This window comes from Lissotriton vulgaris, chromosome 2_1 (genome assembly GCF_964263255.1).
Source record: "Lissotriton vulgaris chromosome 2_1, aLisVul1.2, whole genome shotgun sequence".
Classification (NCBI taxonomy): domain Eukaryota; kingdom Metazoa; phylum Chordata; class Amphibia; order Caudata; family Salamandridae; genus Lissotriton; species Lissotriton vulgaris.
Window position 1 is genome coordinate 518,541,728 of NC_141687.1, and position 72,089 is coordinate 518,613,816.

At 43.1% G+C, this 72,089-nt stretch overlaps 1 pseudogene; it reads right to left on the minus strand.

Moving 5' to 3' along the window:
- Positions 1–24,838: 24,838 nt before the first annotated feature.
- On the minus strand, positions 24,839–34,113 carry LOC147730670 (uncharacterized; annotated as a pseudogene).
- Positions 34,114–72,089: the final 37,976 nt, after the last annotated feature.

The window sequence follows — 72,089 nt, forward strand, 5'->3', positions numbered from 1 at the left end:
CATCCTAAAATGGTGAAAAACACTCTGACATACTTTTCTAGAAAGACAAGCCAGTGAATGCCCATGAAAACCTGTGTTTTCTCTCACTCTGCAAGGATCTAACTCTTGCAAGATCTTCACTTTCTGTTTTACACTTTTCTTACTATATGTACGTAAGAAATGTCAAAGCAAATCAATTAAATCCTGTCGCACACTACAAATACTACTGCACTTCCATGTATACACTGGACCCTTAGTACGTCTCCCTAAAGCTTCATCTGCTAACATCTCTTCTGCATCTCTAGACACAAGTTTCACTTTTTCCATCGGACAACCATCTTTCACCTCATATGCTCGACCACTGGTGTCAACTGCATGCACCAAATCATTTTCCTGAAAGTAACTCTCCTCATTAAAAAATGGCTCAGAACTTGAACTATGCATCCATTCTCCAGAAAATACTTCACAAAAATGAGTCCGATTAATTATTCTTTTCCATCTACTGTTCGCTTTGAAAACATCAATTGCCTTGTTAAGTATCCTAATTCTATTAATTACTAAAATAAATAATTTTTTCTTAACTTCAAAAGCCTGATCAACAATCTTCTCTACACTTTTCTTTTTCTTGTAAAAAGCAGCTCTCTGTTTACCTTTCTTTTCATTTTTCAACAAATTTAAAACTACCCTATTGCGAGACATTCGTCTACGAATGTCCCTAAATACATTTTGCCTTCTATTGCTATCCATACTCTTCTCTCCTGCTCCAGTAGAGACATTTTTTGAGGGCCTCTCCTTCCTTTTCAAATTTGCTCTCTCCATCAATTCAGTAGGAATATCTATCAACTGAAGATTATTATGAACAGCTCTAGCAGGCATTCTATTTTCATTTAATTTTTTCAAACAATAAGTACAAATACGTTGATCAAAACTCAAATCGAAAGAATTCTCCACCAACAAATAACTTACAAAATCCTTCCATTCACTATTATTTTCCAATTCACATTTTGCATATAAATCAACTAACCTAGTCTGAATCTTATAATGAGTCCGTCGACAACACACACAAGTTAAATTAGGCCTTTCACTTGTTTTCACCTTAAACTTGGTAATTTCCTCGTCAAACTTTTCTATACTTGAAATCTGTACATTGTCTTCCACAACGTTAACATTTGTTTTTGTTCTACATATGTTGCGAAAAAAAGACTTAGTTGTCTTACCAGGAGCTTTTTTGGTGTTTTTTGAAGTAATTGTTGTAGAGGATTCCTTTAATTCCGTTGCTGATTTTGTTGTATTCCGTATGGTATTTTTTCTTCTCCTTTGCCTTGACGGCATTTTTGCTTACTTTTCAAATGTTGATTTCAATCTGTGGTAAAGAAAAAAATAACACATTATAGACCACTATTAGCAAACAACAAAGCAATGACAATAAGCAAACAATATAAATACTAATTTGCAACATATCTAAGTTTATACCACAGCAACTACATAACTAGGAGTAAGACAAAGAAAAACAGCTAGAGGGAGTAACACAAAAACACAGAGAGACTCAGACAAAGAAACAGGTAGAGGGAGTAAAACATACAAAAGGACTAAGACAAAGAGAGTGTATAATATGTTGAAAGACAGAAAAAGGATGTAATAGGGAGAGGGAGTAAGTCAAAAAAAGGAAGTAAGTCAGAAAAAGGATGTAACAGGGTGTAAAACAGAGAGAGGGTGTAACAGGAAGTAACACAGAGAGAGGGTGTTAGAAGAGAAAAGGTTGTAAAAGAGACTAAAACAGAGAAAGCCTGTAAAGAAAGAGACAGAGAGTAAGTTTGAGAGAGGATGTAAGAGGAAGTAAATCAGAGACAGGATGTTACAAGAAGTAGGTCAGACAGAGGGTGTAACAGGAAGAGAGAAAAAAAGTCAGAAAGAGAAAGAGAGACGGTATAAAACAGACAAAAGGTGTAATAGGGAGTAACTCAAGGCTAGAATATTACAAAGAAAAAGGTTGATTAGATAGTATCTGCATGATTCAAAAAATATATTAGCACATTTCACAATTATGTCATCTATGTTTCCTCAGATTAGTCATATTTTTGGATAATGCTTGGTTTAAACATTTTGTTACATAGAGAAATTGTCTTTTGTGAAATAGTGAATTTTCAGTAGTGAAATTGAATGCTTGTACATAGGACCTGTGCTGTGTTTCTAAAATGTAATTTTAAAAACGACTTTGGGGTAATTGAATGGCTTTTAAATTTTTCATAAGGAATTAATAGTGTCTTCCTCATTAAATAAATATATTTGAACCTTTTACAATGATGTAATCTGCATTACCTCAGATTAGGAAACAGATTGAGCTTCTTTCTTGTTGGTTTGTGTCACGCTTTTTGATAATGCTTGGTAAAAAGATTTTGCTGCATAGAGGAATTGTATTATGTAAAATTGAGAAGTTTCACTAGTGACCTGGAATGCTTGTACATACCACCTGTGCTGTGTTTGAAAAATCCTCTATCTTGCAAATGTTGATAGCAAGCATTATCAAAAAGCAAGACACAAACCAACAGCAAAAAAAACTCAGGGCCTTATTCATGTCGGCCTTGCACCACCGGTGCGTCACTTTTTTCCCATGTTAAAAGTGACACACCGGCGGCACAAAACAATCATAAATAAGGCCCAAATGTAAATACCATTGATTTTCCCCAAAATCGTTTTTTGAATAACATTTTAGAAGCACAGCGCAGGTCCTATGTAGTAGCATTCAATTTCACTACTGAAACCTCACTGTTTCACAAAATACAAATCCTCTATCTTGCAAATGTTGATAGCAAGCATTATCAAAAAGCAAGACACAAACCAACAGCAAAGAAACTCAGGGCCTTATTTATGAAGGCCTTGCGCCACCGGTGCGTCACTTTTTTCCCATGTTAAAAGTGACGCACCGGAGGCACAAGGCAATCATAAATAAGGCCCAAATGTAAATACCATTAATTTGCCCCTAAAATCGTTTTTTGAATAACATTTTAGAAACACAGCGCAGGTCCTATGTACAAGCATTCAATTTCACTACTGAAACCTCACTGTTACACAAAATGCAAATCCTCTATCTTGCAAATGCTGATAGCAAGCATTATCAAAAAGCAAGACACAAACCAACAGCAAAGAAACTCAGGGCCTTATTTATGAAGGCCTTGCGCCACCGGTGCGTCACTTTTTTCCCATGTTAAAAGTGAAGCACCGGCGGAACAAAGCAATCATAAATAAGGCCCAAATGTAAATACCATTGATTTGCCCCCAAAATCGTTTTTTGAATAACATTTTAGAAACACAGCGCAGGTCCTATGTACAAGCATTCCATGTCAGTAGAGAAACTTCTCAATTTAACATAATGCAATTCCCCTATGCTGCAAAACCTATTTACCAAGCATAATCCAAAAACATGACACAAACCAACCAGAAAGAAACTCAATCTGCATCCTAATCTGAGGTAGTGCAGGTGACATCATTGTAAAAGGTTGAAATATATTTATTTAATGAGGCAAACACTAATAATTCCTTCTCAAAAATATAAAAGGCATTCAATTACACCAAAATCGTTTTTAAAATAACATTTTAGAAACACAGCACAGGTCCTATGTACAAGCATTTCATGTTACTAGAGAAACTTCTCAATTTTACATAATGCAATTCCCCTATGCTGCAAAACCTATTTACCAAGCATTATCCAAAAACATGACACAAACCAACCAGAAAGAAACTCAATCTGCATCCTAATCTGAGGTAGTGCAGGTGACATCATTGTAAAAGGTTCAAATATATTTATTTATTGAGGCAAGCACTAATAAGTCATTCTCAAAAATATAAAAAGCATGCATTTACCCCTAAATCGTTTTTTAAATAACATTTTAGAAACACAGCACAGGTCCTATGTACAAGCATTCAATTTCACTACTGAAAATTCACTATTTCCCAAAATACAATTCCTCTATGCATTAAAATGTTTTAACCAAGCATTATCAAAAAACATGACACAGAACAACATTAAAAAAACAGTCTGCTTCCAAATCTTCTCCATAGAGCATGCAAGTCTCTATCTAAATTAAATGAATCATTTCTTACCTTTACAAAGGCTTTGGGAGATAGAGAACAATGTCAGACACACACACCAATTTTTCTTTAGCAGAGCAAAAGGTATGCACTCCAGACATTGCAACCATGAATGGCACAGAAAATCTCTGATTCTACACAGATATGCCTCATTTCAACCAATCAAAACTCTTCCCTCACTATTTTCAAACCAACACCCTTCCCCCCTCAGCCCTTTCTATCTGTTACCATAGCAACTCCCTCCTTACTGAACTCTCAGGTTCAAAAGTTTATTCTACAGTGTTGCAAATGAACTAAGCAAGGATGTTTGACCTCTCAATACACCAGCTTATCCGATGAAATGTTTCTTTAATTGACTTTTTCTTAACCATTCAAATTGCTTCTTTCACAAAACACAACCATGCACTCTAACTTTTACTTTTCAACTATCTGAATCCACCAATCATTGCTTGTGATTCAAGAGCAGTGACACTCCACAATAATTTTTTTGTAAACTCCTACTATTCCAACTGCCATTTCATTCCCACACTTCATCTGACTGCACCAGAACCTTCTCTCATCATGTATTCTGTGTGGATTATTGGACATAGCTACATCCACTGGGCTCAAAGGTATGCAGCTAGCAGAAATTTTCACAACCTTGATTTATCAAATGTGGAAATCAAGTGGATTGGCCAGAGAGGATTGAGATGTCACCAATTGATACCATTGGTGAAAACCTTTTTGCATCTGTCAAACCCTGACCTCTTAATAGTGCACTGTGGTGGAAATGACTTGGGCACTTTGACTGGGGTTGGTCTGGAAATGCTTTTAAAGGACACGTTTGATCAATTGATGACACTTTTTCCACAAACTGCCTTGGTATATTCCAATATATGCCAAAGACAGAAATGGAACTGGTCTAACAAATTTTGTCCACAATTTGAGAAGGCACGGAAACATGTGAATAAATCTGTTTCTGCTTACATGAGAGACTATGGAATGGGTTCAATATACAACAATAACTTGTGTTTCAACATGCTAGATATCTACAGAGGAGATGGTGTGCACTTCTCAGATGAGGGGAATAGAATATTCCTCCTGAATTTAAGACTGTGCATTGGAACCTACTTGTAGGTACCTAAATCAGCCACAGAACCCAAAAGCACTTTTCAGAGCTACCCTACCTCTGATCACTCAAAATGATTATCTTTCTCTAACTTTTTTCACTATTTTTCACCAGAGTACGCTCCCCGGTACGCTCCCCGGTGCGCGTACCGGGCGCTCCCCCGCGAAATTTTACAAATTTCTTTTTTTTTTTGGCATATATGCCCCTCCTAAACTCCTCTCAGAAAACCTAGAGGGTCAGGGGCTGTCTACTGTGTCCCTTTTTACCCAATCCCAACGTTGTTTGTCCTCCATCTTGTGTCTCAATTCAACCAAAACACAAAATGGCGGTGTCCCGTAGCGCTTACTGGTACGCGTACCGGGGCGCGCACCGGTGAGCGCTCACCAAAAAAATGTTGGAAACGAAATTACATAAAAACCACTGGACAGACTTTCACCAAATATAGCATATACCCTACTACATACCAGTCCCTACCATTATCCCACATTTGATGGTATTCCATTGAGCCATTTGGGCTGTAGCCCTGTCTAAATATCCTGTGGTAAATTACATGACAAAAACACATATGAATTTACAACCAATTAAAATATGACTTACATTTTACACTTTTATGTGCTGACATTTGATTAGTTAAGTACATGAATATATTAGAAAAATGACAGGGAAACACAGCCATTTTGACTAATACTACCTGAGGTACATTTTGATTGAATTTTGACAGAAAACTTCAACTACTTTGAAAAAGTTAAGTTGTTAATTTGAAAGGGGAACTATGTTGTGCACTTTAAGTTAATTTGGGAAAACGTTTTCTGATAGTTATATACTATCCCTGTGTAATAGTTATAGATTGAGTTAGGCTTCTCTGGTATAATTATGAATTTACTTAGACTTCATCACATGCACTTTTTAATAGTTCTTCTTCCTGCCTGAAACCATACACTGCCCAAAAATTACTTCACTGTTAAAAACTCAGAAGTACCTGTCTAAACTTAAACCCAACAGTACCCTAACTCTACTAATATAGTTAATTTTTATGCAATTTTCAGAAAGAAAATGGAAGGACAAAAACAAGCAAATGTTACTTCTATCGAAGTAAAGGTGGAAAATCCAGAAGAGCAAAAAGATAAAGTTGATTTCATGGATGACTCTTTGGGCCAACAGTTAATAGAATGTTTGGAACAAATGAAATCATGTACTTATAATTATGAGGAAATACCGGACAATATTATGTTACAAGTTTTATTCAATTATGAAAAAGAATCAGAAGAAGAAATTTATATTTAATAATTTTAAATTGTTTGAGACAATATTCTTTTTTATATGTAATTCATGAAGTATTACCAGCATAATTATATTATAAAATGAGACTTATAGTATACTGTGCAACTTTTTTGTGTTACATAGTAAGTTTACTCATAGTTACTACCTTTCTCCCACTATATTATCTCCTATGTGTATTTCACATCTCTTTTTCATCATAAGGGAGCAGGATAGACTACCCATGATCCCCTAGCACTTCTCAGGGAGTGCTTAAAGGATCTGTTTCTGCTTTCCTGACAGACTATGTTATGGATTCCATATACCACAATAACTTCTGTAACAACATGCAAGATATCTACAGAGGAGATGGTGTACATTAAATTTAAGTCTCTGCATTGGTACCTACATGCAGGTACTTAAATAAAAAAAAACAACAAAAAGAACATTTCTTTAAAACAGCTACTTTTTTTAAAACTGTCATTCTTTTTCCCCATGGTATGCTCCCCGGTCCGCTCCCCGGTGCGCGTACCGGGTGCTTCCCCCGCGAAAATCAAAAAAAAAAATTAAAAAAAATTTGCCCCCCCGGGGCCCTTTTATGGCCCCCACATCAAACCTAGGGGATCAGGGGGGGGTCTACTCTGCCCCCTTATGGTCAATTCCTCCTTTGTTTTTGCCACCTCTTGTGTCTCGATCCTACCGAGACACAAGATGGCGGCCGCTCCGGACTGTTTGGAATGTTTACAGACACCCGAGAGCCAATCAGCTTTCCGCACGCAAGTCGCGTGTCGCGCCCGGTACACGCCCCGGTGCGCGTTCCGGGGTGCTGCCATAGATATATATATTTTTTATGGAGCACATATCTTGAGACATAGCAAAGGCACATCGGGCTACCAGTCCCTACAATTTTGCCAAGTTTGGTGGAAATCCATTCAGCCGTTCGGGCTAAAAGTGAGTTCGACCGCCCTATGGAAATTAACATGGGGAAAACACGTTCTGCGACCCCCCTTTTATCTCGGCCCCCGCTTGACGAATCCCCCCAAACTTTCAGGGAAGGACGAGAGCTCCGCGAGGCAAATTTGAGGAAATTTTCTGGCAGATTCGTCAACCGACGCCAAAGTTATGCAAAGAGATTTTGCATTGAAAAAAATCCTAACTATAACTACCTACTGGCGATATATAGGACGAACATTTATTTCTACGGAGCAATAACCCCATGATTCCGACGTTCTACCATCTCCCTAAGCTCCACAAGAACGCTATATCACCACCTGGACGCCCTATTGTTGCGTCTATTTATGGACTAACTGAAAACATGTCCAAGTTCGTGGACTCTGTTCTTTTCCCCCTTGTTACTATCCTGAATTCTTATATCCAGGATACAAAAGACTTTTTGAATATAATTGAAGGTATGAGCTGGGAATCCGACTATCTACTTATGGTGATGGATATCACCAGTCTCTACACTAACATTGACCACCAACAAGGCCTAATTGCTGTCAGACATTTTTTGGAAAAGCGCCAATTGCGCTTTACACAGCATAACATTATGATTCTCGAGTTTGTACAGTTCTGCTTAAATAACAACATATTTCTATTCGGTGAACAATTGTACAGGCAAATCTCTGGTACGGCGATGGGCACCTGCTTTGCCCCCAGCTATGCAAACTTGTTCGTTGGCTGGTGGGAGGAGCAGGTGCCCAGGAGCTGGAAGAAGGGACAAGAGCATGGCAGGGTGGTACATTGGTACCGGTACATAGACAATCTTTTTATCGTGTGGCAGGGTACAACTGCTAGTGCAGAAATGTACATTGAAGATCTGAATAACAACTGCTACAATCTGCACCTCTCTGGAACAATTAGCCGAGTGGCAGTCGACTATTTGGACCTGAGGGTGTATATTGATGAGGGCCGTGTACATACTTCCCTGTACAGAAAAGAAACGGCAGGGAATTCCATTCTATTCGCTAAAAGCAGTCACCCTCCCAAGCTTATCAGAAGCATCCCTTATGGGGAACTTCTCAGACTCCGTAGAAACAGCACACAAGAACGTGAGTTTGAGAAGGCAGCCCACGAATGTCTGGAACGTTTCAGACTAAGGGCCTATGATGATTCCCTACTACAGAGTACACGTAAGAGAGTCAGAAGAATCCCTAGGATTGAATTGTTGAGAAAGAAACAAACAGAAAATGATCTGCAGACTAAGACCACCAACACAGAGAATAGTAAATTCAGGATGATAACACCTTATTCCTCTGGAGCCAACCATCTTAAGGCTATAATGAGAAAAAACTGGCACATCCTGCGTACAGACAGTATACTGAGGGAAGATCTGCCCCCCTATCCTCTAGTAACCTTCAGTAAGTGCAGATCGTTGGGGGATATGTTGACACATAGCCATTTCAACAAACCCACCAACAAACCAAACACACTGAAGGACATGAGTGGGTTCTACCCTTGTGGCCGCTGTAAAGCGTGTGCAGCAAGTAAAAGAGTCCTTCGATACGAAAATCAGATGACAGGTAGATCCATGGCTATACAGAAATTCTTGACCTGCAGTACTGTCTATGCGGTCTATTGCTTGGTATGCCCATGTGGCCTCCGCTACATCGGAAGTACCATCAACCATTTGAAATTGAGGGTACTAGAGCATCTCAGAGCCATTGATAAGGTTGATCCTTCCTACCCAATAGCGCGCCATTTTTCTGAGTTTCACAATAAGGATCACAGCAAACTAACATACTTTGGGCTGGATTACGTACCTAATAACATCAGGGCCGGAGATAGGTTAAGACGACTCAGAAGGTTAGAATCGAGATATATCATCGATTTAGCGACCAAACATCCGGGAGGCCTTAACAGTGGGGAGGAGATGGCCGTTCACCTAGGAAAATGATCTGCCTAGGGAAGATATTAGCTTTTAGCTGATATTCTGTTCTGTAGTCATTGTTAGTTTAAAAGGGGATAAAAAGTCTGAAGTACGATCTCAGAATAGGAGTGCTTATGATTCATGATTCTAGAAAACGAATATATTAGAAGAATATGAAAGAAAGCAATGAATCTTTGAACTTTCACTATTAGTTTGTCCAGCCTATTCATTAATTTGTATATATATGTATATATTCTCTGAAACCTTGAAATAATATGAAGCCAAGACATATGGGATTAGGCCAGCTATCACGTGTGTGTATATATATATATATTTTTCTGTGCAACTCTCTAGGCGTAATGTATATATGTATATATATATATGTTTATTAATGTATTTGCTCTCTGATTTTCATGCCGATATAAGCCTCATTCTCATAATAGCAGACTAATAATGAAAGGACTTATGCCGATCCACGGCTAGATGTTGACACATTATATATTTTGTATAATTATTTCTTTTGGCATTTACCACTTGTTTTTCTAACCGATACACGGTTTGATCACTTTGGAAGGGTAATTGTATGTGTTAATGTGCACATATTATCCATTACAAGATGGCTCCCATATTAGATCTAGGGTTTGTCCTTCACCTATGTCTGCTGCCATGAGGGAGGTTTAAAATGATATCATGGGCTTAGTGTCATTGACTCTGACGAAGGCTGACGCCGAAATGCGTTTGTTGTTGACTTTCATTTGAATAAACAAAGACCGCTGTGAAATTCATCACCCCCGGAGTGCTGTCGTTCCTTTGAGTGAAGGGACCTTTGAGCGTTTATACTGTGACTCTTTCAGGCTTTCCCTCGGAGGAAGGAGCAGCAAGCTCCGAAATGCATTAGGGAAACAGAAGATTTCAGAAAAGAAAGCCGGTTTGAAAATAAAGAGTTCAGGTGAACTTACCATTGTGGAGTGGCGTCCTCATTGCATGGGCAACCTTCAGGAACATTTACATGCGGCACGCCCTGCCGCCGAGGATGCACCGCCGTAAAGCATAGAGGTCTGCAAGGAGGAACTTTTCTTTCCTGTTGTCAGCACAAAGGTATTTACAAGGCAAACTGGCACGATTTTCTGAGGCCCACTGGAGGGCTTGTAAAATGATTTAAAAGTAACCTGCAAGTGCACAGAGAAGGTAACACTGCACGAAATTTGAACTACAAATCCCAGCAGGCAAGAACTCCTGGTGAAAGCCCAAAGGCAGGCTAAATGAGAACTAATTAATGCAAGGTGTGCAGGGTTTCACTGTGACTCTTTCAGGCTTTCCCTCGGAGGAAGGAGCAGCAAGCTCCGAAATGCATTAGGGAAACAGAAGATTTCAGAAAAGAAAGCCGGTTTGAAAATAAAGAGTTCAGGTGAACTTACCATTGTGGCGTGGCGTCCTCATTGCATGGGCAACCTTCAGGAACATATATATATATATATATATATATATATATATATATATATATATATATATATATATATATATATATATATATATATATATATATATATATATATATATATATATATATATATATATATATATATATATATATATATAAAGATATATATATATATATATAGATATATATATATATATAAAGATATATATATATATGTATATATATATATATATATATATATATATATATATATATATATATATATATATATATATATATATATATATATATATATGTATATATATACTTTCCAAAACACTCCCAGGGTGACTCACAGAACAATGGGGTGGGGGAGAGCACCAAACCAAGGAGCACATCAGCAGAAAGAGATATATATCGCTTACTCTGACACCAATAAGTGAGAATCGGAGCTCAACTTGCAACGTCAACACACTTCAGCTATTACTAGCCTTGAGCATGAAGTTAAACACCATGGGCCAGATATACAACCCATTTTTGCATGCGCAAACGGGTTTCCAAACCAATTTGTGCATGCAAAAACATCATGAGCCATGTACAAAGCCTATTTAGGAAGTCACAATGTATTTGAGTCTCGCTAAATAGGTTTTGCGATTTGCTATTTCAAAGGTGCGTTCCCTTCCAAATAGCGAGTCTCAAAACCATGTACTAATGTTTTGTGACCGCACTCACAAATACCACCTACTTCAAGTAGGTGGTAATACATTAGTAAATGGGAAGGGGTCCCAGGGACCCCTGCCTGCCATTAAAAATGAAACAGAAACCTTTCATTTTTTTCATTTTTTTTTAAATGCATCCCGTTTTCCTTTAAGGAAAACGGGCTGCATTTAAAAATTAAACTGCTTTATTTCAAAGCAGCCCCAGACATGGTGGTCTGCTGAGCCCAGCAGGCCAACATTTCTGGGAGGGCCTGTCATTCCCAATGGGCTCGCATATTGCGAGAGGATCAGTAATATGAATGAACCTTGACCCCATTGGGAATCGCAAACAGTGTTAAACATTCTGTTGAACATTTTATTTTGCACAAAATAAAATATTTGTACATCTGGCCCCATTTTCTCTGTGGATTACACACAGCATGAGTCCTACAGGGCATAGTAAACATAAACAAAATACTACCTTATGTTATATCATCTAATTATTTTTCATACTTTATAAATTAATAATTTATCTCATAAAATGTAAACATTTTCTCATAGACACTCATTTTGCTTTGCACAGAGTTACTCTTGCATTTATCTGAGTGTGTATTGTACCTAATCGCAGGACACCATTTTTGTGTTTACCAATAGTGCAACGCACTTTTAGAACTTTCATAAGGGGCATGCAGCTCCCATATGATACCAAGTGCAAGACACTTTCAGAAATATCATGGGGGGGAAAGGTGCAGCCACTATGAGCTATAGTGTAATAGATAGCATCCTGAGTAAGGCCAGGAGTCTCAGGGAAAGAGAGCTGTATAGGATGGAGTTGTTGAATGTTTTAACATTGGATTCACCAGAACTACCAGGTCTAAATATTGATGAGGAGGTATATGTGCATCTTTAAGACTTCTGCTGCTTTGCCTCTAGCTAGGGAACCGGATTCTGAAATAGTTTTAATGAAAAATGTTCTTTATATTTTTCCAGAGTTTTTGTGCTCATTCTGAAACTCACTAAACAGCATGCCCACTTGGGAAGAATGAGAATAGATTAATATGTATACATTGATTGAATGGAAATGGTTCATTGCAAACTACCTAAGTCTTTGTAATGCATTTTTACACTTTGGATGATCATTGCACAAGACCCAACAGGGAAGTATAAGGACGAGAAGCTTTTCAACCAGATAGATAATCTGGATATATCCATGTAGAATAGCCATGTGTGCTGTATGGAAGGACAGAGTAGCACACACATTATTTTGTAGAAGTCTGGGTATTTTTGCATTCATGACGGATTTCAAATTATACAAACTACTATGCATCTTATGAAGTAACATTTTCAGGCAAACAATGTAGTCATTGAGTGGTGTGTAATGAAAGATCGATTCATCAATTTGCAGATGAGGACGAATAATTTCCCCGGGTACTGAGGCGAGTCCAGCCTCAAGCATAAAACATTTCTTGTGCCTTATACCGAGTTGGCCTCTCTGGCTTGTTCGGTGAAACATGGACTGATGTGTAAGTCCCATCAGATTGAAAGTTCACCAGCCACAACTGGCCAGTACCAACCAGGGCTTCAATCACTTCCCGCAAATGAGCATACGCTTTGTGGGACGAGGTGTGAAGAATGGGATACATCTGTTTCAACCTCTATTTTGTCAGAGGCCAAGGGTCATCCGAACAAAGCTCGCTCCGCATAATGACCCATAGCCCTCCCTCCAACTGCAGTTTCTCATCATTGTTGATGAGCAATGCTACTATTTTCATTAATTGTTCTGTGTTAACATATATACACTCTAAGGTGGTAAATCATTGGATTTAGCTTCTATAGCCGTTAAGATAACCTCCCAACTTGTCACCAGTACATTTGTATATTCCCTTTGGCCAATATAAACTCCAGATCTAGAAATCAACATATGCTTTTCGATTTGTTTTTGGGCACTTCATGACACCCAGCAAGCACAGTGAGGGCTCTGGGGGATCATCTTCCCTTTCCCTGCCCATCTCACTTATCAGTTTAACTACTGAGAACCAATATGACTGATCATGCATGATTCCCCGTGTCATATGAAGAAAGCTGGTTTGTAGTTGCTGGCATCTGGAGCTAAGGCCTGAGGACCCAGGGAAAATTCTGGCCATCTTCGTTGGCGAGAGATATCTGTGGTGTATATAGTTTATTTGTGTAAACTTACAAATTTGGTAAGTAGAAACTACTTTTGTGTAACCAAGAACCCTGGCCCGGTCAATTTCAGAAATCTTTTTACCCTTTTGCACCTTCACGGAGGACAACTCGGTATAACAAGCAGGTGCCATAGTTGTACAGAGTCTAGTCACCACATACCTATATGATCCCAATGTAAGCATATTGGAAATCCCTTTGGATCTCTCTGGATCAGGATGTTCTATCTCAAATGTGCTTCCTGTTGTCCTGACCAGTAAAGCATGGGCCATGAATTGCCACACGGCTATGCTTTTTTCTGTCCTTATGTATCCAAAGTGGACAGACACTATGCCCTCAGGTACAGCTCTCTCACCATCCGAATATTGTCCTCATTATATGGTTTTCTATTGAAAGCGGGAGTCGGTGCACTGAAGACTGACAAGCACCACAATGATACTTCCACTGCATAAAGCATCTCACTGCCCAGTTTATCAATGTATTTACGCCAAAATAATTCTCCAGTAACATCCACTCATCTCCCCTGAGCCTGCATTTCTGCAGGTATTCAAGTGGTTTGATGCATTCCATATCACCTCATAAGACACAGCAATTGTGCAGTACAATAAAAGGCCTTCAGGTTCGGAACACCCATACTATCCTCGCTCGAGGATATCATCATTTTATTTAAAGTCCGCTGTTTCCTACTGGATGCCCAAAGTAAATCCGTTAGTAAACTGTTTAGTTTTGTAAACAAAAATACTGCTTCTTCAGAGTTACAGGGATGTTAACATTACAGTACAATAATCGTAGAGTTATCACTTCAGTAATAGCGACAAGTCCTATAGGCAAGAGGGGCAGGCAGGTCCCAAAAGGGATAGACGTCCTAACTCCAGATAGTGTTTGCCAAAGTTCCCAGCACTAAGGTTTTCATCGGTATGGTGCACCTGCACCCCCAGGTATCTAAAGATGCAGGCTCCCTTCAAAGATATGGCGGCCGCAATACACTGCACCAGTGCTTTCCCATTTGGGAAATAGGCAGCATTTTCCCCAGTTTACTCTCAAACCTGAGCGAATTCTGAACTTATCTAGAATCTTCATGACACCCTTCGAACTCTGATGAGGCTCCCTGAGATAACGTAGTGCATTGTGAGTATAAAGGGAAACTATATGTGCACCAGTAGTTAATGACCCCCAATCACCAGCCTGCTTCCATAATTTAAAGGTGATAGGTTACATCGCCATTGCAAATATTAGTTGGGGCAACTAGCACCCCTGCTGTGTACCTGTCCAAATTAATCAAGGATGGGGGAAAACCTGTCCTGTGTGTACATTTGCCAATCGGTGCCAATAGCGTAGTGTTGTCCATTTGATAATCACTGGCCCCAGTCCCAGCTTCTCAAGCACAGTAAACAAGAATGACCATAAAAAGGGGGTGGAGGGGAACAGTCGGAACACTGCGGTCTAAACCACAAGTGTTCCGACTACGCAAGCCCTGGTATGCATGCCTTAACAACGCATGTGTGTGGTTAAGGCAATGCGCAGTGGGGCTTGTGGATAGACAGAAGCAGGGAGAGGTCTGTGGTGAGGTAAGTGGGGCTGGGAGTGGGTCGGGGGATCAGGGTTGTTTGAGGGCTGGGGAACAGGTCAGGGGTAGGGTTGGGATACTTTTGTGGACTGGGGTGGTTTCGGCTTAATTTGGGGGGTGGGTCTGGGTTAGTTTTCTGGTCTGGGGTGGTCGGGGTAGTTTTGTAGGCTAGGAGTCAGTAGAGGTAGTTTTGTGGGCTGGGGTGGTTGGGTTAGTTTTCTGGGTTGGGGGTGGGTCTTGGTAGCTTGCTGGGCTGGGGGGCGAGTCGGCGGTAGTTTTCAGGACTGTGTTGGTTTCTGGGCTTGTCATCAGGGCTGGGGGGTTGGAGGAGGTTTCAGTGCTGGAGGTGGGGGTAATTTTCGGGGCTGGGGTGGGGCAAGTTTTCAGGACTGGGGGTCAGGTGAAGTTTTCGGTGCTGAGGGAAAGTCGGGGTAGTTTTTAGGGCTTAGTGTATGGCGGGGCAGTTGTTAGCGTTTGGTCAGTGCTGGCCAGGCTCAGGTTAAGGGACAGGGTTTTAGGCATTAGCGCAGGGGGAGGGCAAAGCATGAGGGTTGGGAGGGGGTAAGTGTATTTGCACCTCAGGGCGGGAGGGGGAGTTTGTACTTTTGGGCGGTGGGGACGGGGTGGCGAATTTAGTCACACATACCCCTTTACCATGCATGCCTTTACCACAAAAACTTGTGGTAAAGCAATGTGTGGTTAAGATGCAGTCATTATTCAGACCGCGTTGTCTAGGCAGGCAGGGCTAAGGATTTCGTTGTTTCGTCATACAAGGGTATTGAATACCTTCTCTACATCTAGTAAGTTAATGACTGAACATGGGGCATACTAAGGGTCTTGTCAAATATCATGATTAGCCGTCCCAGACTTAGACGGTTGCTTCGTCCTGAAATGAAGCGTTTTTGTCTGGATGAACCAATCCTCCAAGATCCAACAACTTTGCAGGGAGTTATGTTCAGAATTCAATAGCAAGAGAGGCCTGTCTCAGTTTAACATCCAATGGGTCCCACTCAGATTCAGGTAAAAACAAATATTGCTGTGCACGTGCATTCTGGAAGGGCTCCTCTATTAAATGCATGTGCATATAAAGTCAGGAGCTTCAGGCCAACACCTCTTTATAAGTGCTCTAAACTTTGGGTGGTAAACCTTCCATTCCATGTATTTTCCCTTTTACAAGCTAGTCTTATGATCATTCAAACCCATCGAGGAAAAACAGGGAATTCAAAGAGGGAATACTTTCCTTGAGTAATACAGGCATATAAATTAAGGCCAAATACTACACCAAGGTGTCACCCCCATATGTGCCTTGGGTGGAATATAGGACTGTATAATAATTGACAAAGGTGTTGTTGATAACTTGTTGTGTGTGCAACATACCATCTCTGGTAATTAATATTGCATACATAGGTTTCCATCCATCTTCATTGTGAACCAGCCATTACAGTAGGCGCCCACCTCATTCGCCTTGGCTGTGTTAGTCTAGTCACATATTCCTTTTAGCTCAACTCCTTACGCCTATAATGTTCCTTTTCTTTTACAATTCTATGACTGTTAGTTAATGGTTCAGACCTCACCTTTAACCTCTAACTCGCAAGTCGTGCACTTTCTTATGCAGCCTGCTGGCAGGTCAGTAATATCGTATTCCCAAATGCAGTCCCAGATTTACAAATACTTTGCGTCGGGGTTGTGTTCCTTTTTAATTCCAAACCTGACACAAAGCGTTGTGGTGAGATTTACAATCCAACACATAATACGAAGCTGTGCAATGCACGTCTTTCGTTATTTTGTGTAAAGGGGACATTCCAGGGATGGTGAACAGGCATTCCCTTGCAACCCCTCACTGCTTTCAAAACAAATCCCCATGTACAAAGAATTATAGACCGCGAATTGCACCAAAATCCTGCACCTCCTCAAGCCAGGCCTAATGAGGAGAATGATTATAATGTTTCCTTGAGTGTCCATTTTGCATGTGTGCTGCATTGCAAAACAGACGAAAAAAGTGGGAAACACCATAGTTTATGTTCTGGAAGGGACGTCTTCTAGCACAAACCCTATTCTTCCCACAACTCAGACACCCTTGCACGATGGCACAAAGGTGTCTGCGTTGCACTTGGAAGCCAAAAGTGCAACAGTGCAGGGAGGGAGCAGAATAGTGATACATCTTACTAGATATTGTGCTCTTCTGCTCTTTCATGCAATGCAGCAACTTTACTTGCTGCACTGAACTGCGTGACTTCCACGTAAATCTGAGCAGTAGTCTTTAAGAATAGCCCTCTTATTAGAACATTGACAGCCTCACATCCAGTGGCAGTTTCTCTACCCATCTCTTCATTTTCAGGGAAAAAGGGAGTCATGTACTTCCCCACTTCAGTTCCAAAATAGACATCAGAGAGTGAGTCACCCAGAGGCCAGTATGGTGGTCGGGGTCGACAAACTCTACCGCATTCAAAGGATCATAGATAGAGTTTCACTCAAGTATTCTGCCTCAGTAAAGTTTAATGCCACTCCAAGCTTAACTAGAAACATATCAAGTCTGGTGTTTACCACATGCATGCTAGAATAATGAGAATATGTGTTCCTATAGGGGGAAGCTATCTCCAAGCCTCAGCTAACTAACAATGTGTGATGCAGACCAAGACGTAAATTGTCAGGAAGTCTTCTTACATGTGATGCCTTGTGAAAAGCCAGCACAGATCTATCCTTCTGGACATCCCACACCATATTATAATCTCCCCCAACAGTCATGCACCATAAGGCACCTCTGCAAACTTTCCATCTAGCAAGTTCAGAAATTTGATTTGATTCATATTAGGCGTACAGATACTTGCCTACACTAGGTCCATACCATCTAACATCCCCACAACAATTAAGTAGCTTCCTTCATTATCCACTATGGTATGGTTCATCTTGTATGGCACCCCTGTGGCAATCCAGACCATGGAGAAACTTGAATTTGTCGTGCCCCCTATTAGGCCTCTCGATTTACACTTCATTTTATCCAACTCTGTTTTTGTTAGGAGGGTCTTCTGGAGACAGGAGAATTGTATTGATTGGCATTTTGAGAGTGTCCTCAGACCCCTGACCTTCCAGGGCAGAAAATATAACGTGTACGTATACAAGATGTACGTGATATTCCAGAGAGGTCAATGGCCCCATAGGACGTATAGCCCACTAGACCAACAACCTACTGTATTTCTGCAACTGGAAGGATAGTTCATCTTGTGTCCTATCCCTGTTAGTCCCTGTGCTCCGAGTGTGTTTATTCCCACCCCTAAGGGAGAGGACTGTGGAACTACCTCACCAACCCATTCAAAAATTATTGTAATCAAAACTCTCATTACTATTCGGAAATTGTGTGGCTGTGTGATTCAGAGGCATATGATATCATAGCATTCCAAGGAACTGATAAAACGAGAGTAACATGGAAAGCTCTGGCGCACTCTGGGCACCCTCCAAGGAAGTATGTACCCAAAGAACCTCATCCATCAGTGGGAATGACACCTTCCTTAGCCAATGTCATTGGTGCGACCCCCGGCCAGGCCCCCAAGAGATCAGTGGTCAAGGGTCCATCAGAGTCTTTGTCTCATCTTGTGAACCCCGTGTGGACTCTGAAGTGTGTCTATAGTTATCCTTGTACTTCGAGGCATCCTATACTAGCCGTGCTCTCTCTTGCACCACTTGCTTTATCTGTGGCCATCCTCGAGTTCCTTGGCTCTCCTCTTTCTCCTTCTCGAGCTCTGGCCCCATGAGATTTTTCGGAGAGGGGTACTCTGGTAATCCCTGCAGACTTCATCCAACGGCAGGCGTCCAATGAGAGCATGAAGAAGCTTCTTTACCATCCGCTATCATTCTCAACTTGGCCAAGTAAAGTACTGCATATTTCATGTCCCTCTGGCAGTGCATTTGTTTAATTTAAAAAAACAGTTCCAATGGCACTGATTTTGTGGGTCTAGTCTAAGAATACATGCTCGTTTTCTTTATCAATTTTCTTCTGATTATTTTTCCTGCTTCTCTGCAGCCTTGGATCACAATTACGTAAATTCAATATTCTAGCCACCATAGGTGCAGGTGGCACTCCCAGAACCCTTTGTGCCCTGCCATCAAATATGTTTGTTATTATTATTTTTCCAAAAATAATTCTGCATGGGTGCTTCCTACTTTTTCAGAAACACCAACAAGGTGGTTATTATTATTAGCAATAGGCAGCTATTGGCCTCCAGTAGTAAAACTGCCTGGTTCTTTCTGGGAGAGGAGGGCAGAGGACCGCATCTATAGTGGGGACAAGATCCCGGGGTCAGTTGCACACTGGCCAGTTATATTAATGTCTCACCAGGTCAGGCTTGACAGTGTGTCTTTGTGCCAGAGGGCCTTTTCTCACTTTACCCACTGCGTCTTGTGTCCCTAGGGAGCCTAAGGGTTTCGATCCTCGCCTGCTGTGATCGTTCCCACCCCCTTTGAGGTTCTCGTTTGTTGATCTTGACCCGCAAAGCAGGTTTTTTCCAGCTACCAATGCCTGTTGCTGGGTAGACTGATTTAATACAATGTGGCTTTCCAATGGAGCAGCCAGGTCCTCTAGTGCATGTAAGTTGCCTTTGGCCTCGCCTCTTCTCCTGCCACTGCGATTCAATGACCTCCTCAGGCCTCCAGTTAGGACCGGCACTTGTGCCGCTGGTTCGCAGCCCGCAGGCAGCGAAACAGCACTGTGGTCCTCGGGTCACACTCTAATCTTTGCTCCTTAAGCTCTTACTGCGCTCCAGCGTATCCCAATGCCAGTGCTTGATTTGAACCAGCGGTTTGTAGTACTCAGCACTACCAATTAATCATCAACACTGGCACTTTTCACAAGCATCATTTATGGACACATTCACAGAGAGATTACATGTTTTGCCCAGAATCATAGGATGTTGAGCCAATGCCAAGACTCGAACCTGGTTCCCCAGCTCCGAAGTTGGCAGCTCTGGACATTACCTGACATCCTCTCCCCACTTTCATGGTTAGTAGTTGGTTCTGTTTTAGGTAGCACTAACTGGCTAACTGGTTAATGCAAGCTGGTGCAAGCTGCCTCCTAATGAAAGCAACGGCCAGGGGGGTTGGAGACAGTACTTTTTTGGCAGGGACAAGGATAATCTTTCGAACTTTCCAGTGACCCTATACAAATAGCCCATTGTATGAGAGCCGTACGATCTATTAACCGAATAAAATTGCATATTATTGTAGTGAAACATTAATAAAGGCAGGCCTGCAGTCACAGTTTGCAACTATACTTTAATTGTTATTTACACTCACAAAGCATTTAAACCAAATGTGAAGAAACATATTTTTGAATCTTACACCTTCATGCACGAAGCAAAGGAACGGTGGGACGAAAAAAGGAAGAATAACATGAATGCTCTTTACGACATTTCAAAACCTCAAAATGCAATTGGACTAATATTGGAGAGTATTGGAGACAGGCTGCAGGCACACAGAGGCTGTAAGAGCAGAAAAATGTCCACTTACTAAAAGTGGCATATCTAAAATAGTAAATGAAATCCAACCTTCCCAGTAAAGAGGATTTATCATTGCCCTTCCAAAGATATAAAACATGACACAGCTACTCCTTTCTAACCAGGAATTATAACTTAAAAGAATGTATTAAGGAATTCCCAATGTTAATCTATGAGCTGAGTAGGCCTCACAGTAGTGAAAAACGAATGTTGGTGTTTTTCACTACGAGGACATGCAAAACTTAAATGTACCTGTCCTACCTTTTAGTAACATAGCATCCTGCCCTATAGGCTACCTAGGACCTACCTTGAGGTGACAAGTGTAATAAAATGGAAGTTTAAGGCTTGGCAAGAGGTTTTTAATGGAAAAACCAAGGGGAGAGCGAGGGATAGGACAGGTGGTTGGTCCCGGTCCCCAAATTGATACTAAACTTAAACAATGTGGACGGACCCACTATGTGTACGCAATACAATCACTATGTGTAGTATGAACATGGACCCATTAGGTGTTCTTAAAAGACCCCTTACACACCAACCTGGTTGGTGTCATGCTTCCTCATTGGGGTCCCAACCGGGCGGCCGAGTGCCCCCCAGTTGTACTACAACACCTGATTACAGCAGAGCTGGTGTTGTGCAGGTATGCGATGTGAGGTGAATTACTAAAGTTAACAATATCTCTGAGAATTCTTGCCTTAAATTGTAATAGTGGCGGCTCAGGATATGGTTAAAAGCAATATGTGGACTGGAACTATTTGGGGATTATTACCGTTAGTTGACTATGAGAGACGGTCTACATGCTTCAGCCCGTTTAAAAAGTGAAAGGGCTTTCTTCAGGACCGGGTGACTGATTAGTGATTGGCAAAGGTGAAGGATGCCACGTGAAACCTGTGTGGTACCTACACACGTGCTAAGGTGTGTGGTGTAAGTGTCGGCATACTCACTGACACTCGAAAAATAACCTGTTGTGGGAGGAAAATGGACAAGACAAGACATATAATTTGTCGCAACATAAAATGCAATCTTAAGGGAATGTATGAAAGTGCTGTAGTCATTGTCTAAGTGACTTCTACAGAGATTGTCATGCTGGAATGTTGCCCATGCTCGCAGCGACGCAAGAAGAATCATTGCATGCTGTGCCTGTAAGGAAATGAGTACTGGCTAATAAGTGCGAGCGCGCGATTGCTAAGGTAGTAATAGCGAGGTCTCAAGCAGGCAAGTGGCTACAACAAGTAGGGTGCCTGGGCCAGGAGGCCCGTTGAGGGCAGTGGTGGTGTCCTGTGGAGTCCATCGGCTGTGCTTGCTGAGGAACCGTGCGGTGAGTGAGGGTCACTAGGAGGCTGTGCCAAGTGGTTCACGGCGCACTGTGCATAGAGATTTATTATGCAAAAAAACTTTTACATGAAATCGTGCAACATTGTGCACTGAAGATCGATTTAGAGGTAGAATAGTTAAAAACATGCACGTTTTTGTTATGCGATCATACTTACAATATTTACAATGTTTAGGGTTATGAGCAAGATTATCGAGGCTCGGGGGTGCTCTTCCGAAGTCCCAATCTGAAAGTCAAGGGCAATATAATGAGCGTAATAGTCTATGTGGGCTCAAATGGCTATGACCGCATGACAAACGTGCATGTTTTTAACTATTCCTGTTTGTCAAGAAAGCCGGTCCAGTCCATGGAGTTCCTTGAAGGCAGTGCATTGAATTTGATCCTTCTTTTAACTGATAGCCAGTGCAAGGAAGATAGAGCATGTGCTACAGATTGATGTTTGGGGATAGACAGGCTGCTGCATTTTGTAGGACTTGCATTTTATTTAGGAGACGGGTACGTATGTTCAGGAATAGTCTGTTGTAATAATCCAGTCTGGACACCATGAGTGCTGTCACCACTGCTTTCTGGAGCTCTAGTGGAATGAAGGGATGGATCTTTCGCATAGAAGAAAGAGGAGGTGATAGTGTTAATGTGTCCCTCAAAGGATAGATTGGACTCAATAAAGACTTCGAGGTTTTTCACTTTGTTGGTCGGAGTGGGAATTTCGCCCATTTCCTGTGGCCACCATTTGGGACCCCAGAAAGAGGTATTGTTTCCAAAAAGGAGCACCTCGGTTTTTCTTGAATTCATGCAACTTTGCACAAGCAATCTTGAAATCTTTGAGCGGTGTCCTTATGGTCCCCAGCGAAGGATGACACAATTTGCGTGTCATCGGCGTGTGACACTGTTTTGAAGCCAAAGGACTTTATGAGCACGGTGGGAGGGTAACATATTGATTAAAAAGTGTTGGACTCAGTGAGGAGCAGGGAAAGGTGAACCAAGACGAGCTATGCCTTTGAGCTCCACCCTCTGTTCTCTGTCAGGGAGAAAGGATTTTAGAAGGGCCAGTGCCTTGCCTCTAACTTCCATGGTAAAAGGCGACTAATAAGCTGGTTGTGGTCAACCGTATCAAAGGCCACTAAGAGGTCCAATAGGATCAGTGCTGCTTTCCCGCCTTTATCCAGAACCTCTCTAATTTCCTCCAACACATGTACCAGAGCCAGCTCAGTATCATGTTGACTTCTAAAACCATACTGCGCACAGTCCAATAACTTGTTATCCTCCGGGAACTTGGTAAGTTGTGCATTCATGGCCTTCTCGATGATCTTAGAGGACATGGGAAGCCGCGACATAGGCCGATAGCAGTTCGCGTCTTGACAGTCCAAGCAAGTTTTCTTCAACAATGGGAGAATAGATGCCTTCTTCTTCTAGCAGTCGGGAAAAATCCCGTAGAGAACATCTGATTGAAGATCCCCGTGAGGAAGCTGGCTGCGGGTTGTGGAGCCAGCTGGAGAATTTTAGGGGGGCAGGGATCCAAGGGTGAACCTGATCACATCTGACTAAGCATAGACATCACCTGTGTTATCGAGATGTTAGTAAAGTTGTAAAGGCAAGGGATTGTATCAGCTGAAGAGGCTCCCTCACAGGAAATGTCAGTCTTAGGGATGGAGGGCCTGTTGGGCGACATACCTCTGGCTCCTTTGGCTGAGGATACAGAGTCTGCAACTGTGAAGTAATCTTTGGGGAATAGGTATTGCTACCAAGAAAAAAGGTCAGATGGGCAGGATAACTTGGATATGGATGGTGATGCTCCAGAAGATGAACCAGGGGTGTCCAACACCCATAACTCTGCTTCTGAGCATGTCCGGGAGGAGTCTAAAGACCCCTTACTGGAGAACTCTAGTCCCCGGGGTAATAGTTCTAGTGACACAGAGGGAGGCCCTAGAGGTAAGACCACTTTATTCCTCCTGGGAAGGCACAAAGAGTTTGGGGAGGTCTAGATCCTTCTCAGTTATTTCAACCTCCTTTGTCACTTCAATAACATAACATGTGTATTTGTAAAGCGCACGTTCACCCCAGCAACGGTGCTTCTTGGCGCTGAAATTTCTAGCAAGAGGGAGGATATTTTAGAAAGGGAATACCACCAGCTCAAACTTGAGAGAGCCAAACTCAAAATCAAGAAGGAACTGTTGGCCTTAGGTAATAAAACCTAGAAGTCCAGAGAGCTAGGAAAAATTTCAGATTAGGATCCAATAATGGCAGTACTGGTGAACCTTTGGTCAGGGAACACTCATTTGGCACCAGGAACTTGAGCAGGATAGTCCCTCCTTACCAGGAGGTTGATGACATCCATAAGTGGATAACTGCTTTAGAAAGGGCTTGTAAAGTTCAGAATGTTCCTCAGGGGCAATGGCCAGCTATCCAGCGGCTCTCCTTTGCTAACAAAGGTAGAAACAAACTCTTGACTGTACAGGAAAAGATGCAGACAATTACGAAGTTTTGAAGAGTACACTGATAGATGGGTTTGGGTTAACCAGTAAGCAATACAGGGTTACTTTTAGGCACACACCGAAGACACTCACTGAAGACTTTGTTGATAGTACTATTAAGGCTCTGGAAGGCTAGTTTCATGCAAGTAATGTCCATGATTACGAAGGACTGTACAATTTACTTGTAAAGATTCATATGCTTAACTGTAAAAATCAGCCACTGCGCCTGTACCTGGTGGATTCTGATCTGACTACTCCCCAGGAACTGGGAAAGAAGGCAGACAAGTTGGTCTGCACCAGGGCAAAACAAAAGTCTCATGGTGGTGGTGATCAGAAGAGGCAAGATTCTTCTAAGGCCCATCTAAAGAAAAGAAAGAGTCTTATGAAGGTCCTAAAACATCTTCCTCTGGGGGTTGTTCCCAATCCCCTTCCTCCTCTAACAGGAAACCTTGGTGCTATTTGTGTAAGAAAAACGTCAATAGGGCAATGGACGTCAATTTCGCTAAGTCTAGCACCAATACTGCTACTACTCCTAAACCGCCTAGTGGCAATAGAAATAGCATTGGTAGTTGTAGAGGCCCCAAGAGTTTAGCCAGGTTAACCCCAGGAACTGAAGTGTGTTCTGGCCTAGTCAGAGCACCCACTCAGGCTGTTTTAGTCTGTGATGGTAGCACTGGGCGTGCCACCCTTATTGTAAGACCCATTTACTTAGGAAAATACAGACAGCAGCCTGCCATACATGGTCTAGGGCTTAGGCCAAGACGTAAGGTCCGGGGAGAGCCTTGGATCCTGAAAACATGGATCAGCCTGCTCCCAAGATAAGGAGCAGGAAGGGTAAAGATGTATTCTCCACTCAGACTCCAAGTCAGAATCAGCTTCCTGAGGGAGATGATCTCAGTGCATGTGAAGGAACGATCCTAGAGGAACTTGGGTCTAACAAGGAAGAGAACTACTGGGAACAGGGGGGCTTTCCGGGAAAGACTTCAGTCTGGAGCAGAAGGCCTACCCCTCTTTTGAACAACTCAGACAGCAAGCTGCTACTGAGGAAGCAGGGAATGTCAGTGTGTCAGACTTATTGGGAAGATGGGCACCTGTTTTCTGAAAGTAGAGACCCACAGCCTGGTGCAACCAGGCGATTGGTCATCTTGGGCAAAGCAAGACTTGGAAGAGACTTGTTTCCTACTTTCACTGGCCCTACATGTCTGAAGACACCAAGGAGTTTTATCACTCCTGTGTCAACTACCAAGCCAGTGGTAAGTCAGGTGGCACTACAAAGGCCTCCTTAATAACACTACCAGTGGTTGGGGTTCCCTTTGAGAGGGTAGAGATAGACATTATAGGTCCCTAAAACCCTCTAACAGCACCTGACATAGTTTTATCTTAGTAGTGGTGGATTATGCCACTCGATATCCAGAGGCTAGTCCCTCTAGTACTACAGTTCCTATAGTGGCCAGGGCCCTTCTGTGAATCTTTTCAAGAGTTGGGTTCCCCAAGGAGGGCTTGTCAGACAGATGTGCTAACTGCATGTCTACATACATCACTGCTATGTGGAAAGAGTGTGGTATTAACTATAAGTTTACCACACCCTACCATCAACAGGGCAATGGGCTTGTTGAAAGGTGAAAAAGACCCTCAAAGGTATGATCATTGGACTCCCAGAAAACCTGAGGCTAAAATGGGATGTCTTACTACCCTGTGTTCTCTTTGCACACAGAGAGGTTCCTCAGAAGGGGGTGGGCTACAGCCCATTTGAACTTTTTTTTGGACATACAGCTAGGGGCTCATTATGTCTTGTCAAAGAAGGATGGGAACAATCTCTCAAGCCTCCTAAACAGGACATAGTAGACTATGTACTCGGTCTGGGTTCTTGCATTGCTGAGTGCAAGAAGAAGGCCAGCAAAACTAATGAGGCCAGCCAGGAGCTTCAGAAAGCTTGGCATGACCGAAAGGCTGTACTAGCAGTTTACTAGCCAGGACAGAAAGTGTGGGTGTTGGAGCCTGTGGCCAAAGCAGCTCTCTAAGACAAGTGGAGTGGCATCCACACTATATGGAAAAGAAAGGTGAGGTCACCTGCTTAGTCACCACAGGTTACTTCATGTGAATCACCTGAAACCTATTTTTGACAGGGCTGACATAAGCTTGCTCATGGCAACTGTTGATAGACAGGAGGAAGAGAGTGACCCTTTTCTGTGATCTTCTCTCTCAGGACTCTGTTGATGGCTCAGTTGAAGGAGTAGTCTTGGCAGACAGCCTCACTGATCCACAGCAAGTTGATTGCAGACAGGTTTTCAGCCAGTTTCCTGGTCTCTTTTCTCTGACACCCAGTCAAACCAACTGGTATACCAATGAAGTAGACACAGGTAACAGCCTGCCTGTGACGAGTAGAATTTACAGATTGCCTGACCGACCTTGTCAAACAATGCATCAGGACAGAGGTCCAAAAGATGCTGGAGTTGGGGGCCATTGAGCCCTTAGGTAACTCTTGGGCTAGTCCTTGTACCAAAACCTCACATACAGGATGGTAAGAGAGAGATGAGGTTTTGTGTTGACTATAGAGGCCTCAATGCAGTCACTAGGACTGATGCTCATCCAACTCCAAAGGCAGATGAACCGAATGGCCTCTGCCAAATGTATCCGTACATTTGACCTGACTGTTGATTATTGACAAATCAGATTCTATGAGAATGTCAAACCAAAAACAGCATTTCCAATCCCCAGAGGACATTATCGATTTATTGTGATGACTCTTGGTTTATAAAGTATACCTGCCACATTTCAGAGGCTGGTAAATAGAGTCTTAACAGGTCTGGAAGCCTGAAGCGCAGCATATCTAGAAGATATAGCTGTCTGGTCCACCTCAGAAAAGTACTTGAGGCCCGGCAGAAGGCAGGCCTCACTATTAAGGTCACAAATTGCCAGATAGGGCAGAGTAAGGTTGTGTACTTGGGCCACCTTGTAGGCGGAGGCCAAGTTCAACCATTGGAGAGCAAAATTCAGACCATCATGGAATAGATTGCCTCCACTACCCGTTTCTTGGGCCCGACTACTACAGGAGGTTTGCTAAGGGGTATGGATCCATAGTGACACCCCATAATGATCTCACCTCCAAAAAGAGGCCTATGAAAGTTCAGTGGACAGTTAGCTGTTAGAAGGCATTTGTAGTGTATTTGTATTTTGTAAAGCACACAGCTGCCCCAACGGGGCGTCCCGGCGCTGTATAACGCTGTGGAACCCTTCCTGGCTCTCCCTGTGAGATGCCCCTCCTGGGCACCCCCAAGGTGAAGCCAGGCATCCCAGTGTTGTGGGGGCCGTTGTGGAGATTAAGCAAGCTATTTCCCAGAGTTGCAGCGTGGGACCCATGATTAGAGTAGGCGCCGAGGCGAGAATTATCGAGTCCGCAGACATTGAGCCCAAGACCCTGCCGTGTCGGGACTTGATCCCTGGTCCCGGGCCCGATCTCTGCTTCAGAGTCTGCCGCTCTAACCAGTGAGCCACACTTCTCCTGATGACCTGAAGCAAGTCATGTGCTCTTCTCCAATTCTGCAAAGGCCTGACTACTCCAAACTATTCATTGTCCAGACAGATGCTTCTGAGATAGGGATAGGTGCAGTATTATCACAGCTTAATGCAGAGGGCTAGGATCAACCAGTAGCTTTTCTAAGCAGAATGTTGACCCCCCCGGAAGAAGCGCTGGTCAGCTATTGAAAAGGAGGCCTTTACTGTGGTCTGGACCTTGAAGAAGTTGAGGCAATACCTTTGTGGCTGAAACTGGTCAAAGAAAAGGGGAATATTCTCCCCTTTGTCCAGCCCCTCCTCTTGGAGAGACACTTGAGTCGTTACAACCCTTTCCCAAGGGTACTAAAGAGCTCCCCTATGGGTGGGTCCTCCGATTCATTGTAGAACAAAACTCACCTCTGAAACCAAGACCGTCTGGACACTTGAACTTTGTTGGACTTAGGCATGGGCGGAAAATCCGTTCCGCTCGCGGATTTTGCGGATTTTCGGGAAATTCGCAATCCGCGAGATTCGCGAATCTCCCGCAAAATCCGCAAATCCGCGAGCAGCGGATTTTGCTCGCACTGCTCGCACTGTTCGCGTGAGTTCGCGCCCCGCGAATAAGTGCAAAATTGCAGAAATACGATCTTAGCAAAACTGAAAGTAACTACTTACCAGGTTCAAAAGTTCAGGCTCATCATTAGTAGCCATTTCCTGTAGTGCTTCCTGAGGGGCCCCTCCAGAGTTCAGTTGCCAGTTGAAACTATTATGTGACCCTGCTCTGAACCTCAGAATAGTTACACATATGCCACAAAGGTCCTGAATTACAGCTAAGGGAGACAAGCAGGAGCCAGGCTGGAAGTTAAAATCCATTAATCAGCCCCTAATTCATTATTGTCAGTTGGGGCAGGGCAGGTGTTGTAACTAATTTTGCAACAATGAAAGCACTTAGCAAGTGCAAAAGATCACTAATCAGGGCGCACTAAGGAAGCAGGTGCCAGCTAAAAAAATATTCTGTGACACATTAATCAGCCCCAAATTAATTCAGGTCACTTGAGGCAGGGAAGGTGTGCTTTGCTTTGCCGAAAATAATGTACACTGGACAACCAGAGGGTGTGGTGATGAAACAGAGGGTGGCATGGGTGGGCCAGAGGGTGGCATGAGTAGTCAGAGAGTGGCAGTGGTGACAGAGATGAAGAAGAGTGTCCCAAACAGGCTGGACACGTAGAAACAACAAGTTCGCAAAACTTGCGACCCGACAGGTAAGTTCGCAAATTGCGAAATTGTAAAAACCCTCGCGAACTGGCAGAAACACGGGCGAACACAAAAAAAAAAAATCCGCAAATTCGCGGGAATTCGTGGATTTTGCGGATTGCGAATCCGCAAATCCGCAAAATTCGCAAACGCGAGATCCGCAAAATTCGCTCATGCTTAGTTGGACTTCAACTTGAACCAAGACTCCTGCTGCTCCGGGTCTCACTGTTCATCACACCTTCTGTGTCTTCTGTATCTGTGCTTCATCCAGGTTCTCCAGAAGGCCTGTGGGCATCAAGGACATCCATAGGAGTCACTTCCCGTCATCTGCAGGCACCGCAACAAAGCTGACCGGTCTGCTGTTCCTGTCGCCCTACCGGCTACCCGCGGCCCAGCTACACAAGTGGTGGTCCTGCAGCTCCCTAGAGGCCTGACCTGTCTTCTCTGAAATTTTGAGAACAGTATCCCAGCTGATGGGACCAAACCCCTGTGCACAGTGTTGACAGCCTTCTGCACCTCATTCCTTGAAGATCAGAATCCTCTTCACCTCCATCTTTTGTGAGCTGCCTGAGGTCCTCTTGCGACTTTCATGCATTCGGCCTGTGGGTCCTCTTGAGGGTCTTCCTTTACTTCAGTGGGCTCCCCTGCTTGCTCGGGGACTACACCGACTCTTGAGCACTTGGTGGGTCCCTTGTATCTTGCTGGTCTCAACAGTTACAACTTTTTGCTTTCCATGGGAGTTGCAACTTGCAAAGGCTTGTTGGTGCTCCCGCTGGACACAGAACCTCTGGACACTGACATCTGATGTGGGACAGCTCGAGCACAGCTACTGGTCTTCCTCATCATTGCCTGGTCCTGACAGCTGCAGCACCATGGTCATCATCTTTTCTCATGAACCTCCCGACATCGGTGGGCATTGTGATTCCGTGCCGCCAGGTCACTTCAGAGTGGCATAGACTATGTCCCCTCTGCTTGCAGTGCCTTGTCTTCAAGAATCCAGTCTTCAATTACACCGTACAGCTTCACAGACGTCTCCAGAGGCATCTTCTTTGAAGTCTTCCATTGTCGTCTACGGCAGGTTCTGATGTCACTTTACGCCCATGCACCCGGCATCTCTGGTGCAGATAACCACAGCAGGTGTTTCTCTCCAACCACCTGTGTCCAAAGGGTTTCTTCTGGGTCCTCTGGGATGTGTCCTTCTTTAAAACTGCAATACACCTTCTCCATTGACTTCGATTTGGCACGCAGCTGTGTTTCCACTCTGCACACATCCTTCGTGGGGTTCCTGGGTACTAACCTTGATTGGTATTTGTGTCCAAGGCTCCTCAGACTCCTCTGGCCTAAGTCCTGTTCGCCTTTGCAGTTCCCATTCCACTTTCTAAGTATATGGTTTGGTCTCCCACTGGAGATCAGTGTATATTTGTGTTACTTACCTAATAATTTAGAAGTATTCTTGTGTGTATTGTTGATATCTTCAGGTAGGAGGAATGCCAATGTTTTAATGATTGTGTTGCATAATAAATAGACTTATATATATATAAACACTGTGGTTCTTTTTTACTTGATCTACCCTGTTGATTAAATGTGGTAAAACAAGCTGCTTTATCCTCCTTCAAGATAAGCCTGAAGGCTGCTCTCCACAGTAACCACTTTGAGATATTTCTATGTTATCAAAGAGTCCTAAAATCACCATAAGGGTTGCCTGGATTAGTGCAAGGTGAATCACTCCTGAGCGTGTGCACCATATAATAAGCCAGCCTCCTACAACCACCAACACCAGTTCTCCATTATACTTCTCCCACCAGGGCACAAGTCCTAAAAGAAGTGGGGCACTAACCAAGTTAGGCAGTATGTTAGTGACATCACAGTGCATTACATCACAACCTATCACCACATAGGGAGGGATATCATGAAAAATGACATCAGCTTCTAAGGGGAGAGGATGTGGCCTAATGGCTAGAGCGGACTACCTTGAAGCTGGGGAACTGGGTTTGAATCTCAGCAGGCACGCTCAACATCCTGTGATTCTGGGGAAATCACTTAATCTTCCCCATGGCTACCAAAATGAATGTGTCTTTCTGTAGCGTAACTGGTGCTGATGAAAGCGATTCAATACCTTCTGGTTGAGTTTGGCTATAAAAAAACTCTTTTTTCTTTTTTAAACCACATATGTTAAGCAGGTCTATCATGAGTATATTTGAGCGATTTACAATATTGAACAAATTTGAGCATCTACGTTGTGCCATAAAAATGATGCAACCCCAGAGCAAGACCTAGGCCTCTACTTACACATCAAGTTATTAAAATGCTGGCAGAATAAAATTGGCAACAAGGAGAAATCTGGCAGTATATCTGTTGTGCCTAATTGGTTGCAAAGTCTGCATTTTGAAATATCTTATGGGGTTAAGGCACCTGCTGCATAAATCTTTATGTGCCCAGTAAATCTCAGGAAATAATAATATGCGTAAGATTTCTCTGGAGGTTAATGAACATGCTGGGGAGACAGGTGTCTTGTCTAGTATTGTATTGTATTGTATTGTATATTGCTCTTATATAGCACAGACTGCCACCCTATGGGTACCCAGGCGCTTTAGAAAAAAGCCTAATCTGATGGACACGGCAGATAGAGAGACTGGGTAGTGGGCACCAAGGTCTCAGACTTTGGCAAATAGCCAGGTCTTTAGACTCTTTCTGAAACCTATCAGAGAGTCGGCTTGCCTGATGTTCAGAGGCAGCTCGTTCCACAGCCGAGACGCTACTGTACAGAAAGCCCTGCCTCCCATCCTAGATCTCTTAAATCTGGTAGTTGTTACCAGACTTAGACTGGAGGAGCGAAGAGACCTAGTGGGCTTGTACCATGTGAATCTTTCCTGCATGGGTAGAGGGCCCCTGCTGTGTAACGCTCTGTAGACAATACACAGAGATTTGAATGTGACTCTGTCCCTTATGGGCAGACAATGGAGGTCTCTCAGAGCCATTGTGGTAGAGGAGATACGTGGTCTATTGAGTGCCAACTTGTCCGCTAGCGACTGGACTCTCTGCAGCCCCTGCAAGATATATAGATGGGGCACCTAAATATAGGGAATTGCAGTAATCCAGTCTGGACAAGATTATACTCCTTATCACCAGGGGTCTGGTCTCATCGGGTAGGAGAGGAAGAATCTGTCTGAGTACTTTTAACAGGCCGAAGTAAACACTGATTGTTTTGTTAGTTTGCGATACCATTTTGAGATTTTCATCAAACAGTACTCCCAGGTTGCGCACGGTCTTAACTGGGACACAAAGATCGGCCCCCGGGGAGAACCTAAGCTCGCACGGTAATTGCTGATACAGTTTACCCGTCGAGCAATAGACTACCTCCGTTTTCCCTTCATTAAATTGTAGGGAGTTTGCGTTAAGCCAACTGGAGACCCGACACATGCATTCCTGGAATGTGTCTGTAGACACAGCATGTTTCCCTTCAAGGGAAAACACCAGTTGGGTGTCATCAGCGTAATTGATCAGGTCGATCCCATAAGATTTTATAATAGGGATCAAGGGCCGCAGATATATATTAAAAAGGATAGGACTGATCGACGAGCCCTGTGGCACTCCATGGTGAACCAGGGACTTGGGGAGGCATACGGAGTCATGGTCACTACCTGTTGTCTACCAGACAGGTATGATTGTAGCCATTTTAGGGCGTTGCCTTTCACACCCAGTTTCTCCAGTCTGCTTAACAGAACTGCATGGCTTACCGTGTCGAATGCGGCCGACATATCCAGTAACACTAGTACTGATGAGTTCCCATTGTCGGCTCGCATTTGCAGTGTGTCCAACATGGTTGCCAGTGCAGTTTCTGTCCCGTGACCTGGGCGGAACCCAAACTGATCCCTATCCAGCAAGCAGTTATCTTCAAGATAACTTGACAAAGACCTGCTAACAACCTTCTCCAAGATTTTTATAGGGTAGGGCAGGAGAGATACAGGCCTGAAATGAGCTGGAATTGATGGATCCAGCGAGGGCTTCTTGAGTAAGAGAGTTACCACTGCCTGTTTCCATACCTCCAGCACTACTCCTTCCTCCAGGGACTGGCAGCAGATCAAACGCATCCAGGGAAATAACTCTGGACCATACTCCTTCCAAATCTTATGAGGAAGGGGATCTAGAGTGGAACCAGAGGATATGTATCGCAGAGCTGTAAAAAAGCTCTACTGTGAGAGGTGGAAAACTCTCCATGGACGATACTACTTGTGGTTCCTCCTCTACCATCTGAAGGACTGTGTCCTGACTGCTAGTATTGCCCTGGGCAAGGCCCCCCCCCCACAATTTTGGCGATCTTTTCGTCGAAGAAGAAGGCGATTTTGTTGCAAAGTTTTTGAGTTGCAACCACCCTATTGCTCGTGCAGGCGGGGCTGGAAAGGTCTCTTATAATATTAAAGAGAGTTTTTGTGCTATTCGATGATTGAAGTATAGTGGTGGCAAAGAAAAGTGCCTTTGTTTTGATGATGGCCCCTTTGTATTAAGCCTGCGCTATCTTTAGCAGTCCCTTATCAGACTCTAAATAGAGTCTTCGCCACTTCCTTTCTGCCAGTCTACACTGATTACGTAATAATTTCAGCTCCTCACTAAACCAGGGGGCTGAAGGTTTCCTTATGTTCTTTGTCTTTTTCAGGGGGACAAATTTATCAAGGGTCTCAGTAATATGGTTACAGTAAACATGATAGTTCTGGCCCACTGAGTCACCTGAAACAAAAAGTGCCTGATTGGAAAAAGTAGGGTTTGTTTTATCTTTTGGTAATTTAGACCAGTCCCTTCCCTTTCGATAAGTTGCAGGGCAGGCATTTTTATTCCCATAGATAGATACAGTGATCTGAAAGTGAATCAGGGAATGGTCAGTCCAGCATTGGGGTATAATGCCAATCATCTTTGTCTCAGTCTGATTTGCGAACACCAGATCCAGTACATGTCCACCCGAATGGGTTGGTTCCAATATCAGCTGATCGAGGGGGCAATTATCGCATATGTGTTGTAGGTCCTTCAGGTGACTCACTAGGGTCCCGTTGTCCCATAGGTTAAAATCCCTTAAGAGCAGCAGTCTAGAATGGGTCAGAGCAAGGGCGGCGATAGTGTCAAACAGTACCTGGTACTGCGTGTCCAGGCCTGTAGGCCTATAACAGATCATCCCGGTTAATATCCTTCATTTGGTTTCTTGCAGGGTAAAGCCCAGCAGTTCTATCCCTGCGACCTCGTCAATCTGTAGGGGAGAGAAGTTCCACCTATCTTTATAAATAACCCCGACCCCCCCACCTCTTCCTTGGGGCCTGGGTTTATGAAACATCTTATACCCACTCGGGCAGGCAAGACCCAACTCAACAGAGGAGTCCGCACTGGTCCAGGTCTCTGTAATGAAGAGAACATCCAGGTCCATATCTTCCAGCAGGCTCGACACCTCCTGATGGTGTTTGACCAGGGATCTGCTATTAATCAGACCACACACTAAGATAGCAGATGTCTGTGCCAGATCTATTTGAGGCCCGCCCCTTACCTTCTTTCCTATACTCAGTAAAGCCTCCTTAGAGCACTTTAATCTGGCAGCATTCTTGGCACTAGGCGCGGCCGGCGCGTGGACGGGCTTATCTCTGGCACATCTCCGGCGCGTCGCTGAGCGCATTCGCTGCGCGCCTGCATTAGTCTGCTTAAATAGACAGGCAGTTGCAGGCAAGCCAAACACTAGAGCGCTAACAAAGATGGCGCAGGGTGATGTGTATTCCCCGAATCCCGCTAAAGCAGCGGAGTGCGTTTGAAAGGTAACTTTTATGGTGAGAGTGAGCGGTCGTGAATTCTCCAACAACTAAAAAAGTATTTTAAAAACAATGAATACAACTTCAAAGTCCCGCTAAATCTCCCGATGTTAATTTTAATTTTAATTTCCTGTACCTGTGGCAACAACAGTACTTTTAGCAGCAATGAACCAAGTACAGATAAAAGTTAGGTAGAGCTCATGCGAGCACCACCAACATACAGCGCTTACTGCCGAGACTGTGTTTTTTTTCCAATTTTGAATCAAAATAGCATGGAGGGATAATATGTCTCCTGCAAAGCAAATCATGCCACACCCACACACGATGGATTTTTATTTTATGTAGATGGGTAAGTGGGTTTTAGCACAGAGATCCTTCAGTTACTTGCAGTTCATAAATTGTAATCTTTCTTATATAGCACAGCGAATTATGAAGGAAAGGACATGTGACTCCTACACCTTGTAAGCCTCACAATCTTATGTAACACATCCTGTAAATTGATTTACACACACATATGGTTTATTGTCAATGTATAATGTGTATGTGTGAGGTAAAGTAATCCAACACTCTTGATTGGGCTGAGTAGCTCTATAAAGGAAATATGACAACCTGGTGGTATTTAAATTGTTATTTGTGTAAATATTAGGATAGACCAACACATCTGACACACTGAAATTCAAGATGCTTTGACAATGTCTGATGCTACTTTGAGGTTCAACTGCTCAAAATAAACATTTCAATCAAACATTATCCTTTGAGCAGCTTAATTGAGCAATGTGAAACAATCAAATACGGTTGGGTCAGGCTGAGGAGGGGCAGGATGCAGACAGCAATTAACAAAGTACCTCAAGCTGTACAAGAAACAGAAATAAGAAACTGGTTCGGTCAGATGCCTCTAAACAGAATCACCGACGAAAAATCTTGAAATATGGATATGTCGATTTCGATGGATGAGATCAGGAAGGCCATAATATCAGGCAAATCTGCGTAAGCAGCAGGCCCAGATGGGCTACCGGCGGAACTATATAAGGCCTTAAAAGAAGTCTTGATTCCTACCATAGGTACACTGAGACTAGAGAGGGTTAATACATTTGAATACCTAGGGGTGACCATCAATCAAAATTTGACTTGGGACACACATGGGACAAAGGCTAACATCAAATTGGCTCAGTCAACGGGTGGTATCTCAAGGATGGTAAATAGATCAACCCACAAACCCCTCGGCCCAGTGCTCCAAATCTACAAAATGCAGGCCCGGGGGCCAGTCATACACGGGGGAGTTGTGGGGCGACATACCTGCCCAAAATCTGACAATCACGGAGAACAAATTCATTAGGCAGATGGTGGCCCTACCGCCAAGCACACCACTCCTGCCACTCAGATTAGATCTGGGCTTAAGAACCATTGAGGAAGAATTGGGATTAAAAGCTTTAACTTTCTGGCGCCGAATATGGAGTACCCCAGAACTCATGAGCTACAGGATGGAGTTGCAAGAGATTTTATCTCTACCAAAATCAACGAACATTCCGTGGCTGGAATATATAAAAAAGATATGCGAGAGTCTGGGAAGGCCGGAATTGTGGCTGGAGCCAGCCAATGCTTGTAAAAGGGTCTCCCGCAAATCCTTATCAAAGGACTACTATGAATTTAAACTAACATCATTATTACAGAATTCATGCATGGGGTCTCTAACACATTCTTTTATTAAATTTAAAGACTCCTATCAACAGGAACTTGTCCTTGATAAAATTAGCCCTGTTCTCACAAGAAAATTATTTCTACAGTAGAGGTACGGCACACTCCCCCTCAAAGCATTTAGCAGTACCTGGTCCCATCCCTCCACCCCAGAGCTATGTCCAGCATGCTCGTATTGACAGGAAACTGATTTGCATGTTATCTTTTTCTGTAAGGCTTATCAGAAACCAAGAAAGTATTGGCTTGTTCCCCTACTTAAAAATCTGGGGTCCAGGCACTACCTGACTGCCTACAGAATACTAAAAATGGACGTATCGCCTCCAATTGTGTTTGAGGTAGCCAAATTTTTAACTGCGATGTGGCACATTCGTACTCGTTGTCTGCACTGATATAGACTCGGTGCAGTTTTAGAATTTTCCTTTTCTAAAGTATTTCAGATTTTTAAATGAAGTACAGTGCACACAATCTCTGTCATTTTAAAATTTGAATTTGTGATGTATGATAGGTAAACTTTTGTTATTGTTTGATTTTTTCACAAGGGCGGAAACTGTAAAGCTTTTTTAATCATCGTCGACAGACTTGTAATGACCATTTGTACTGTTAAATTATTGGATATCACCTTTTATGATCTATCAGATCGAAATAAAGGAAAATGATTCCTGTTATGCTATCACTATTTACGCACAATTTTGGAGAAGGCGGAGATATACAAAACTTCTTGGGATGAAGCAACGGTAGCATTAATCCTCAAACCCTCTAAATCACCACGTTTATGCGACTCCTACCGGCCTATCTCTCTGCTCAATATAGATTATAAAACTTTTAGAAAAATATTGGCAGAGAGATTGAATGGAGTGACGGAGAATTTGCTACATGGGGATCAGAAGGGATTTGTCAGAGGGAGGGAAATAAGAGACCTTACCTATAATTTGATTGGAGCAATGGATGTAGCGATCCTACATAAAATCCATTTGGCAATATTAACTATAGACGCCACACTGGCCTTCGACAAAGTAAATTGGGCCTATTTGAAATATATATTAAAAGAGAACAATCTAGGTAAAAAATTCTGCAGGTCAATTTCTTTGATATACAAGGCTCCCATGGTTAGAATTTTAGTAAATGGCCATCTTTCTGAACCAGTTAAAATCCATAGAGGTACTCATCAGGGTTGCCCGTTATCTCCAATGCTTTTTAATTTATACATTGAGCAGCTGGCTGAGAAGTTTAGAGTACACCCCAATATACCCTCTTTTAAATTTAGAGATTGGGAGAAGAAGGTGGCATTGTATGCCGATGATCTCATGATATTCACGACTAATTTGAATACCACTGGTCCGTTAATATAAAAAGAAGCACAAGAATTTGGTCACATTTCTGGATATGAAATAAATTAAGCTAAAACTGAATGCATGACCTGTAATCTGAGAAACAGTCTCTATCCAACAAAGAAAACAATAAGATATTTAGGAATATTGATCACTCAAGATATTGAAAAAATCACAGAAACGAATCTCCAAAAGGTCGGGAAAGAATCACAAAAATCCATAACAGGCTGGGCCTATCTACCTCTGTCACTGATTGGTAGCGTCAATTTAATAAAAATGATGCTGCTATCAAAAATAATCTTTCTACTACAAAACATTCCAATAGTATTTAATGAGAAAACCTTGAAGAATATCCAGTCAAAACTAAACACCCTTATCTGGGCCTCAAAAGGAACCCGAAGATAAAGGAGGGCTATGTCTCTGGGATTTCGTTTTATAAGCAAAGATATTCTCATTGAGGGCAGGTAAAGTGCTCAGACTTACCAGAAGGGTCTGATATTGGCGTAATGCTTAAGGAGATGCTTTGAGAGGTAGAGATTGGAACCCAGGGTTTTCTATACAAGTATGGAGATCCAAGGTTTTTCAAAAAAGTTTGCCAAGACGTTTTAAACAGTTTAGCAAGTACTTAGGCCAAGATTAGGAAAACTTTAAAATAAGGTATTTCAGTGCTCTCGCTCCCATTTGGAATACACCATGATCACGAGAATGGACTAGGGATGTCTTATCAACTACATTAATCAAAGCAGGAATTCTGCGATGGGGACAGTTGGCTCCGGAAGGAGTTTTGCTATCATGGAATGAGATGAATTTACTACTTGATAAAGAGCTATCTAAATTTAAATATTGGTAAATAAAAAGTTGGTATCAAACTGTTGGGACAGACGTGGGCATATCCAATGAACTGGAAAAGACACTATCAAAGAAAATAGCAAAGAAGAAAGAAGTGTTGACTTTGTACTAGTTTCTTCTTGACCTGGAAGAGGGCGACTTTAAACTACCAACGGAGCTATGGGGAGAGAACTTGCCTGGCTGCAACCCTGAAGACCTATAGCAAGTATCTCATGATATTCTACACACGACAGTGCAACCTGCGAATTAAAAAATAAATCATATTTTTTGTATCTACAAGGTGTATTGGACTCCTCTTAAGCTCTCGAAAATTATGAAGGGCCCAGCGCCAAAGTGTCCTAAGTGTTTCCAGATAAATGCGGACGATGTCCATATGTTTTTAACTTGCCAAATGCTGTGTCAATTCTGGGCGGAGATAAATAGAGGTTTGGAATCTATTCTTGGTATACGTACGAAGGTAAGCAGTAGTACTGTTTTCTTTGGATTATTTCCATATTATGAGTCCATGTCAAGAGGGGAAAATAGATTATGTTTATACCTGATCTTATTAGTGCGAAGGGAAATCTGAAAAAAATGGGTTAAGGATATTCCCCCAATTTTTTTTGTATTGGGTGATCTCAATTAAGTATACAATGAAGCTAGATAGAGTCAGATTAAATAAAGAAAATGATAGCAGAAAAGATTTTTGGGAACTATGCGCAAAATGGTTGAATAGCTTGGATAGATCTAATGAAAACAACTTAAATCAGTCCAATGATTAAGCCTTTACACTAATTACTTAACCTTTCTGGTTTCTGTGAGGTGCTTCGATAGATACAGAACCAATCTATAGAGAGGCCCCGTGTAAAGCACAACCATCTAGATACAGAGCTCTCTCCAGCTGGTGCCACTTGAGAGGGGGGCCACTTGAGTAAGGTTAACAGGCTCTAATTTATCTGATGGCGAATGAGGACAACATTTGTTTTTTTTAAAACCTACCTAAAGACTCGTTTGTCCTAGAAGAGCAGGCTGCAAGCAGCAGCGGCAGTGAGCGTGAGGTGGGAAAGAAATCCTGGAGGTATGCAGCACAACAAAAGAGAAGGTCACAGGTCAAGTGCAGGGCTAGTAGCACTTCAAAGCACTAGTGATTTGACATGCCAATGGGCCCGCACATGACAGAGGAGAAAGGGGAAATAGTTTTGTCCCTTTGTCCTCCCCACCCTTGTCCCCCCACTACAAACTGTTGGGGGGATATATCCCTCACACGTCCTATGCCCATGGCCCGTTTTTTTTTTTTTAATAAATTTACTACAGCCCAAGGCAAACAGAGCTCCTGCTGGGTAGTCACCTCTTAATCAAGGATTATTGTCTATTCAGAATTAGCCATCAGGACACGTACAGGAGTGTGACTCGCTCCATCTTCTACTAAGCCACGCCCCCAAAGGGATAACCAAAGTTAAACATGCATTGAACATACATTGGATTGAATCTTTCCTTTTGACATAGGAGGATAGGAGACTAGATGAACTAGCAATGAGCAAGGAAGGAGGAAGTGAAGGAGGGTGAAGAGAGGAGGAGACAATCGTTTTGCATACAGAGACTAGTGTCTAGGGCTAAAAAACACAATTCCATATGAAGAGAGCAGACAGGATGTTCTGTAAGTCACCTTGGAGCCTTCCATTGAGACTTTTCCTCTCAGCTTCTTGCTGAAACATATTGATGTAAAATAACTTAAGCTTCATCACTGCTTAGACCAGCAAACAAATGGAAACTTAACTCCATCTTCGTTTATTTGGACCTGAAGGTCACATTCTATGACAGAGAGCTTCCAAATGCTTAGTTTAAGGCTATGGTTCACCTTGCGATAGAGGACTGCTCTGGCCAGCAAGCCTTCTATGATACCTTACATGACACCTTACATGACTCTATGATACCTTACATGACTCTACCAAAAGACAAGAACATCAAATCCTGTCTGTGCTTTGAACTAACACCAGACATATGTTAGGTTCATACTTTCAGCGTATTCGTGTGTTAGTGCCACGTGGAAGAACTGCCGAGCCCTCGAGAAAGTCTGGAAAAGGGATCCGACACCGGACAACAGGACCTCCTACAAACTTGCCACCCGGAAACACCACCAGCTGATCCGCGCCGCCAAGAGAACAGCATTCAAGGACCGGTTGGACAACAACGCACACAACAGCAAGGAACTCTTCAACATCGTGAAAGAGCTTTCCAACCCCAACGCAGGAAACAACGACATCACCCCATCGCAAGACCTCTGCAACTCCCTCGCCTCCTACTTCCACAACAAGATCACAGACATACACAGCAGTTTCAACAACCAACCAACGCACACCACGACCGACCAGCCACCCCCCCCCACCATCACCCTCCACGCCTGGACCCCGATCAGCACCGAAGACACCATCCGCACGATGAACTCAATCCACTCCGGATCACCAACCGACCCCTGCCCTCACCACATCTTCAACAAGGCCGACGCTGTCATCGCACCCCACCTGCGAGACATCATCAACACTTCCTTCGACACCGCCATCTTCCCCGAGAGCTGGAAACACGCCGAACTCAGCGCTCTACTCAAGAAACCAACAGCGGACCCCACCGACCTCAAGAATTACCGCCCCATCTCGCTTCTCCCGTTTCCAGCCAAAGTCATCGAGAAGACCGTCAACAAGCAGATGGCCGCCTTCCTCGAGACGAACGGATCCCTCGACCCCTCACAGTCCGGCTTCCGAGCCAAACACAGCACCGAGACCGCCCTCATCGCCGCCACCGATGACATCCGAGCCCTGATGGACAATGGAGAAACAGCGGCCCTCATCCTCCTAGACCTCTCCGCGGCATTCGACACGGTCTGCCACCGCACCCTGGTACGGCGCCTCAGCAACATCGGAATCCAGGACAAGGCGCTGGAATGGATCATCTCCTTCCTCGACGGAAGAACACAGCGAGTCCGCCTACCACCGTACAAGTCAGAGGCCTCCGAAGTCATCTGCGGCGTCCCCCAAGGATCATCCCTGAGCCCCACCCTCTTCAACGTCTACATGAGCCCCCTCGCGGCCATCGTACGCAAACACCACCTCAGCATCATCTCCTACGCCGACGACACCCAGTTGATCCTCTCCCTGACCAACAACCCCGCCGCCGCCAGAGCCAACCTACACGAAGGGATGAAAGAGGTAGCCGAGTGGATGACGACCAGCCGCCTGAAACTGAACTCGGACAAGACGGAGGTCCTCATCCTGGGCTCCTCTCCCTCCGCCTGGGACGACTCCTGGTGGCCTCCCGCCCTGGGCACCGCACCCAAACCGACAGACCATGCACGAAACCTGGGCTTCATCCTGGACTCCTCCCTCTCCATGACCAGGCAAGTCAGCAGCGTCTCCTCGGCGTGCTTCAACATCCTACGCATGCTACGGAAGATCTTCTGGTGGATCCCCACAGAGACCAGGAAGACCGTCACCCAGGCCCTCGTCACCAGCCGACTGGACTACGGCAACGCCCTCTACGCCGGGACCACCGCCAAGCTCCAGAAGAGACTCCAGCGGATCCAAAACGCCTCAGCCAGACTCATCCTCGACATCCCACGATCCAGCCACATCTCCGGACATCTGAGAGACCTTCACTGGCTCCCCATCAACAAGAGAATCACCTTCCGCCTCCTCACCCACGCACACAAAGCCCTACACGACCAAGGCCCGAGCTACCTCAACAGCCGAGTCAACTTCTACGCTCCCAAACGCCACCTCCGATCAGCCAACCACGCCCTCGCCGCCGTCCCCCGCATCCGAAGAGCGACTACAGGAGGAAGGTCCTTCTCCTACCTGGCCGCCAAGACCTGGAACTGCCTCCCGTCCGACCTGCGCCTGACCCAAGACCACCTCTCCTTCAGGAAGAAGCTGAAGACCTGGCTGTTCGAGCAGTAGCGGCACCCCCCCCCCCCCCCCCCCCCAGCGCCTTGAGACCCTATGGGTATGTAGCGCGCTTTATAAGTTGTGTAAATATTTATCAAGGACCCCCTGAGTACATGGAAATGAAGTTCCTAGACCAGGGAAAAGCAAATAATTTGATATGTATCAATCTAGGCAACAGAACGTAATAAGTGGTCGAAATGAACTGAGCTAAAACATAGGTTGTTTGTAAAAAAGGGGTAGTTCAATTTTATTCATAAATTCTTTTAAAAAACACATTAAAATAATAATACATATTCACAAATTGTATGCGACATAATAAATCAACAATACACAGCAACACTTTAAGAGAGAAGGACAAATAATCCAACAAATGAAGGTTATATAAAATGAACACAGTTTTTAAGAGAGAAAGGTGTGGCTAAAATAATCTCTACGCGCGTTTCGGCGAACCAGCGCCTTCTTCTGGAGCAGCCTGACCCAAGACCACCTCTCCTTCAGGAAGAAGCTGAAGACCTGGCTGTTCGAGCAGTAGCGGCACCCCCCCCCCCCCCCCCAGCGCCTTGAGACCCTATGGGTATGTAGCGCGCTTTATAAGTGTCATTGATTGATTGATTGATTGATTGGTTGAATACTCGGGGGTGCAGGGGGGGGGTCTAGGATGTGAGATGTCAGCTTTGCCGGCTGTGTATCAACTCTATACATCACATTTTGCTATTATGCATTGCCTTGACGACAGGAAGAGTTCATTTCATGATTCATTTCAGTGTAAGCTAAAGACCAGTAGTGATCCTAGATGGGAAAATCTGTTCGTGCTGGAGAATCAGAATGATTGTCAAGTAATCTAGAACTATTTGAATTTGGCTTTAGCCTTACGTACAGCTGCACAAAGATGAATAACTGAAGAGGCGATGTCCCTTGTATTGAACGGCCTAATGTGTGTAACTCTTGCAAATATTCATGTGCAATTACAGATTTGACATGCAATAACAAGTACTATGTGAAATGTCTGGACAACTATAAAGTAGTTGATGAATTCATTAAATGAAGTTATTAGAAATGACTGCTGTAATGATGGATGGATATTTATTCCTTTAACCTTAATAAACGGATTATTTAAAAAATATTAAACTCAGGAAAATTCCCTAGGCGTCACAAGATAGGCAAGACATTTTGCACAAAAGAAAACAAAAGCTCTGGGGAAAAAATAGGAATGGCTTTAAAGTTCCACTCCACAACAATCACCAAAAAGCAGCAGACACACAAGACGCACACGTTTAACAACATAAATAAAAAAAAGGAATTAAAAACAAAAAACAAATGGAAAGGTCTTGGTTAGATGAAATCTAAAGAAACGTATGCACTACATATTGAGAAACTGGTATTAATTTTCGATGCATTTTTCTCAAAACAATGCGAAAATGCAGTTAAACTTGCCAACAATCATTTTATGCTATCCTTCAAAAGAACGTAAATACTCTGAGTGTGCCTCCTCTGGGCGCGTCTCCCTGCTCATCCAAGATCTAAGCGTAGAAGCTAAAAACTCATTAAATCGCATGAAACCTGTATTATTAACCGGCGCAGATTTATTCCCAATATTTGTATTCACTTCCATTCGATTGATACAATCGGGTCATCAATTTCACAGTTAATTTCCACCAAGAGCCAGCTTTGTTTTTACGGGTGTGTCGAGAAAGATATTGATGTGGTTAACCGCGCCAACTGCCTTTGCAAGTAATACTTCCCATCTGGAGAACATGAAAGATCTCGGTTGCTACGCACACCGACAAGTTTCGGATTGGCATAAAACGTACTTACATTTTCTTTCAAGCACTGAAAGAGTGGGTATCCGTTATTACAGAGTAATTCAATATACAAGTGCTTTTCCCAAATCTGAACTCTGACTTTGTAACTTGAAACAAGAGAAATAAGGCCCAGTGGCATTCTTCGGGCTGAAAACAAACTGAAAATATTTACATTTGAAAGATTTCTTGTTGAAACAAAACAGTAGTTACGAGAATTATCTTTCAATAAATATAGACATTCAGTTTTGTAAAAAGAAATGTTTCGCCTGGACACTTCATGTTACAGTCAATCCATTGTTTGTGGAGACGTTTTACGAAGATAACGAATGCAATTTGGTCTTATATGTCAAGGACAAGCCACATGAAATACATCTAGCAATTCTAGACAGAGAGCTCTTCACGGAGGCCAAGGATGTTTACAGCATTGTTGCTGGAATACGCTTTTATGAAAGCAGGGGTTTGTGTCAGGGTAACGCCACTGAACAACACGTTCAACTATTTAAACAGAAGGATAAAATGCAATTCAAATAATAAAACGAAGGCAACAGAGTAGGCGTTCTTCAGTGGATGGCTCGGGTTTGCAACCTAGTGCAATTCACCCCCGCTATCGTTAATTGCTTTTAGGCACGATAGATCAACAGGGTAGATGTTTTCTTTAGTTGTATTTATTTTATATATGTGTATATATATATATATATATATATATATATATATATATATATATATATATATATATATATATATATATATATATATATATGCACTGAAAAAACATAGGTTTCAGGCCTTATATAGTTAGGAATTAGCATTTAAAAAACCATTGAAATTGCTCCTATATAGTTAGTTGTACTAACTATATTTCGCGCACCCGCAATCCACTGCTGATGATGTCACTTATTAGATCATTCATGACATGGTGAGTGACATCACTGATGACATCTCAAATGACATCACTGATGACATCATCCAGTGAATGTGGTTTGCTTCGGTATTTAAATATGCATTTTATATATCTAGCAATTTGCATTGAAGAATGAGTGGATATATATAAATAAATATTTGGATGGAGGATTTAGTAACAGTGTAATTGACTGTTTTCTAGACCAATTTATTATATTTCACTAAATATAGTGGATAGTGACTAAACTGTGTGAATATCTGTATCACTTTGCCAGTTGTTGTGTAAACTGGTTCTACAGTTGGTTACTACCTATGTGAAAGTCTATATTAGTTATTGATTAGTTAACTGAGTATTTGTGTGGGAGAGTGAAAGTGTGTGTGGTTCGGTGGGGGGTGTGTGACTGTCCAAAGATGTGTGAATAGTTGATTCAGTAGATATATGAAGTTAAAACTACATGTTCTAACAGTTGTTTGGGTGAGTGAATCTCTTTATGGTTGTGGTGATGAGCAAATATATTTTTCAATGGTACATTTCCAACAAACTAGAAAAATGAAAGGCAGTGTATGTGTCAATTGTTGTATATAAGTAAGTATACATAAGACTCAATGATTGTGTGAGTGACTGTATGGATAACTGTATACTTGTAATAATGATTTTATAATTCACTAAGTATGACTTAATATCTAAATGAATAGATGAACTGGTGTTTGTATAAGTGTGTAGCTAAGTAAATATGTAAGTATGATCCATTGTTTGCATAAGTGAGTAGGATGACTTCATATGTGAATAGGATGTGTGCTGGTGTGTAATGTCGATATAGTTGTATAAGTATTTTTGATAGTGTTCTATTGTTCATTGACAGCATGTATGAGTGAATCTACAGGTAAGGGATTAGATGTCTGTATACATGTATGAATCACTGAGTGGGTTTTTAGATACTTGTATTGCTGTGACAATGGATTCAAATATGATACTCTGTATTTTACAAAGAGTGATGAAAGATTTTACTAGTGTATGAAAAGGTGTATGTGATTGTCACATGGATGATGTCATCAGTGATGTCATCAGTGATGTCATTTGAGATGGCATCAGTGATGTCACTGACCATGTCATGAATGATCTAATATGTGACATCATCAGCAGTGGATTGCGGGTGCGCAAAATATAGTTAGTACAACTAACTATATAGGACCAATTTCAATGTTTTTTTTAAATGCTAATTCCTAACTATATAAGGCCTGAAACCTATGGTTTCTTCAGCGAATTTGCAAGGTTTTTTTAATGCTAATTCCTAACTATATAAGGCCTGAAACCTATGTTTTTTTCAGTGAATTCGCAAGGTTTTTTAAATGCTAATTCTATTAGCGGATAACGTTTAAATATGTTAATATCCTTGTGGGACCACCTGAGCAGCCCTAGGGGGTCAGGTTCTTTCTACCCTGCCCCCTTTTTGCATTCTACACGTTTGTTTTTCTACCTTGTTTTGTACCTTGGTCTACCTAGCACAAGATGAATGCCAACACTTCCTGGTTAGATGTTTTGACAGCCAATGAGCATGCTGTTTTCCTGTGAAAGGCATGCTGAATGGCTGCCACTGTCTGTCAACACTCCAAACCAGGAAGTGTTGGCAGCCATCTTGTGCCTCGGTAGAACCAAGGCACAAGAAAGCAGTGAAACAAAGGTGCAAAACACGCAAAGGGGGCCGGGTAGAAGCCCCCTGAGCCCCTAGTCTAGTTTTTTTTCTGGTTTTCCCCATGGTACGCTCAGGGTACGCGTACCGGGAAGCGCACATGGGAACGCACCCAGTGCTTACCCCACGAAAAAAAAACAAAAAAAGAAACGTTTTTTTGCCCTTCAGGGTCCTTCTAGGCCCCCCTCAGAAAACCTAGGAGGTCAGGGGGTGTCTACCCTGCCTCCTTTTAATAATTTCCCCCTTTTTATTTTCACCTCTTGTGTCTCGATTCTACCGAGACACAAGATGGCGGACTCTCCGGACTGTTTAGAATGTTGACAGACATCAGAGAGCCAATCAGTTTTCCGCTCGCGCACTCCCGTAGCGCGCCGGGTGCGCTCCCCGGTACGCGTATCGGTGAGCGCTTGGAGCGCGCCTATAGATATATATGTGTTGAAGTTAATTTTAAAAAAAAACACCGGAGCAAATTTCACCAAATATAGCAAAGGCACATCTGTGTTCCAGTCCCTACAATTTTGCAAAGTTTAGCGTAATTCCGTTCAGCGGTTCGGGCTGTAGCCGTGTCAGAACGTCCTATGGAAAATTGCATGGGGAAAACACGTTTTGGGACCCCACCATTTTTCTGAGCCCCCACTTCACGAATCCCCCCGAAACTTTCAGGAATGGAGCGGAGCGGGGCTGGCCAAAATTTTGGAAAATTACACACAAATTCCTCAACCGGCACCAAAGTTATTCCCAATAGAATGTTGCGGATTTCCTATAGTAGCTAGGTCCTAACTATATATACCTACTGGCTATCGCCAGTAGGATATATATATATATATATATATATATATATATATATATATATATATTACCTAATGGCGGTCGCCAGTAGGTAGTTATAGTTAGGATTTTTTTCAATGCAAAATCTCAAAATTCTATTGTGAATAACTTTGGCGCCGGTTGACGAATCTGCCTGAAAATTTCCTCAAATTTGTCTCGCGGAGCTCCGCTCCTTCCCTGGGGGGGATTCGTCAAGCGGGGGCCGAGATTGGGACCCCCCGTCCCAAAACGTGTTTTCCCCATGTTAATTTCTATAGGGCGGTCAAACTCACTTTTAGCCCGAACGGCTGAATGGATTTCCACCAAACTTGGCAAAATTGTAGGGACTGGTACCCTGATGTGCCTTTGCTATGTCTCAAGATATATGCTCCAGTGGTTTTTACGAAAATTAACTTTGAAAAACTATATATTGGGCTACATTGGGCTATATATATGTTAGAGCCCAAATGTAGCCCAATGTAGCCCAAAGATGGCCACCAGAGACAAAAAAAACCAAATGTAGCCCAAATATCAGCCAGCTGTAGCCCAACTATAGCCCAATGACAGAATGTCCTAGAGTGTTCTAAAGAACAACTAGAGCGCTAACAGTCTTACTTATGACAAACTTATGGCACACCTGAAGGTAGGTGGCAAAAACAAAGGGGGAATTGACCATAAGGGGGCAGAGTAGACCCACCCTGGCCCCCTAGGTTTGATGTGGGGGCTATAAAAGGGCCCCGCGGGGCAACATTTGTTTTATTAAAACATAGTATTACATAAATATACAATATAGGATTCAATATAAAAAATATTACATTTCATAGCTATAGAAATTTGCTATTAAAAAAACCTTTCCAATTCACTGAAAAAACCAAAGGTTTCACACCAGTTATAGTTAGGAATTAGCACTTAAAAAACCTATGAAATTCACTGAAAAAACCATAGGTTTCACAGCAGTTATAGTTAGGAATTAGCATTAAAAAAAACCTATTAAATTCAATGAAAAAACCATAGGTTTCACACCAGTTATAGTTAGCTGGAAATTTTACTGACATAAAACCATTGAAATTCCCACGTTATAGTTAGTTGGACTCACTATAACTTGCGCGCCTGCAATGCACTGCTGATGACGTCACATATTACATCACTCATGACATGGTCAGTAACATCACTCATGACATCACTGATGACACCATCCTTGTGACAGACTGACAGACCTCCTTTCAGTGTAATGTAACCCTTGAAACACATATTAAAAAATAGAAACTAACATTTTCAAAAAAATGGAGATACCCATACCAGTTACAACAACCAATTCAGTAATTCCACCATCTATATACACATCCTCTCATTCAGCAACAGTTCTATATAGTCACTCATACATATACTCACTCATCATATGTAGTGATACACATATACATCCTGTTACACACCGACAGTCATCCAAAAGTTACTCACACACATACTCACACATGCAAATAAACTATTGAACATCCATTTATTTGCATATACAGCTATACACACACTAGCACATTACTTCTAAGGAAACTTACACATACTTACTCTCTTAAACAATCACTTATAGAAACACATACTTATTTAAACAGGTACTCTTTCAATCTCTCACTCTCACATATACTCACTTATATACATCAATACTCACATATACTAGATTAAAACATATGTAGTTACTCATAAAGACACTAGTGAGGCAGGCATTCACTCACTAACACACACATATACACACTCATCCACCCATACAGTTCTGCATATACGCTGTCTTCAAAACACATACAAACAGTGAGTCAGTCACCAACCCATGCAGCCACTTATACACAAAGTGAAACACTGATACATATATTTAAATATTTGAAAATTACTCGCTAATATATGTATTCACTAAGATACACTTTTTAAGCCAGTTAACCAATCAATATTTTATTAAAAATAAACATCCGTTTACACACTTATTTAAACATTTATTCGTCCATCGACCTTTACAAATACATATATAAAACATATTGATTTTTCAGAAAGACACACATTCACTGGATGGTGTCATCAGTGATGTCATGAGTGATGTCACTGACCATGTCATGAGTGATGTAATATGTGACGTCATCAGCAGTGCATTGCAGGCGCGCAAGTTATAGTGAGTCCAACTAACTATAACGTGGGAATTTCAATGGTTTTATGTCAGTAAAATTTCCAGCTAACTATAACTGGTGTGAAACCTATGGTTTTATCAGTGAATATATATATATATATATATATATATATATATATATATATATATATATATATATATATATATATATATATATATATATTCAGCCTTGTCTTCTTTTATGAGGTGAGCTTCTCTTTGGAGTGATATAATAAAAGGGAGAAATAAACATAAGTATGCTGGTATCTGCAGAAGTTGGCTGTTTTAAGTTGCTTCAGTGTGGTACTGCCGTCCTCTTCTAATGTCCAAATTTGATCTTCTGGAACCGTGTTATACATACTGCTCTAGGGTGCAATGTACATTTGTGTCCACTATTTGTGTCCTTGAGGCACTTTCGTATTGCAAAGGGTGACGACGTTTCTGTTATATGGATTCCACTGGTGCAACCTGGGGCCCGGCATGACCCCAAGGGGGGTAGTTTCATTTCTATGAAAATGAGAGAACTATTTGGCTTTGCATCCACATCATATTACAGATGTAGGGTCATGGAAGCTTTCAAGAGGTGCACTGATTTCCCACCACATATTAGGTGGGTTTGAGAAACTGGGTTCTTAGTTGAGGGAGGTGAAACCCTTCAATCAATAGCCACAATCCTTATCAGGCTGATCCACAAAAAGTCACTAAATTAACCTGTGCCTAATCCCCTGGTACAAAAGCAGTCAGGCTTAACTTAGAGGTAATGTGTAAAGTATTTATGCAGCACTCAAACAGTAATAAAGTGATAACACAGCACAAGAAAAATCCCACACCTATTTAGAAAATAAGAGTAAGATGCAATAAATTATTTGACACCAAAACAACAACAATATAATCAGTAGAACCAGCGATAAGCAATCTTAAAGATTTAGGTAAAAATAGTGCCTAAAAACAGAAAGTGCCAACTCAGGTTATCTGGTTGCTGGACCAGGACATAGTTAAAAATGTAGGCCAACCACGGTAAAGCGCTGGCCGGATACAAGGGACCAGGTTAGCCCCGCAGAGAAATACACCTTATGGCCCTGATGAGGGGTGCTGTGTCACACTGAGTTGCTTTCACTGAAGAGCTGCGATTGAGTTCTGCAACGAGTTGTGTCACGCGGTATCAATTGCAATGAGAAATGCAAGGGCTGCATCGAGTTGTGTTGTGCTGAGTAGGCTTTGATGAGGAGCTGCAAGGGCTGCAAAGCAAGTTCATGCGTCAAGTCGCGTTGTGCTGCATTGATTCCAATGAGGGGCTGCAACTTCCTCCTTCAAGTTGCATCATGGTGTGTAGGTTTTGACCACAGTTGGGCTGATACAACACCTTTAGTCCCTCCGCCAAGGGACGAGGACTTGCTGAGGGGGGCAACACTTGACGGGTCAAGACTCACTGCAGGCAGAATCCAGGTGTACCGGTCAAGGTTGTTGGAGCTTGATATGTCCCTGCAGATCATGAGAGGAGGCCAGCCAATTAGACCTTGGAGTCCTTGCTCTGGGGGTTCTGGGGTTAAGGTGCAGGGCCGGTTCCCCTTCCTCAGGCAGCATGGCAGTCCTTCTTGCAGAAGGGCAGCACAGCTTTCCTTTCAGCACCAGAAGTTATCTGGAGTGTGTGCCTGAGAGTGCCATTTTCATAGCTGGTGCCTACATTGAAGTCGAAGAAACATCTGCGGCCACATGCATCATTGTTGCCGTTTGCGATTTCTTAATTGCAAAAATTAAGGAATCGCAATTAAGAAATCGCAAACGGCTATGCACCAAGAAATCGCAATTTCTTTTGCGATTTCTTAAATTTCCTTTTTTGCGATTCACAATTTGCGAATCGCAATTAAGGAATCCCTTCCCATTGATTCCTATGGGCCTAGAGGCCCATAGGAATGAATGGGAAGTCATTTTCAATATGCGATTAGCAATTTGCGAATCGCAAATTGAAACTGCAATTTCAAGGGTGCAGGGGGGGGGTCCAAAGGAGGAACAGAGTACCCACTAGGCACCCCTGCAGGTGGGGTCAGTGACTCACTGCACATACCTGCAGGGGTTTCCTGTTCCCCTTTGAAAGTGAGGTTGTATCTCCACCTGCGGTTTTGAAATGCAGTCTGGCTGAAATCTTTTAACAAAAGTGCTGTTCACAATGGAGGTGTGAGTTCACTGCTCCACTGACAACATATTTGCTGTGATAGGGCTCTCTGTCCAAGTTTGTGCCCAAAGCACCAAGTTAATGGTTTTGCCATGGCACACAGTGATACAATGCACCCGTTCTCTGTAATACATTCCTAGTGTTTTGCAAGTAACTGATGACTCGCTTGTTTTCAATACCCCTTTTGGAAGAACTGCTTTGAGGGTCAGGACACATTAAGGTTACAGAGTGCTTTATAAGCGTAACACTCATTCTTTACTTGATCTGAAGATGGCTAAATCTGTTACTCTCTCACTGCTAACATTGCAGTGACCTGAAATCATAGGTTTGAATCCTGACAGAGTCTGCTCAGCTTGCCATAATTTTAAGGTCGGTAATGGAAGTTTTAGGGAAAACTTTATGAACAGGTGCTTCTCTATTCAATCCAAGTCATGAAGAAGGTTGTGTCACAGCAGTGGACTTGAATGTTGAGAGATTAGAATAGGTGTTTTAGGTTCCGGAACTGTGAGGCCATTAACGTGAACCTGTGACTACAAAAATTGATCCATTTTTGGTATATCGAAAGGAATCAGCCTTTTAACTAAAACGAGCCATGGTTCCAATAAATTTGATGCATGGTATTCTGAAAGAATATTGTGTTAAAAGTATTGTGGGACAAAATATAGATGGTAGGACTAGTGTGCTTTCAGGTATTTATTTATTATTTTTTAATACAATTGTATATATTATAGTTTTTTAATTAGTTTGATAAACACTAGTTATTTTAGTATTATAAATTATTAGTATTGTAACCATATTTGTATATAATATAGTATATTTTGTACGTTTGTATTCAATTCAAAATTATTCATTTAGTAGCAGGTTGTTGCGTTTGGAGGGGGATTATGGTGGGATTTTTTTTAACGTACATTATTATTAATTGCTTTCTAAATTAGCGTATTTATTGATTTCATACATTTGTAAATTAATTTGTTATTATAATAATTTAATTTGTAGTTGTTGATTGCTTGACCAGTGTATTTATTTTTTTGTCTTAGTTTCATTGCTTTATTATTAAAAGTTAATAAAATAAATTATATCATTATAATAATTTCTTAATGAAATTTTTGTCAGCATTCATTTGTTAGGGGAGTAGGGCAGTAAGTGTTTTATCTGAAATATGTTTTTTTATTTCTTTTATTTTCATTGTAATATCAAGTTTGTATTTATTGCATATCATTGTATTTGGTTTATATTTATTGAACGCATGTATTACATTACATTAAGGATATTTTAAAATGTAAATTTATTTGTTTATAATTACGTGTTTTATCTGAAAAAAATTGGAGTGGGAATAGTAACTAATTGTGCTTATTTGGAGGGGTCAGATTTATTACTCTCATTTCAAAGTGTGACTCTTTCCCCACTGTTGCTTACATAGGCAAAGGAATAGTAAATCTAACCACTCTAAAGTTCAACAGTTCCCTTACTGTTGGTCATATTGGAGCACTTCAAGTGAGATTTGTTTTAGCTGGATATTTTTTACAATGTTTAAATATACATTTTGTGTTTCAATTTTGAAATGTAGTTTAATGTAATTGTAATATTTATTGTAATTGGATCGGTTTTATTAATGTATGTATGTGTCTATATTTAATATTTTAATAACTAGTGTATGTGATTATAATTAAAAAATATTTTCTAAATGTTACTGTAACGGGGTCGGGTTGGGCTACCAAGAGGAGTGGTGGAATCCTGATTGTACCCCTTCTGCTTCACAGACTACAACTACGAGGGGGGACTGGGACGCGGAACCACCCGATGAGTCGTCCACAGTTCCCTTTAAGTGGGCGTATGAGGACTTCCCGGAGGACCAGCCTACCTCTGACGTCGACGATCCTGGATGGGTGAAAACGGGGAAGGCCCTGTACGCGGCGTGTGACGTCACCAGCGCACCGAGGGACGGAGGACGCGAGGAGAACTGAGCGGAGGAAGAAGACGAAGGAGAAGACGGAAGGCGAAAAGAAGAAGGAGAGCCAGGAGGCCAACGACACCGTGTTCCGCCGTGCCACGCTCCCGAGGGAGGAGTGTGGCTTAGCCAGGTACGGCGGCGTTGGGCGGCTTGGGTGGGGAGGAAGAGTTCCCCGTGTGAATAGCGTTAAAACCCCTGTATGTAACTTCCCTCTGTGTTTCCCGTTCCCTTAAAATACCTAGTACCTGAAGCACACCTACCCCGCTCTCCTCACTCATTTCCCCCCCCCCGTTACAGCACAGAGTCACTAGCGTGTTTGTACTATACACCGGTGTACGAGGACTTCTATTTTTCGGTGAATTTGCTTTTGAGAAAATGTATCAACTTTTAGATATATAGAAAGATTAATAAAATAGTCAAATAAGACCTGTTGTTGTGAATGAGTAAGGCTGCCAGAAGAGTGTCAGATATTGACAGTACCTTGCCCAATTAGTAACAAGGTTGGTGCATGTTCGTAAGGTAAGGTTGTAATATATGTTTCGTTTCATACTCTTTATTTCTGTACATTATCATAAAAGATATACATTAAAGAATAAATAACAAGGCTACTAACCAAGATAAAAACATACATAAAAGGATTTATTACCAATAAAAGTGCCTAGTCTATGAGCCAAGGGCTTGAAAGGATTTGACTACCAAATTAATAGTTTAACATTTGCCGAATACTATTAGGAGCTCAACTATCAAACTGCTACATTGGTCTGTCTTTTCATTATCAGCCAAGCAGGCAACACAAATCTGGAAATAGCGAAAACCATATGGAGTGCAAGTTTATTTTGACAATTCTATACGCCTGCTCATTTCTTCTAGTGCAGAGGTTCACACTGATAGAGATCAACCACCTAGGTCTTGCCCTGCACCATACAGGGCAAACAAATGAAAAATGGGGTGCATGTTCTTTCTTATAACCACACATAGGACACCCTTGGGACCTTTGCTTTTAACAATCCTGTCCATCTTGACATAAAAATATGCAATGGTAGTGTCCCATATCTAAACGTAAGATACAGTTTTTGGGCAAGATTAGGCTCGATTTCATCAAGAAAAGTTTCTAAAAGTTAAGTATCCTTGGATGCTAAAAATGTAATTGTTAAAAAGCCTTGCACATGCATTAAAAGATTAATAAACATATTTTAAATAGATTTTTTTTAATTCTTTTGCACTCATGGAGGAGAAATAGCCTTCAGAATCAAGCCAAAAATTGGCAAGACCCATCCCACTCTTTAACATATTTGATCCAGGGGGCTTTGAACGTGATGGGATTTTTCTGAATTTCCACCAAACAACTACAGTACTGTGATTTTTTTTGTTTAAATTTCTTTATTAGTTTTATATAAAGTGCCATGCATTACAGCAGTTACAGACAATTGAAAGAGCACATATGCCTCCTTTACAATCGCCACATGTACTGCAAGTCAAGTACCTGTTATTGAAAGCAGAGCACAACACTCGCTATGATGACATAATGTTTCTACAACCAACACTTGGCTAGAGTGCACACATCACTGCCTGTAATAACATGTTAACTCATGGGGGGAAGAACAGTAGGATAGGAGGGTAAAGGGTGGGTTTGTCGCATCTGACTGGATTATTAGATGCAGCACAGATGCTGCTGTTCCTACTGTGTGTGGCATATTTCAAGCCGCCTTTTCCATTGCCAACATTTCGTATACTTGTGTCTCAGTGTCTATTATCCTGGGTACGTGTCATGGGTTGCTGGGTATGCGTTGTCTATGCTGCATTTCTGGAGTGGTGTTTGTAATGTCGCGATAGGCGACATCATCACTTCGTCATGACGCACGGGTCATGTGACCCATAGTTAATAAATCAGGGGCCTGCTCACGTCGGCCAGTTGGCGACGGAGACGGCACCCATAGTATATCGCAACTTGGTCTCCTGTGATTATTTAACAGTAATAGGCCCCATTGCCCCTGCACCCTTCACTGCCCCTCACGTGTCGGCGCTGCCTGCTCTGCACACGACACCGGGTTGGTGTCAGTACAACGCGGTTTTTTACAACGCATTCCGTTACATCGGAATTTTTACAACGCAGGATCCATTACATCGGATGCCATTACAACGCATGGCATTACATAGCAAATGCTATTACAACGCATGGCATTACATCGTAAGTATAGGTAAGTATACCTTTTTAAAAAAAATGTAATTAAGTTAATTTTATTAATTTAATTTAATTAATTAAATTAAAATACATTTTAAAATAGTAATCAATTTAATTTAATAAAATAAAATCTATTTATTTAATTTAATTTTAATAAAAATTGTAATTAATTTTATTAAATTAATATAATGAAATTAATTTAATTTAAATATTTTTTAAAATGTAATTTAATTAAATTAATTAAAATAATTTATTTAATTTAATTAATTTAATTAAAAAATGTAATTAATGTAATATAATTAATTTAATTTAATAAATAAATTTTAATTAATTTAAAAATGGTAAATATAATTTAATTAGCCCTAAACAAAAACCTACCCCTACCCCTAAACCCTAAAAACACCCCTGTACCCCAAAACCCAAACCCTGCCCTAAAACCTAAAAACACCCCTGTACCCCAAAACCCAAACCCAGCCCTAAAACCTAAAAACACCCCTATGCCCCAAAACCCAAACCCTGCCCTAAAACCTAAAAACACCCCTGTACCCCAAAACCCAAACCCAGCCCTAAAACCTAAAAACACCCCTGTACCCCAAAACCCAAACCCTGCCCTAAAACCTAAAAACACCCCTGTACCCCAAAACCCAAACCCTGCCCTAAAACCTAAAAACACCCCTGTACCCCAAAACCCAAACCCTGCCCTAAAACCTAAAAACACCCCTGTACCCCAAAACCCAAACCCTGCCCTAAAACCTAAAAACACCCCTGTACCCCAAAACCCAAACCCAGCCCTAAAACCTAAACACCCCTGTACCCCAAAACCCAAACCCAGCCCTAAAACTTAAAAACACCCCTATGCCCCAAAACCCAAACCCTGCCCTAAAACCTAAAAACACCCCTGTACCCCAAAACCCAAACCCAGCCCTAAAACCTAAAAACACCCCTGTACCCCAAAACCCAAACCCAGCCCTAAAACCTAAAAACACCCCTGTACCCCAAAACCCAAACCCTGCCCTAAAACCTAAAAACACCCCTGTACCCCAAAACCCAAACCCTGCCCTAAAACCTAAAAACACCCCTGTACCCCAAAACCACATATACTCCTATACTCATACTTATTTAAAAAATTACTTAAATTAATATATTTAATTTATAATATTAAAAAACATAAATAAAATAATTTATTTAAAATTAATAATGATTAAATTAATTATCTAATATTAAAAAAAATAAAAAGAATTATAAACTTACCAATACTTACGATGTAATGGTATGCGTTGTAATAGCATCTGCTATGTAATATCCTGCGTTGTAATGGCATCCGATGTAATGGAAACAGCGTTGTAAAAGCTGCGTTGTAACAGCATTACGACGTAAAAGTTGCGTTGTAACAGTGACATACCCACGACACCACATTTGGCGACGAGGGTGGTGCCCTCGCATGCTGGTGTGGTTTCAGAGCTCGGGGCGCTCGTGCCCTTTCGCCAGAGTGGCCCCGGTCTGGCGCCCTGTCATCCGGCCCAGCGTGACGCTGCGGAACTCTGAGAAAGAGGCCCGGCGTGGTCGCCAGGTGAGCCTGCGGTGTGTGTGTGGCTCTGGGGTGCCGCTGGTCGCAAGCGCGGCCCCGGCAATGGCATGGAGTGCCTGCTGCGCCCGCGGGGTGCATGAAGAGCCAGCATTGTCCCGCTATTCTGGACCCCTGCACGCCGGCGCTACGCGGCCGGGAATCACACGGGCGGCTGCCCGCAACGCGTGCAAGTGCGCCTGCCCCTATCCTGTTTGGGCCCTGGTGCGAAGAAGGGACATTGCGCGAGGCCTCATTGCCTGCATCCCGGCCCCCACGCTGCTCATAGAGGATAAGGAGGCATTCCCTAGTCTGGCCACAGAGGGCAGCACTACTTTCCTTTGCCTTGCTCACGTGGGGGAGGATATCTGCATAGAATCACCAGCACACCACCACAAGACAGAACAAGAAGGCCCATATTTTATCTGCATAGAATTACCAGCACACCACCACAAGGCAGAACAAGGAGGCCTATAATTACCACCACAGGGAGAACCCAATGAGCAACACACCGAACAGTGGAAATTAATACCCGTCTCCTGACACTATCGCCGCAGTCAGCATCCCTGGCGCACCGGCGAGGCAGCACCCCAACTGCACTTTGATGCTACTGCACCTCCTGTAGAGTGGACTACTAGTGATGCTCCAATCGCATCACCCCTCCCAGCTTACCAGCAGGCACAGGAAGAGCGCAGCAAGACTACAGTGTACGCACGTAGTTCCGCTCCATGTCGCAGATACCTCCAATTGAACCCTTCATAGTAGAAGGATCGCCGTCCTCCCTTGCGCCCAAATGGAAGGACTGGGTGGACCGCTTGCTGATTTTCTCTGAGGCCACCAAGGTACATAAGGATCAAAAGAGAGCAATGCTGCTCCACCTAGGTGGGAAGTACATACACAACATCGCTAAAACGATTGTGGAAGTGTCGCCAAAAAACCATCACTCCTTAATAAATGCACTAAACGCTCACTTCGAACCAATGGCTAACCAGGACTATGAGCGGTTAATTTTTCGTCAGGCACGACAGCTTCCAGAGGAGTCACTGGACACCTACCACGCACGACTGAAGAATCTGGTTTCCACCTGTGGGTTCCGGGATGAAACAGAAGAAATAAGGGGACAGATAATACAAGGATGGGTGTCTGTTAAACTGAGGGAGCAAATCCTCGAAGAGTTGGGCAAGCCCTTAGCAGACATCCTAACTCTAGGGCATACCAAGGAGTTGTCCAAGGCCCGAGCCGCTCATATGGAGGCGGCCCTTCTAGCCCCTGTGAAGACAGAGCCGGTTCATGCGGTAACTACAAAGCCTGTGACGAGGTGGACAAAGAAGGCACCACGCAACGTCACAACGACCCCCACTACCACGTGTGGATATTGTGGTGGACCACCACACCAGCAAGCTGAATGTCCTGGAAAAGGTAATAGGTGCTCAGGCTGTGGGTGTTTCAACTATTTTGAAAAAGTATGCGGGGCCAAGAAATACACGAGGCCACGCCAGAAGGTCAACGCGGTACCGGAGGGTGACAAGTCACCCAGCGATATGGATGATGACGAGGAGGACGAGAGAGTGGTGCACAAGGTGCACATGATTGGCGCTGTAACGCGCAAAACGTGACGCCTTCTCCAATGCAACGTCCAGGTAGGGGAACACGAAGTAATGGCTGTCGTAGATACCGGAGCAACCATCAACATCATGGCTGCGACTCTATATCACACGCTACGACCCGCACCCCCGCTGCAGCCATCAGCAATCGTGGTATTCGCATACGGGCAGGATAGACCATTGAAGATACTGGGGCGTTTTCAGACGGCAGTGACACATGGAGAACGAATGGTCCACACCAATATATATGTCACTGAGGATGGCCAGGGCATGCTCCTAGGGTGTCGAGCTGCCGAAGACCTAGGTGTAGTCTTGTTTGCCTTCAGCTTACATCAGGAGTCCATACAACATATCTTGGAAGAGTTTGCTGAAGTATTTGAAGGCATTGGAAGGTTCAAGGGAAAAGAGGTTCATCTTCACATAGACCCAACGGTTCAACCAGTGGCGTTACGACATATAAGAATTGCCTTCCATCTGAGACCACAAGTCGAGCAAAAGCTGAAGAAACTGGAGGCTGCCAGAATTATTGAAAGGGTCACAGGTCCCACGCCATGGATTTCTCCCATTGTAGTTACACGAAAACCCAAGCAACCAGGAGCGGTGCGCATCTGCGTCGACATGCGTCTTCCCAATGCTGCCATAAAGCGTGAGAGTCACATCATCCCAACCATCGATGACCTCATTGGGGAGATGGCTGGAGCCTATTGGTTCTCCAAGCTCGACCTACGATCTGGATACCATCAACTCATTCTGGATGAGGCGTCTCGGAACATAACCACATTCTCAACCCATGTGGGACTACGACGTTACACCCGGCTAAGCTTCGGAATTTCCAGCGCTGCCGAGGTATTCCAAATAGTGATACAAGAATTGATTTCAGACATCCCAGGGGTTATAAATGTCAGTGATGACATAATGATTCATGCCAAATCTCGTCCGGAACTCAATGCCCGTCTCACACAGGTGCTGCGAAGGCTGAGAGATGCTGGTGTCACGCTGCATCGCGAGAAATGCGAATTTCTGAGGACCAAATTACAGTTCTTTGGATACACCTTTTCCACAGAGGGGGTCAACCCGGACCCTGACAAGGTGCGAGACATCAAGAGTGCGATTGCCCCTGCCAGTGTGACTGAAGTTCGCAGTTTTTTAGGAATGGTCAACTATTGCGGGCGTTTCATCAAGGATTCTAACCAGCCTCACACTACCACTAAGGGAACTGACTAAAGACTCAGTCCCTTGGAAATGGGGCCCGCCTCAGGAAAAGGCCTTCAAGGACATAAAGAATGCGCTCTCGGAAGCCACTACACTAGTTTTCTTTGACCCAGAGAAAATGACCCAAATCGCTGTGGATGCAGGCCCGGTGGGCCTTGGCGCCGTCCTCCTACAGAAACGACGACAAGAGGAAGATTGGGCCCCAGTGGCTTTTGCAAGCAGATCCCTCACCGTCACTGAGCAGCGGTATCCTCAAATTGAGAAAGAGGCAATCACCATTCATTGGGGGTGCCGCCATTTTCATCTATAGGTTTATGGGAAACCGTTTGTGGTCACAACCGATCACAAGCCTCTAGTGGCCCTATTTGCAGGAACCTCCACAAAACCTCCGCCGCGCATTGAGAAGTGGATGCTGCAACTTCAAGACTACAACTGTCACGTGGAATATCAACCGGGGTCATGCAACCCAGCGGATTACCTATCACGACATCCTCGCGAAGCTACTGACAAAGAAATGGAGGAAGCTGCGGACACAGAAGAATATGTCAGATGTATCACTGCCCGGTCCTGTCCAACCCCTCTGTCCATGCAGGATCTTTCAGAAGCCACGGCTAGAGATGAATGTCTTCAAAGAGTCAAGAGAATTCTCCAGCATGGAAACTGGCACAAAGCCAAGGAGGACTGGAAGATTCTAACCACGGAGGCTCAAAGGATTATGGAAAGCCTGTATCACGTAAAAGATGAGCTCACGGAAGATCCAACAGGATGCTTGCTGAGAGGACATTTTCTGGTTATCCCCACAGCACTTACTGAACGGCGTGTGCAGCTGGCACATGTAGGACATCAGGTCATGGTCAAGACCAAGTCACGTCTTCGCACAAAAGTGTGGTTTCCCCTCATGAACGAGCTTGTAGAGAGTAAGGTTAGGTCATGTCCGGCCTGTCAACCTACGGGGGATCTACCGCATCCTGCCCCAATCATCACAGAGCCACGTCCGCAGTCACCTTGGTCTTGCGTGAGCATGGACTTTGGCAGCTTTCCTGATGGTTGGCACACGCTGGTCGCCATCGATGATTATTCTAAATATCCTGAGGTGGAGATCGTGGGGTCTCCCAGTGCCGCTGAGGTGATACCGAAGATAGAAAAAATATTGGCAACCCATGGACTAATACAAGAATTACGCACAGATAATGGACCCCCGTTTCAGGGTCAAGAACTATCTGAATACCTTGCAGCTCTGGGTGTGCATCATCGTAGTGTCACCCCTCGTTGGCCTCAAGCGAATGGGGAGGCCGAACGCTTCATGAGGACTCTCAATAAAGTGATTCGCATCACTCATGACAAGAGACAGTCCATTGAATTGGCCATCTTCACATTTCTCCGGAGCTATAGACAGACCCCTCAAACCACCACTGGGGTGGCCCCTGCACACCTGTTGATGGGTTGGGTCGTCACCGATACCATACCCCATCATCCTCGCTGGAAGCCAGATGGTCTGAACAACCCGCTGATTGATGTTCGACGGAAGAAAGCCCACGCCCATGTGAGTCTCAGAAGGTGTGCCAAAGAAAGCAGGATCACGGAAGGAAATCTAGTCTTGCTGCGAAATCGCCATAATGCGGGCAAGTTTCAGTTGCCCTACGAGAAGTCACCTTGGACTGTGGTGAAGATAAGAGGCACCAGAGTTGTTGCCACTAGGGGACGGGAAACAGTATCCCGCAACGTGTCTCATTTCAAACTCTTCCATGCTGAACCAGTGACTCCGGTCACTACTGCTGCTGCGGCCCCCGGACTGATGCATGGCGGCCGAGATCTCAGAATCCCCATGCTTATCAGTGATGCTCCTGAAGATGCGAGTGTGGAGGAAGCTGAAGCAGCCAGTGGCACTGATGAAAACAATGGTGCCAATGCTCCAAGTCTGCTGGACGATCGCCAGTCGGAGATGGTCCCTGATGTATCCAGCCCTTCTCCCTGTGGTCGAGGTCTGTCTCAGTATCACCTGCGAAGAAACCCTGAGCCATCATCCAGACTGAGAGACTATATCACGTAAGACTGTTCCATGAGTATTTGTGTGTATGCTGAGTACCCGTCACTACAGGGTGTGGATAATGTTGAGTTGAATAGTTGCAAGCTGTTTGATATCTACCCAAGTTTTGGAAGTCATATTGTTTTAAAAACCTTGTTGGGAAGGAATGTAATGTCGCGATAGGCGACGTCATCACTTCGTCATGACGCACGGGTCATGTGACCCATATTTAAAAAATCAGGGGCGTGCTCATGTCGGCCAGTTGGCGACAGAGACGACACCCATAGTATATCGCAACTTGGTCTCCTGTGACTATGTTCTACCCATCTCGACTCCAGGAGATATACTAAGGAAGTGGATTTGTACCATATAAAATGTGATGCAATGGTATATATGTTTCCATTTCTTCAGAGCGGGCCTCATTACCTGAGCGAGTGCCAGGCGAGGTGAGGCCACTCCCAAGCAAATTTTGGGTGAGTGATTATACAATTAATAATGATTGAGCAATGTCTCGTTGGCTGTTATATGTCTTCATTACATATATGCTGCTTTCATATTTCCCACTGTGTGTTTGTATACACTGTTTTTGTTTTAGGAGAGGATTTTTTACAACCATGACTCCAGTGCCTATCATTTAGTACTTCACCAGACGGTAGGTCAATTGTTCATGCATGGTATTTAGTTTTCACCATATTTTGCCACATTTGCAGTAGTGTTTTTGTAATAGGTCCTGAAGAAAGCCATTATTGGCTGAAACATGTCGACCAGTTAATTTACCAACGGATAGTAGTATTTGTTGAAACACTATCTACACTCAGTTTTTAACCTTGTCATCATGGTGACCGTCTTAATAAAATTTGTTCTTAGGCACCATGTTAGCCAATTTTAAATATCACTCTTTTATCACTCTTTATTAGCACATATTCTTTGAAGCACTGCAACTTTTCATTACCCACAGCTCATAACACAACTGCTGCCTGGCTTTCCATCACTGGTGGATCCGATACTAGAGTTTCCTCACGATACTTACTAGTGAGGAACCTAGTGGATACCAGTCTGTATTCAAAAATCCCAGATGATGAAGTTCCGCCAATAGGTGGGCTGATGGGTTTTCTTCTTTTTCTTCTTCACACTTACTAGTTTATACACACACCTTTCATGAGAAAGCAGACACTCTCTAGCCTGTCTAGACCAGTAGCACCCCCTTTGTGTTTTTTGCGAGTTAGATTAGGGAATAGGGTCACCTAGGTCATTAAACTATTTTCCCCTTCAGACCCTCCTTTCACGTTGTATTTTTTGTCACCTGCATATCTCCCCATAGGAGCAAGATGGGAAACTGAAGTCTGGTATCCCTGAACTCAGAATTTGATAACGCATCTTTTAGGAAATATGGTTTTGAAATTCTGTGTTTGAAAATAGTACTTTTAGAAAGTGGCTATTTTCCTGTTCAACCTTTCTGTGTGCCTCTGCCTGTTTGTGTATTGACTGTCTGGTTTGTGAGTGACAGGGGTTGGGAAAGGCTGCAGGAGGCTGGGGGGTCAGCCCTAGGCTGAATAAACCTATCTACACTTAGAGTGGTGGGAGGAGTTGCACCTGGGCCTGAATAGGACTGTGCCTGCCTTCCACAATGCTGGCTCCACCTCCTGCGGTGCATCTCTTGGCCCTGGCCTCCCCTCACAAAGGAAGAAGACATGCCCTGGCCGACGGCACCCATAATTGGTTGGGACTGGATCCTAGAACCCACATACACGAAGGACAAAGACTTTTGGGGTATAAGAATAAGACCTGAAACCCCTGTAATTTAGACTTTTACAATCAAGAGGAACCTCTGCCCAAGGAGATCAACTGAAGAGACTGGACAGGAAAACTGCCCTTGCGGTGTGTTCTGGATCTGAACTACAGTTTGCTGAATCAACTAAGGGTGAGGACAAGGGACTTGGCTGTGTGCTGTGTCCTGAGAGTCTCCAAGGGCCAGAAGAGAGCTGGCCTCCTGTTAAAACTCAGAAACACAAAAGTTTACCAGAAGAAACCATCTGTATCTACGCTCAGCGCTGGGTGCGTGTGTTTTGCACCCCGCGTGTGTTTTATGAGGAGCCTGAGAAGTCCTGTACCTGTTTTCACCGCAGCTGGCCCAAGATTGGTAACATTGCATGCCCGTGTCTGTAAGCGATCCTATTTCCCCCAGAAACCTCATCGGGCCGCTGTGGGCATTTGGCTGCACCCAGCGTGTGGCAGTCGTGATGTTATCTGTGCCTCCCAGCGCTCCAAGATCCCCGGTTTGCCCTGTGCCTCTGTGGGCGTGTACCTGCTCTCAGCTGTGAGAGCCTCCATGCCCCGACATCGCCACTGGCCTGAGTCGCCAACGAGATCACTATCAGAAGTGAAGGGGAGCCGTGCCATGATCTGTGGTTGCAGGACGACGCCTAGCAACCAGGACGGCTTTACACGGCACCAGTGTTTCGATTGGAGCCGCCCAGTGGGACGTCAACGCCGGAGGAGGAAGGGGCCATGCCGCGGTCTGCAGTTGCATGACGTTGCCTAGCAACCAGGATTCCTGCAGCGACGCATCGCCGGCAACAAAGGGAGCCGCCAGTAGGACGTCGTTGAGAACCAGGAAGCAGAGTGCCCCGGCGATCTGCTGTTTACCAGGGGAAAAGATCGCGGACACATGCAACTGCTCCGGCTGGCTAGAGGGCAGAGTTGTATCACTGCAGGGGGGCGGGGAGTGTGAGTCTTCAGGAGAGCGCTCTCGACCTCCTGCGTCCCGGTGGGAGTCAGGGGCAGTATTCAACGGCGGAGCCCTTCTGTGGTATTGGTGTGTGCTCATGTGTGTGAGAGCAGCGAGGGGAGCCCATTTAGAACCGTGCGCCTTTTGTGACATAGGGGCGATTTGCCGATTTCCGCATTTCCAAGTTGGCAGTGTTACCGCTTCACAACGTGGTGGTTGACTCCCGCCCACACAAACCAGGGCAGCATATCCGTGCTACAGCGGTGTCATTCCCTTTGATGCGGGCACCACTTTCCTGATTAACCCACGCTGGCAACAAAGGCTCACAGTCCCTTGAGCCTACAAGTATTCGTTTCTTCAGTGTGCTACAATGAACTGTTTTAATTGAACTTTTTGTACACATTTTAAAAGAACTGTGCAGAGGATAACAGAACTGCACAGGTGATAACAAAACTGTGCTAAATGACCAGAATCATTTCTACAGTGGACTTTGAACCCTACCAGTTTATTTTGACCAAAGTGAACGTTTTTCAAAAGACCATTTCTGAGGAAGGAGTAATTTATGTATGTGTATTTTTGGGCCTTTTGATCTGACCTAAGCTATATAAATAATAATAATACTGATATTTCTAAAGCGCGAACAGCTACCTCACACGGAGGTGTCCCGGCGCTAAGTGCTAAGATATTTATATTTTTATAAATACCTGTGTGGTGTCAATTTGTGGTGTTTCACTGGGTTATTGTGCGTGTTAGTGCAAATACTTTACACATTGCCTTGGGGATAAGCCGGTCTGCTCGTGCCAAGCTACCAAGGGGGTGAGCAGGAGTTATCATCAGTGTGTATTTTCCCCTTACCCTGACTAGAGGGTTTCTGCCTGGCTTGGGCGCAGGCCTCAACCAACCAGAAATCCCATTTCTAACACCAAGTTTAAGCTGCAAGGCTCCCCAGTGACTGTTCCACATTATTATATATAGATCACAGGGTTTTTCAGATTGCGCCACTGCATGTCAGTTAATTCTACGTTTATGAAACAAGGGTTGACACCAATCATCAATTGGTTGAGCCAGGGCACTTTGACCAGGCATCGTAGCAAGTTCTAAGGTCATCTCAAGAGCATTGTGGTCACTATCATGCTTAGGTTCCATGGCCATGTCTATTAGGAATAGCCATAATTTGACATCTACTAGAATGTAGTCAATTAGGCTAGAGCTGGCTATCCTATTAAAGGTGTGCTTACAATCTTTGTCCGATTTAGTCCTCCCATTGCACGTACGAATACTGTTATTCAGAGTTAAAGTATTTCGTTGAACAGCTAGAGGGGACCACTTTTTAATCAGATGTATATTAATAGTAGGAATTAGCCAGATTCTGTCCACCTCAGATGACAGGTGTGACTGGCAAGGTTAAGAGGCTAAAATCGGCAATTGAAATCACCTCCTATTATTTTCAAGGTATCTAGGAACTATAGTTGTTGGCCTGTAGCTACTTAGGTTGGTCATCCTAACACAGCATGCATTTGGACCAATATTATATTCAATGCGTTCCCTAAAATTATCTTATCAGCTAGGTTCCATTATCTGTCTATCAACATATACCATATTTCCTGTACCACGGTGGCAGTCAACAAGATCCAGAGACCCACTATATATACCCCCTGCATGGTGCAGGTGGGCACTGAGAGTCAGGAGTGCGATTTATGAAAGATTTCTGGGGGTTGGGAGTAACTCAGTCCAACTGCTGGGGGAGGTTTGTAGAAATAACCCACATATAAGAGTGTCAGCCCTGAACCCCTCATTTGATCTCGGCCATCATCAAAATTTGCATGCCACCACTGGCTCTCTAAAATGAATAATTACACAGTCTACTGAACGGCCCTTTCACTCCTTGCCTATCCGCCCGACCCATTGAGTGAACAAGATGTTTGCCAAGGAGCTTGGCTTGGCACTTAAACATGATCGCTCAAGGGGAATCCCAGCGTTCAGTAGGTTGTCACAAGGGGTCTCTACCTCAGATAGTCCTTCCAAGATTGGGGTAAATTGGGATTGCAATATACTTTGAAAGTGATTTTTCAAAATATCTGTAAAGTCATCCAAAGAACTGGGCGTGAGTGTCTCAGGTTTTTCCACCGGATTTATGGGTTTAGATTTAGTTTTGTTGCCTTTTAGGGAGGACTGAGGCCTTTTTGGGATGCCACATAAGTTAGTCTGCCTCTTAGCAGACTTCAGATATTTTTTCTCTTCAGGTTTTGATTCCCCTTTATTGACCTCTTGCAAAGAAATGGCTGTAGCTATAGCATCTGACTAGAAATCTTAAGGGTATGGAGGGCACCTGAGGAGGAGCTTCAGCAGTGTCTGTGGTAGCAGTAAGGGCAAAGGTGGCAATGACGAGAAAAATCGCCACCGAAAACTACAGAAAGTCTTCTTTAAGTCAACTTAATTTCGATGGCTATTACCCCAATACCCCCTAGCAGCATCTTATCAATACTAGTAACTTTAGCTGGGGGCTGGGTTAAAATAGGTGCCTTGTGCTCCTATGTTACCCCATTCTTCTTTGCTTCTAGTAGACTTTTATAGCACTATCTGTTCTTCACCACCTAACACGAACCTCACAAACTCACAGTGCAGCAAGATGGCAACAACCAAGAGTGGTGGCCAAAACCAGCCTCCCCCCAAAGCCCCCCGCCCAGCGCAGGAAGATGCGGCATCCTAAAAACTCCGTTTATGGGCTGCAGGTGAGATAACGGGATTATGGGACTTGTAATCCCCCAGCGGCAGTGTTCAAACACGCAGCGGCTCTCCCCAAGCACATGGATTGTGGCTCAAGTCCTCCTTATTCTCCTTGAGGCTTAAGTTCTCCTTCACAGTCCGGTCACGTGGTCCAGGAAGCTCGGCTCCTTAGTAGTAATTCAAAACAGGCACAGCAGCCTCTACAGAGTCTATATAATATGATAAATCAGTCGGGCTCTGTAGGGCAGCAGGCATACTTACTGCTTCAATCAACAAAGGCAGAGTCTCACAGGGCAAAATATTTTCAGTGTAGAAATGAACAGTCGCTAGGCCCTGCACCAGCTCTCACGATCTCACCCCTTCAGCCAGCAGGTACAGGTTCAGCCGGCCAGCCCTATAATCCAGAGGTCGCATGCAACAGAAAAACACGTAATAGAGCAGGCGCACTCACCAATACCTCCAGAAAGGTTCAGAGTCCTCTAGGGCCACATGTGCATAGGGTTGGCAGAAGGGCTGCTCAAGCCACGCGCGGCAGCACTTCCAACTGCAGTACCTACCGGCAAGTGGCATAGGTTCATTCAGCCAGGCTCACAGATTTGCAGCTACCTTTCATCTGCTGGCCAGTCTTACTGTTACCAGCGTCATGCTCCAAGTCCAATATGCTCTGGGCTTGAGCCAGTGTCCAAGGGATGATAAAGCTGAGACATCAAGGCCCACACAGTGTCAGGGCTCGGCCTCTCTCTGTCTGGCCTGGTCACCACTCACCTCCCTCACCTGGCGGACACAGCAAATGTCAGTGCTAGGCAGACCTCACGATTTCCATCACATGGCACGGGGTCAGCGACTTAGTTCAGGGAAGCATTTTTGATTATTGTTCTTTGGAAACTCTTTCTTCCAAAGCACTCGGCTGCCGAGGTCCATTCCGCTACACCCACCCGGTGGTCAATGCAGGGAGGTAAGCCTCCCTCTTCTACAGAAAGACCCGGTCCGAGCAAGTTTTTTGTGAAAGAATGAGAACAAGATGGCAGACAATTGATTAACCTGACTGTTTAATAAGAGGTCAGAATCAAACTCAAAACAAATGTTTCGGACCTCAGGGACCAGAGCTGCAGCAGAACCCAATGATGTGGGTCGAAAACCCTGGGGAACAACCTGTGGAGAGTCACATCAAGATAGAATGAAAACCTCAGTCTTAACTTGGATGACTTATCTGCCAACCCGCTAGCCACGGTGAGCATTCTTGGGCTGTATAAGCTAGATTTATTATCAGCATTCAATGCAGTTTCTTATGAGCAGCTGCATGTGAATTTATCGAAAGCTGGAGTATAAGATCTGGCTTTGAATTGGATTAATGACCCAACCTGTCTGACAATGATATCGAGAGTGCACGTCAGGGTCACAGTAAAATAGGTATCTCGCTGGGCTAACAACAACAAAGTCCCCCCAAAAATATGTATTTTATTGTTTTTGATATTTATAGCATTTTCATCAAAGTTTACAAGACAATAACATAAGAAATAATTGTATTAATACAAAACAAAACAAATAAATAAGGTCCAATATTCATATACTTCAAACACTCACATCCACAATTGGATTAAGTTTTATTTCCATGAAAACTATAGAATGCTCTAGATTAAAATCAGTGTGTTGCCCACACTGTTCATAAATTTAAAACCAAACATAGTAAGTAATTGAGATAGCATATGCAGAGCTCACAAAAGAGCTTGGCCTTAAAAGGGGCCCTGGAGAACTCTCTACGTTAAAGTCTTAATATTCTGAATAAAAGAGAGGAATGTAGATAACATGATATCTATCATGAAAAGAAGACTTAATCCAAATTCAAAGCCATATCTTGTACTCCACTTTTTGATAACCTCACAAACAGCCGTCCTTAAGAAACTATATTGAATGCTGTTGATAAATCTAGCTGCATTTAGGCCTATAACTGGCCTCGGTCGCTACGGTTCTCAGATCTTCCAAAATAAAAATCAAAGGCTGACTGAGCTTGGTGTAACACACAATGCAGCGCCATAAATCAAGAAAGCGGACTTTTGATGGACTTTTCCAGGATTGTGATGGGAAACAGTAAGAGCGAGTTATGTCAGTAGGTGCTCATAAAGAGTTGTTTTTTCAGCAACGGAATAAACATTGATTTTTTCAAAGCATCTGGTATCTGTGTACATTTAAGGATAGGGTTACTGCAACCAATAAAGATTACAGTAGATACGAGGAACCAGACCCCCATATCAGAAGGACAATAGTAAAGAGGAGATCCAAAAAGATACTATTTACCATCTCACTTAGTTCCTCACAAGTTAACAGATCAAAGTTACAAATAGAAGGAATCATGGATTCTGGTTTTCATAAAGAGAAATCCTCACTAGCCTCTGGAGCATATTGAGCTCGCAACCTATGATGAGCCGTTAAACTAATTTACTCAAGAAATATACTAAGGAGCAGAAGGATAGGACTAGCAAGAATGGGGAACAGACACTAGCAGAACCATTTCCAAGGTCAAAGTAATCCAATCAGTAAAACTGTCATAATCAACCTCAATGGAACTGCTCTGAGGAAAAATCCTCTTCTGTCAAGACATTTGCAAATGCCTCAAGAACGAATTAAGCCCTAAAACCACAAGTATTCCTCTTCATCTAAGTTTACTATACACCAAACAAGATCAGGAACTTTAACAAGTTAGCATTTGCTGGTTGCCTCATGTGCTCACCTGCCTGTAGGCTGTCACCATATTTCAGGTGCCCATTGAAATGGGCTATTTCTAACAAGAACAACTTCTTAAGAGGTTTTAACAAGTTATTGCAACTTTTGTTTCCTCAAATGTTAAATGTTTCCCTGGCAGGCAGTTAGCAAAGGTGTTGCAATCAAGGCATTTGTAGGGCAACTAATGCATGTAACTTTCTTACACTTTCAACTGGGTTAACACTTAGTGGAATTAGAGGGTTTTCCAAATAACTAACTGGAATTAGAAAGTGGGCATTAAACAAGTAATTCTGGAGTGACACTAAATATTGCACTTTCTCCAGTGGCCACAGAGAGTCCCATTTTGACCTGCTAAGGTCATTCCTGAAAAGCATGCTATTAATATTGTGTTTGAAGTACACTTAATAATGGAAAACATTCGAACAGATATTTATATTGTACTGCATCCTTAATAAATTCCAAAAATGTACAGCTAAGAAGATATAACACTAACATACTAGGTTCAATTCACAAAAAACAAAGCTATGGGCAAATATATCTACACATGTAGATTTCTAACTACACACTGGTGTAAATTTGTTCAGAGATGTAAATCTGCATCTCTGGGCTAAGATTCGTGCCTAGCAGTAGATGTGTGCATCTCCCACCCTCTTGCATGAGAGGGTCTGGGCAAGTATAAATACAAAATACCACCTTAGGTTTACTATAAGTAACTTTATATATGTATTCTGGGTATAAATCCTAAAATATAATTCACATACCATAGGTGGAGCTTTTGCCTCTACTATGAGAACTACACATTGAAAAGAATAGGAAAACAAGCATCACCCAGGGAACATAATACATACCTGACTTTCATCACAAATTAAAGCCTACAAATACCACCTAAATCATTGGCTATGCCCTCTTTTTCTTCTGCTACAAGAGGTCATAAAAGCCAGACAACAAGCTGAGAAAAATCTGGGCAGCATTTCCAACACCCTCAAAATGGTTTGTTGCTCTCTACTGATAAAGGAATTAATTTAGAAACACGTGTCTAGAATTACACTGCACAAGTTGCACCAATAAGGGTGTAA